This window comes from Myotis davidii, unplaced genomic scaffold (assembly GCF_000327345.1).
Source record: "Myotis davidii unplaced genomic scaffold, ASM32734v1 scaffold390, whole genome shotgun sequence".
In the NCBI taxonomy this organism is placed as follows: Eukaryota; Metazoa; Chordata; class Mammalia; order Chiroptera; family Vespertilionidae; genus Myotis; species Myotis davidii.
Genome location: NW_006282748.1, coordinates 1778551 through 1850639, shown reverse-complemented (window position 1 = coordinate 1850639; position 72089 = coordinate 1778551). Strand labels below are relative to the sequence as shown.

Sequence of the window (72089 nt, the reverse complement as noted above, 5' to 3'; positions counted from 1 at the left end):
AGTGGCCTAAGGAGGACTGAGACCACACGTGGGAATTTCTGTTCTGTCTTCAGAGGATTACTGCTAAAAGGGGCCACACTGAAGGGTCCCGGGCTTTTCTTCCAGGAGGCTTTAGAAGAAAGGAGAAGCCTCTATCCTGGCAACTCAGAAGTTCATGCAAGGGCTCAACTGAAGGATTCCTTATCTGTAAAATGAAGAAACATCCCCACCCTAGAATTTCAGTGAGGATTACATGAAATGAGGTATTTAGATGAAATAATGCAGGACCTGGGATATATATAGTAGGAGCTCAACTAATGTTACTCCTGTCCTGTCATTGACGGGTGAATTCTGACGTACATGAAGTCATCTCCAAGGAAAGAGCTCTGTTTGATGCAACTCTTTTTATCCTCACATCCTTGCATGGCTCAGAATTGCATCACACTGAATTTTATTTTAAACTTAACCTTGGTGAGTTACAAGTTCACACAAATGAAGAGAGGCCAGAGAGGCCAAAGCAGGGACACGGTGTTATCTTCTTTCTGTCCTGCAGATGGGTCCTGAAATTGCTTGGTCTTAATCCCCCTTCCTATTTCCAAATACTTTGTCACTTACTGAACACCCAGAAGTCCCGCTGGACAAGGATTATTTTATGTGTGAAAACCTTCAAAGCAAAGACAGTTCATATTTCTGTACAGAGACCGCACTATTAGTCAAAACAACGCTTTGGATCATTCCAATGAGTTATTTACTTAAAGTTTCACATCTTCTTTCTATGACTATAGATAGTCTGTGGGGAGCATGACTTGTTTTTTCCTATGGCCGTTATTATATTCGGTTACTCAAGTTAACATACTGCATCAGGAATGTTCCACTTGCTAACCTTCTTGAGAGTTTATTCACCAACATGTTCCTCAGCTAATGCGAAGTCCACTGACGAGCTTTTGTTGTTTTCTCACTTCGGTATTTCTCCCCGTCTCTAATGTGGAAATATCAATGATAAGGTCTGCTAGGTACATCTATGAGTCTGTCAGGGAAGTGCTCCGGGGCTTGTGTAGCTCTGCTTGACTTCTCCTTCTAAGTGTCCAGAAAGCTGAGAAAGGCACCATTCTGATTCAGCTTGCCCATCCGTGTGTGTTTTCTCTTCAGAGAGGAAAAGAAAAGGTCAAGAGAAGAAAGACAAGAAGGTAGGGAAGGAAGTTTAGAGAGAATAGAGAAAGCTTATCAGCAAGAAAGGAAGAGATGGAGCTGGGCCAGACCAAGGATCAGAGCATCCAAACCCCTGGAAAGCCTCCTCTTGTGATGTTGAATGGAATCGCTTCTTATTTTACCTGCCAACCCATGTCCTTCCTGAGCCCCATGACCAAGCTGCTAAGGATCAAAACTGCCTGTGAGTCGTGGAGTCCCAAAATGACTCCCACAGCATTCAGCCATGGGAAGAAAATTAGCTACTTCTTTTTCTTTATACCTGATTTTCTTGGTGAGCCCTTTACCTGCTCAAGTAACAATAAAAACAAGACAACTGTATTTACTCTAATTTATCTGAATATGAGCTGTGTAGATTCACTAGTGTTTCTGCCCAGCTTTTCAGAGCTCTCTTCTCCCCGGCTCGCTTCTCTCTCCAGGTCCCACGGCCCGTGGACTGGGGGAAGGGAGCCCCTGGATTTGCTTGGGTATGAGGTGCCTGGTGTCTGCTGAGGAATACTTGGCACCACCCAATGGCTGGCGGCCACAGCTGGCGCCTGAAGCCGACATCTGTGCCTGATGTACTTGTGGTCTATTTCTGCTTGGCTTGCTCAAAGCCTGGGGCCCCTCCCTGAAGTCTTCTGCCTGCTGACCCCTCCACTCTGTCTGGGAAGACCCCTCTCACTCTTTGCCATACCTGCAGCTCTGGCCCCAGCTATCAACCCCGCAGGCTCCTCTCAGCCTCCATCCAGCAGGCTGTGGCTTCACAAGTGAGCATTCATGCCATGAAACAACAGGGGAAGCTCAGATCCACAAACTGATCTGCTTCTCAACTTGAACAGCCCACTCTACGTTATGAACGGCCCCCATATAGTTTCTCCATCAAAAACAAAAGGTGAGTTAAAAATCCTTATGTTCTCACTATGCTCTCAAACTAGCCACAGGCCCCCCTCACTCCACCGGGCTTTCTGACCCCAGAGAGGAGATGTCCCTTCCCACTGCTCTCAACTCATGGCTCCATCATCCTGCCTCCACAGTCTCGTAGGTCTGAGGTCCCCTTCTACTCTATATTACATTAAACCATTTAATGTGTTCCACCAGGACTAGCCTTGATATGTTAAGTGGGCAGCAGAGTAATTTAGAACATTCTTGTTCCATAATGCCTACTTATAAGACTATTATCATGCTGCAGAAATCCCATTTTGAACATCAAAAATCCCATAATTTTTCTTTTTTAATTACTTTGCAAGAATCTTACTTCACATTGACTAGGAAGCCATTTCTCTCATTTTTGAATATCTAAAAATAAGATAAAGACTATTAATCTCATTCAAAATATTATGCTCATTATATCCGTTCTGAGAGGTCTTTCTATGGCTCTTTCCTCAGTGGATTGTACCTCAGAGTGGCTAATGCCTCTGGGTGGTGTTGGAGTTATCAAGATAGCAGCTCTCATTCCATCTCCTAGAAATCGTGTCACTGCTTGTCACTGTCCATCTAGGCTCTAGACTTTGGGGTCACCTTCTCATGGGATGCCACCAAGATCTTGAAGATAAAAATGAAAGATCTTGGGTCTTCCATCCATTCATTAAAAATTTCTTCAGCACTTACTAGGTGATATATATTGATCCAAATGTTGTAAGGCACAGAAATAAGAATGAAATAAATCTACTTGAAAATATTGTAGCTAAGAATTTGAGCCTATCTCCCAGTACCATTTATCCAAAGTAACTCAAAGTAGTAAAATTGGTTTATTTAGCTACTTTTTTCTGCCTTTCTAAAGATCAAGAGGTAGTTAAACTTCCTTCATTCATTCATCTTTTCATCCAACACTTATAGGTTATCCATTATATGTCAGGCACTTTGCTAAGTTCTAGGGAAGGTGAGATGATTAAGATATGCTATATTCCTCAAAGTGTTCTGGTTCATTAGAAATATAGACATTCAATGGCAAGAGTAATACAGCATTGCAGGTATTCCCACTACCCCCTGTCTGTGAACTCTATACAGGCTTCATTAAGCCACCTGCAGGGAATGCAAGGAAAGGTGTGGCCACATTGATATTTGGTGGAGGGAGAAGGTGACCTGGAAGGAGACATGAAGAAGATAATGGCTTAATTGAGACTTCAAATACTCAGTTTGTTTGCCTGTCTGTTTTCTTAGAAGCAGAGAAAGGTTTCTAGGCAGAGGGAGGTATAAGAGCAAAGGCCTGAAGGTGCTCAACAGCATGAAGTGTCCGTGGAGCTACAAGTAGATGAAATGAGTATAGAAGGAGCCTTGGGAGCAGAAAGAGGCAGAGGCTGGCTCCTGCTGCACATGCCAACCAGTGGGCGGTGGGGCCATTTCTGGGTGGAAGCTTTCCTGGTACTTTTCACATCATACCCTGTAAACAACCATTAGCTCATAAGGTCAATTGCAACAAGGGCCTTGAAGGAAGGCCATGTGCAAGAGCTGGCAGAGAAGGGAGAAGTGTTGCTCCCATAGTGGACACTCAGGTTCACCTGGCAAAATCTGATTGTGGCATCAGCTCCTTTTGTCATGTCACTTATTCTGTATCCCCAACACCCAGAACTTCAACAGAACCATCCCCCTGGAGTGAAAGGCAGAAGTTTTCAGAGCTATGAAAAGTCCCCCAATGTAACAAGTTGACATCATAGTGACTTGAACATTATGGACCACATTTTGCTTTTTACTTTCAATTTGTTTTACATCGGATCCTCATAAATTACTAGTACCTGCACACAGTAGGCTCTCTATGACTGCCTACTTTCTTCACAACAACTGCACAAGAGAAATGCAGCAAATATAAATTTTCCTGTTTTTGCAGATAGAACAGGAGAAAGCAGAGGTGGACAAGTTAAGAAAGAATAATAGCTAATAATTATTTAGCACTTGTATAGCCAGACAATATTATCAGCAGTTGTGTGGATTAACTCTTCAAATCCTCCTAACAGTTTTGTAATATGGGTATTTAAAGATGAAGAAACTGAGTCGCAGTAGGTTTAAGTGACTCTCCCAAGTTCACACAGCCTGGTAGTGACAGAGTAGGCATTCAGAAGTTGGCAGCCTGCTCCAGAGTCCAAATCTTTACTGGCTGCTCCCTCTTAGGCAAGTGAGATATCCATGAGCAAAGATCGGAGTAGTGGCAGGGCAGGAAAAAAATCCAAGATCTTGGGCAAAATAATTCATCAGAATCATCCTATCATAAATATTGTGAAAAGGGGGGAATTGAAATGAACAGTTGTTAAGCACCTTCCATGAACTAAGCCGGGTGATAGATGCTTTAAAGAATCTACCGCATTGAATGGCCTCAACAGCCTGAGTCTGCGTGAGAAGGTCAGCTCACTGGCCAAGGCCATGTGCTGCAAGCGGTGGCTTAGGTGTCCACATCAGTATTCTCACTCCACACCTGTCCCACGCCCACCGCTGCCTTCTACCTGCACACTGTGGGAGGTTCAGAGAGGTCCCGATGACTCTACAGAGTCCATGTCAGGTTTTAGGTAAACAGGGGGGAATTAAAAAAAAAAAAAAGAAGAAGATTCCCTCTGAAATAATTGTAGTTTATAATGGATGGAATCCAACCAGATGCCAAGCCCTCGCTCTGTATTTCTTTATTTTTATGGGGTTGAATAACCCACAGGCAACCTGCCAGGTCCCTCCTCTTTGAGCTCAACTTGCTTCAGAGGAAATGCCACACATGGAAGAAAGGTTTGAGGAGTGCCGGGGAATGACAATTTGGTTACGTATGTCTGGGGGACAATATAAAGTAAGCACTGAAAGATGTGGAGATCTGGAAGCCAACCCCTCACACCCTGCCTCACTCTCACCTTGACCATCCTGGTGAATTGAGAAAGGAAGACACACCGCTTCTGCAGCTAATGTTTACAAAGCCCAAACATGCTTACAATCCATTTACTTCTGTCACTTGCACATGACCCATGTCTGTAGAAAGCAAGAGGAAACAACTTGATTCCTACCCTCTTTGACCTCATTTTTCAAAATAGGCACAAGTAGTGGGGTATCACCAATAAATAGAATCCATGCCCAATGGTCTCTGTGACCTTAGGCACATCACCTACATGTGCCTAGCAATTTCCCCCTCTGTACCTGGAAGGTAAATGAGACCAACCTTGAATGCTTTGAGTAATTAGTGATTCTAGGTCAAAAAGAGGAGGCAAATGAGTCAAATTTTTAAGAGCATTAGAAAATCAGACCCATTTGAATATCAGCATTCCACTTATAACCCCCAAGTCTCCAATTCCTTATCTCTCGTGTGGACATGAGAAGTGTCAACCTCACAGTGGTGTTGTCAACTTCTAAAATTAGCCAGTGTTTAAAAGGGCCTGAGCCCAGTCCCATGCTGGAATTAAGGGATCAGTAACATTTTTTACTATGCAAGTTATCTGCATTCTCTGTGTCAGTGAAGAACTTTTAAGTAGGAAACATGAAGGAAAACATGCAAGTCAGATTGTTAGAATACATTAAGCAGGACACTTGGCATTAATAAAACAAACAAACACACACACATATCTGAAAATAACGCAAAACACTTTTATTGGTATTTGAAATCTTCATAATTTTTTAAAAGTCCCCAAATTGGGTAATCCCCCAAATGAAATCTATAACTAAGGGTCCTGGACAAGGGAATAAAAAACATGTGTTTGTTTGTTTTTATTGTTGACAGTATTACGATGTCCCCCAACCCCCCTTCACCCAGCCCCTGCCCCACCCCAGGCCTTCACCACTCCATGAGGTATGAATATATGCATATAAGTTATTTGGTTACTCTTTTTCTATCTCCCCCAACTCCCTCCCCTTTGAGATCTGTCCGTCTGTTCCATGCATCCATGCCTCAGGACCTATTTTGGCCATCAGCTTATTTTGTTCATTAGATTTCGCATATAACTGAGATGACATGATATTTGTCTTTCTTTGACTGTCTTATTTCGCTTAAAATAATGATCTCCAGGTCCAACCATGCTGTCACAAAGGGTAAAATATCCTTCCTTCTTCTAGCTGTGTAGTATTCCGTTATGTAAATGTTCCACAGGTGTTTTTATCCACTCATCTACTCATGGGCACTTGGGCTGTTTCCAGATATTAGCTATTGTAAACACTGCTGCTATGAACATAGGGGTACATAGATTCTTCCTGATTTGTGTTTCAGGATCCTTAGGATATTTTTCTAGAAGTAGGTTCACTGGGTCAAACATGGTTTTGATGTGTAGCAGAGGAATGTTGCACAGCGGAGGGAAGAGAAAAAAAGGACATGGAGAACTGAGAGGATAGAAGCACACAGATGTTAAAGAAGGTACACAAGTAGATTGAAAGCCTTTGATTTGGGTTTGATTGAGCAACCAACCCTGAACTTTTACCACATGCCTTCTGCTTTCAAGTCAAAAAGCATTTACTGGAAATGTGCCCCCTCACTTCCAAAACGTCCTCAAGTGTTTATATGACATTTTCACACAACTGGCTCAAACATAAGGGATGCTGTGACAAATCCTTTGCTAAAGACATAGCCAGACTCCCTTGGAGCACAAGGTAGAGAGAGAGATGGACAAAGAAAAAGGGACAACAGACAAGTCTCTGTCCACCAGGGGCTTACAGTCCAGTTAGAGAGGAAAGACTAAAGGGTTAGAAAAAGCTTGACAACTTAAATGCAATGTATAACTAAAAGGGCCCAAACTAAGAGTATATATATTTACCTCCCTTCTTAACTTACTCTCTAATTTGTTAATAAATTTGTGCATACAATTTTGTGTTGATTAAAAAGCCTATTTTGTGCATAAGTTATTGGATCAGAAGAAAATATCTTTTGCTTACCCAATGAACTAGGGAAGGAAGGAAGGAAGGAAGGAAGGAAGGAAGGAAGGAAGGAAGGAAGAAAGGAAGGAAAACACAGAGAAAGAGAGGGAGGGTTAGGGAGAAATGGGGGCATAAAGAAGGAAAAAGAAAGCAGAAAAGATGGCTAAAGGTGCTCTGATCCTGGCAGTGTGACATTTGTCTAAGTCTGCACACCCTCTTCCCTCTCCCTCCCCTGTCCCTCCTGCCCCATAAAGTGGAGGGAAGTTTGAGCAATGAGAATATTTTACTTACCCCAAATCACCACTGGAGAAATCCACTGCATTACTGAGCACTGGTAATGGGTTGGCCCCATTTCAGAATATAGTGTTTTGCTGCCCTTGCCAAGCAGGCTTATCCACGTGGAGCTCGATGGTGCCTTTGCCCACACCTGTCTGGCTCGGGGAGCTTGCTGGGCTGTCAAGGGGAGAGCTGGACATTGAGAAAGGCTGATGGGCTTTGACGAAAAAGAGAGCCGGGCACACAGGTCTCATTTATAATCCATTCCAGCTGCTCCTCTGCTGGGGGAAGCTGGCATCCCGTGTTGTTGGCCCCTTTTCCATCAGGACAGCTGTGAAACCCTACTCAGTGAAGTAATCGCAATAACAACCACCACTTTGCATGTTGATGCCTTTCTTCCAAGGAACTCAAAGTTCTTTGGAGACATAACCTCATTAATCCATCCTGCATGAAGTGGTGGCTGATGGGGAGGGGTAGGAGTTCTTACTCATGCTTCGAAGACTGGGGGACTTAGGCGGGGAAAGTAAAAAGAAGCAAGAGAAAGAGGTTGCAGAGCTAGGAAAGATAAGGGATGGTAACTTTTTCCCTCTGAACCCCACTCTGGCACAGAGATAAACACTTCACAGGACAATAATCAGTTAAACGTGTGAGTAAAGACACACACGGTATGCTCACCATCCCCCCAAAGTAAGAGGATTCTAGATGGGGACTTAGGAAGTCTGATTTCTAGCCCTGATATTGACACTAAATAGCTGTGTGACCGTGAATCAGCCCCACCCTCGGAGAAGGAGTTTCATATTCGAGCAGGTGACCTTGTGATCACGTTGAAAGAGCACAGAACCAGTCAGCAGACGGATGCCTGCCTCTGCAGCAGTTGGTTTCAGGTGTATTACTTCAGCTCCTGAGTCGAGTTTTTTTTTTTCAATCTGTGAAGTGAGAAAAATCAGACTGGATTATCGCGCAAGTTCATTTCCATTCCAATAAAAGTAATGATTCTAGGACTGAAGTGTTGGGAAGCAAGAGAGCTGATTTGGCTTAGAAAGTAAGGAAACCAATAACTATCTGTATTAGTTTTTATCACTGTCACCTCAAAACTCAGTAGTTCCTATAAAACAATAAATTATAATTTTTCACCATTTTGAGACTTGACTGGGAGAGTGTGGCTTTACCTGGTTCCGCCCATATGACTGATTCAGCTTGAGTTTTGGCTGGGCTCCTGTGGGACATTTGCAAAATCTGGGCTTGTGGTCCTCTTATCCTCAAGGAGGCCTCACCGGACCTCCTCACAGAGTGGTGGCCCTGCTCCAAGAGAGCTAGCTCAGTGCTCAAGTGCTCTTCACACCCCTCTGCGCCATTTATCGCTATCTTATGGGCCAAAGCAAGTCACATGGCCACTACACAAGGACACTGTCATGGGCTGCATTGTGTCCACACAACAGATAAGTTGAAGTCCTAACAACCAGTGTAACAGAACGTGGCCTTATTCGTATATAGAGTCTTTGCTGACATAATCAAGATAAGATGAGGTCACACTGAAGGAGGGTGTGCCCCTAAACCAATATGACAGGCGTCCTTGTAAGAACAAACGTCACACAGACAGAGAGGGCAGACAGCCGCATGAAGGCAGAGACGTAGACTGGAGTGGGGCTGCCACAAGCCAAGGAAAACCTGGGGCTACCAGAAGCTGGAAGAGGCAAGGAAGGATCCCTTCTAGAGCCTTCGGAGGGAACGTGTACCTATAAAATGCTTTGATTTCAGCATCGTTCTGTACACCAAAAGTGGCAGGTTCTATTCCTGGCCAGGGCACATACCTAGAAATGTGGTGTATCTTCCCTTTGTCTCACTTCGTTATGGCGATGTGACTTGCTTTAGCTCATAGGAAAAGGAAGAAATGCCATGGTGCCTGTGCCTTAAGAGGCCTTTATATTCCTGCACCCCCGTTGCCTATTGTTACTGCTCTTTGTGCTTTCAGACCTGTCCCTCTTTAGCTGTAAACACAGCTCCACTCCCATCACTCTCAAAGTTTCAGGACTGGAGAGAATGACCCCCTCTCTATAGGGATCAAACCTCTACAAGGGCTGGCTGAGCCCTTCTCTCCTGCTGTCTCCTTCCTTCCCTCTAGGTACAAGTGTCCCCAACACCTCCCTGCTGCCCTCCCTTCCCTTCCTGAGCACGCATGGAATTGGTATCCAGCTCTTCACTCTGATTATGTAAGTACAAATGCCTTTATTACTGAAATGTGAGCACACTACTCTATTATTCTGCAACCCGTCATTTTTTACTTAACATATCATCAGTGCTCTTCCATTATTATAAATACAGATTTGTCTTCAAATCTGTAGGTCACCATGCTCAGAGAGATTGAAAATTCAGGATGGAAATGCCAAATAAGAGAAGAGCTGAGGAAAAGTAAAATAATGTATCAGGGAAGAAAATGATCTCAACAACATGATATTAAATAGGAGGGGAATGCAGTACTCAAAAAACCATCCTGAGGGTAGCCAAGTTAGATATGGGCTTGCAGAGGGAAGAGAGACAAGATCAGCAGCTGTGGTTAATGGTTGGCGCATGGGGTGGTTTCTGCCATATTCGTCTAAAATGGGGCTGAGTGCTGAAAACTGGATAGGTCCATTTAGTTTAACACCTCCATGTTATCTATGGTGGGTGGTGGTTCTAAGAAAGGGAAGAGATTACTGTAATTACCCTAACCTGGATGTCAGCATGAATTAAAAGAATAACATTTTACCTGTCACTTTTATTCAGCGCTTTTAGGAATAAGTTAGTTCAATCTCTCTAGAGGGTAGAAAATATATGTATGGTTTATATCATAGGTCTTAAACATGTATATGCTATGTGACCCACAATCTCACCTCTAGAAATTCATTCTAATGAAATAATTTGGCATTTATCCAGAGATTTAGCTACAAGAATGTTCTTGAAGCACTGTTTATAAATAAGTTATGGTAAAATCCATATACTGAAACCATTTAAAATGATGATACTATAGAACTATATTTACTGACATAGTTGGATGATCATAATCACTAAATGTTAAAGAGTAGATTATAGAGTAATAAGTCGTGTGTGTGTGTGTGTGTGCGCGCGCGCGCGCGTGCGTGTGCACATGTATGTGTGAATAGTAGGTGGAGGTTCCAGTAAAAATAGCTACTCCCAATGCCTAAGTTTTACTAGCTTCTTAATTATCTTTTTATGCTCAGTTAAAGAAGGCCTACTACAAGGTTGTTTGGGATCCTGAATTTTAAGCTCTAACTTTTGCTTCATCGATGTTCTTCTTCTCCAGAGTGCACTAACCTGGGACATTGGGAATAGGATGGACGGGAAATGAAATTATAGCTACACTTGGAACCAGAATCATTACTTTCTCCTTCAGTCCCTGTTTCTGAGTTTGGCCCAGCAAGTTTGATATTTAGAATGAATTGTTTCTCATGGAACCCATAGATCTTTGATGCTTTGTTCTTAACTGGAGGAGCAGCACTCCAAACACACAGCCACAGTTTGCTAGACATAACTATATCTGTCTGGACCCGAAATTTGCACATACCTTTAATTCCATTTTCATAAAGCTCCCCAGTTTCCCTGTGAATCCTGTAGAAGCAAATAGATATTTGTAATAAGCAGGAACTGGGTAGGGGTGACACCTAATAGCATACACCAAACATACCTGAATCTTAGCTCTGGCTTGTAAAGGATGTCTTGGCACGTGTGTTTGCATATATAACTATGAAATCTATTAATATGAAGTCCTGAAGAATATACATCAAAAATATCAATAGCCCAGTGATGGGGGTTATAAGTGATTTTTATTGTTGTCTTTTATCTTAATATATTTATTCCGATTTTTCTACAATGATCATGTGTTTCTTGTGAATTATGAAACAATAGAAGTAATGTTTTAAATGTGCTCTTAAAAGAATACCATTTTGAACAACCCTTCAGAAGTGTCTATTAGTTCACCCCAATCATTCTGGGGTGATAGCTGTCACATGGCTTCTTGATTCCAGGGCCATCAACTCAAATGCTTTTGCATTAAATCATAATTTTAGACTTTTTTTCTGATCTGACGCATTATTTCACAGTAAGCCTACAGAGGCCTGTTTTTGAGGGGGACTTATAATTTTGATGAGTAAGATAGAGAATAGGTTTGAAAATACAAGAACAAGCTTTCCAGAGAAGCTTGATGAAGCATTTGTGAAAGCAATTGGGTATCAAAATAGGGTCAGAATGGGGGGCTTTATGAGCTAGAAGTGTGGCCAGATTTACGGTCAAGACATTGGCTTAAAGTCTGCGTTGGAATGTAATGCAATTGCATGCTGAGAACAAATATAGACTCCAGGAAAGATTGGAAGGTGGGGTCAAAAAGATAAGAGCAGATTTCAAATTTACTGTAGAAAAAGAGGAGGAGAAACTTGGCAGAAACCATGGGTCGACTCCTTCATTTTATGTTCAGTTTTCCCCAATAGTACAGCCTCTCCCACTTCATGTGGTGCCCAGTGGGCTGCCCCACCCTTCACATCACCCAGCCTTGATCTCAGGAGCAACCTCCGCATTCAAGAAGTTGTTCTGACACTGGTCCAATCTCAACCCCACCTGTCTTCTCAGAGATGGGGCATGTCAAAGCTCTTTTGTGAGCATGTAGTGACAGTTTGAGTCACACTCTTGTTTAGAGGATATTCTATGCATTTTCAGACATATGACTAACTGGGCAAGAGGTTGAAAAATACAATTTGAAATAACATGGTGTCTAGCAGGAGAGTTATGCTTTGCTTTACATGTTGCTTGAGGGTGGGGCAGGGTGGAATTGGGGGAGGGAATAGAAATGGCCTGAAATATGGAACACCATAAGGAGTCGGACAGACAAATCAAAATCCCTGAATGGCATTTCATTCCATGTGGCTGTTTTTCCTGGTCTGGGTTCAGAAACCCTCTGACAGTTGGACTATTGGCTGTTTAGTCACTCTACTGTACTCACTTTGCTGACAATCAACAGGCATTGCCTAATCTCACACTCAAATGAATACAAAAGACCAATGTAAACTACAGTGTCAAATATTTAATTTTTTAAGCATTTATTTGCTAGAATTTTTTAAACATTTCCAAATAACACATAAGTTGTAAGAGCAGCAAATATGCAGGGTTGGAAGACATTTAAGTATGTTCACGTTTCAGCCAAAACAGCTTTCAATAACTAGATTTAAAAAAATCCTAATTGGAGGCTTTCACATTAGGTTCTAAAACACATTTTTTTGGAGGCCCTTGTGCCTTGTTTCCAAGATGGTAGCACCTGGGAAAACATGCAGCTTGATTTTCGTAATAGATATGAGCTCAGATAGTAAGGACTGCATTACACCAGCTCCTTTGAAATGGGTGTCAGTTCTTGCTGGAGTCCAAGGGGCTGAATTGCACGCTTAGAAATCGGAGGATATTCATCTGTTTGTGAAAATCACCAGGCATACCCCGTTTCCACCCAACAGAGCATAGAAACTCGCAAGCCTCCTGTTACCAGCAAGCACTCAAGCCAAACTCTGCGAGAGCAGTGCCAGAAGATTGCTGGTGTTTTCCTATGTCTTTATTTTGAATGCCGAACCTTGAATTACTTACTATACGTTCTTTCCTGAGCGAGAACCTTCTGCCAGACCGATGACAGTGTCCTCCATGGCAGTGGCAATTTCCACCAGATCCCTGACCAAAAAGTGCCCGGTGTGTTTTTGCTTTTCATCACGGCTTGATTAATTACCCCAGGAAACTTGATTTCATTCTGCTTGCTAAAATGAGAGTAATGAGAGTTGCCTTTGACCTTTCTTCTCTACCCCTCTTACTTTACAGCCAGCTGTGAAATGTGACCAGTTAATTCTCACATATATACTTCTATGCCACGAACAAGTATCTCCGACTTGACATGCAGCTCCCCTGCAGGAGCTTGGGACTGCTTGTTTAAGAATTTGACACATAGCGGTTTTTTTGGGGGGGGGGGCGGGGGTCAGGTGACATTGAGAAGAAATGTCCTCCAGATGACACAACTGTAACTGGTCCCTTATCTTAATATCTGGGGTGATAACTGGACCTTTTGGTTCCGTGTGAAAGGTACAGTTTTCATTCCGAGTTTGAATTAAAAGTGCAGCAGTGCTAGACACATGGTCAGGTCCATTATAACAAAATACAACAGCGCCCAAACGATGGAAGTCAAGTGGTACATTTTTCAGGTGCTCTGAAACAGAACCTTGGATACATTTTGGGGTGCGTTGTGGGCTGAATGGAAGCCATCTTGAATTAATCCAAAAGCATGAGTTTTCAGACTTTTACTAATATATGTTCCTTCCAGATTATAGGGGCAGTTTGTGTGTACTGTAGAAAATATGAGCAATAAAGAAATGTACAAAGATAAAAATCAAAAGTATTTTAATCCTATCTACAGAGATAACCACTTCTAAAATTCCAGTGTGTTTTTTTGCAGTCTACTTTTGTGCAATCATATAAATCTATATTTCACACAAAAACTAAATCCTATTTTTAAATTCTTTTTCACTTGACTTATCATGAGCCTTTTCCTATGTCATTAAGCACATGTCAGAAACAAAAGTTTCCATGGCTGGAAAGGTTTCACAACACAAGGATGCAGGCATCAGTGTTACCTGCATTCTTGCTGAAATGAAACGAAACAGCATCATGTAGTTGACAGGATGCCTCCATTGCAAGACATATAAACACAAATACCATCTCAATTCTTTGGCTTCCAATAATTGAGCTCCCTTTAGACACTCCTATCTCCAGGGTTTCAGGTCTTTCTCTCTCTCTCTCTCTCTCTCTCTCTCTCTCCTTCCTACTGTCTTTTCCCCTTTCTCTCTCCTTTCCCTCCTGGCCTCTCTATCCATCTCTCTCCCCCTTTTTCTCTCTCTCTTCCCCCTTACTCTTTCTCTCAATTCACTCTCTCTCTCCCTTTCTCCCTGATCTCCATTCCTTTGTTCTCTCCATCCTCTCCCCTTTTCAACTCTACTTACCTGTTCTTGGCTTCTACCTAAGCAGGAGAGCAAACTTTCTATGTAGAAGCAAGATACCACTAACATCTCCAAGTTCATGCCTGTTCATAGATTGAAATCAGAGAGAAAGAGAAAGAAATGTTCTTAATGGTCCCACAAGGCCCATGGAGGTCTCTAATCGTCCTCAAAGGAGTCCCATGCTCATCTCTGAACCAAACTGCAGTCCGGAGGATGGAGCACTCTGATCATCTCACTCCAGAGTCAGGGTTACATGCAAAGGGTCAGCTCCATGATATGGGGCCTTCGGTGGGCGGGGGGGAGGGGGGGAGGGGAGTTAGAAGAAGAGCCCACATCCTGTCTCCACTGCTTTTCTTTCCTCTGCACAAAATGTGTTCTTACTAAGCATGAGCGTCAGTTCAGCAGTGTGATTCAAGTCTTGCATCTCCTATGCTACCTTCAGATAAATGTACTGTGTGTATTTTTGAACAATGCATTAAAAATCAGCAAAATTGTTTCCCCTGGTAACTCAGAATAAAAATCAATTACAGGGTCATTTCATGAGAAAACTATTTATCTTTGCATTTTCAAATCCTGGAACTGTCAGTGTGATTATCAGTCAACCTAGTAGACACCAAGTGAATATAGCTTGGTTCTAGGAACATCTAGAATTACAGGTGCAGTTCATCTAGTGCTGTCTCCATCACTTGCTGATTCACTTCAGTGTTATTCTTTTCAGAAAGAGAAGTTAATACACAGTTTTCCTATGGCTTTTCAGCCAGAGTGAGAGTACATATCATAGTTCTCAGCTGTTAAAAGTGTGCATTACACAGGGCTTTCTGCAGTCTCAATGGTGCTTAGCAATCTTTTCCTTATTTCTCTGGGGGTAGCATGCGCGCGCGCGCGCGTTTGTGTGTGTGTGTGTGTGTGTGTGTGTGTGTGTGTGTGTGTGTTGTGTCTTTTATAATAGTAGCACTTAGTCCATTTTTCTATTACCATTTAGATTCAATATTATTTTGTATTAGTTTTGACCAAAAGTGGCTGACAAATTGCTTACAAGGAACGATTTCAGAGATGCTTGGTGATATCTTACTGTAAGTAAAATGCAAACTCTAGAGCAGCTTGAAGTACCTTCTCGGAAATGGTCATGGACATAGGGACTCAAGTTCAGCAAGGTATGAGGAAAACTCGTTGACCTTGTAAAGGACATCTGCATAATGCAGTTTGGGAAGCTTGGCAAATAACTAAGAATGGCAGCTGGGGGACAATGCTATTGGTGGCATGTCATGGCTTCAGGGACTTCAAAGAAAACAACAGGAATTACCAAGGTATCATGCCAGGAGCACTTCTTCACACAGACTGGTCCTGTTATACTAACTCTCAATAGCCCCAATCCGTTCAGCGCTTCTATTGCCAGGAGTGTCTTGTGAACCTTCAGCTTGCCACCTATCTGTCTGCTTGCGCTCTCCAAGGTCATACCCTTGTGAGAAATGCTTGCTTTATTAATCATCTTGGAAGACTGCTCCAGACACCATTTCAGAAGGGATGCAGTAAGTTTTGTCTGCACAGTGCACCCTGGGAAAAGAATTTCCCTTCTGAAAAGCAATATTGCCTTCAGCCAAGTCTTGTCTTTTCTGTTTTTTCTTATTTTTTTTTTTAAGCAATGGAATTATGGCATGTTCTGTAGGTGTTGGGAGGCACAGCCACCCCCTTGGCATAGCATGTTTGTGTACTCAGGCGTTATGTGCCCAATTAGTGGGTTTCACATGACTGCCGGTGCTGGCAAATGATCTACACCCAGCTGGTGCTTAGTCTTTTGGGGAACAGTGGAAGGTTTAACCATTATTTGACATGGACTCATTCAGCAGAGACAGAGTTCTATGTGCCTAGAGCTAATGATTAGACTGACTCGCGATCAGGGTAGTAATTTTTATACTCATGATTAGACCACAGAAATAAACAGAATGGGATTGATTCCACCACCCCCTCCCTGCCACACACACTGTATTGCATATGAGGGAGGGGCTATATATTGATGCTCTCTCCTCATATGGACTTTAGACCTTCAAACACAGTCGAGTCCCTTTTGCCCATCATTTGGATGTAAGCCGGTCTCACCTGCCTGTGTTGCCATTGAGCAGGGAATCATTTCATGTGTGCAGCGGTGTTGATACAAATTCCAGGGTTTGTTCTGACTCACACAGAACTTTCATTTTTTTTGCCTTTTCCACTTGAGTCTTCCTAATCTTCATATGAAGAACTGCAAGATGCTACAGAGGCCATTTGATAGCACTGTTAGTTTTCTAAGCAGCCTGAGCCTGCACTGTTCTTCTAATATTTTATTCCTCATGGCAGTAATGAGGAGGAAGTCTTAATACATGTGTCATTTGTTCATTAAGATTTCTAGATTGTAAAGGTAAGATTTTTTTGTGAAATAATGATACTATCTGTATATATATATATATGGCTAAGCAACTGTCTGACCATCTGACCGGCCAGTAGTTATGATGCACACTGACCACCAGGGGCAGACGCTCAACACAGGTGCTGCGAGCTGCCATGACTTGGCAGCAGTGGTTCTCAGGTGACACAACCCAGAACCAGGGTGATGCAACCTGGAACCAGAGAGGAGGGAGTTCTTGCACTTCGGGACCCTTTGGGGGATGTCACAGAGCCAGTTTCAGCCCGATCCTCACAGGCCAGGCTGAGGGACCCCACCTGCTAGAGGGACCCCACTTACTTCAAAGATACCGGTTGAGCTGCAGTGCTGCTCCAGGTGTGGCTGGTCAGGGAGGGACCACGAGAGGTTGCCTCCAGGGCATGTCCGGCCCATCTCACCCAGTCCTGCCCTGCCGGCCACCTTCTAATTAATTTCCTCTCAATGTGCACAAATCCGTGCACTGGGTCACTAGTATTTTACATATTATCTTAACAAATCTGTGTCCTTAATAAAAGCAGAATTTATTTCTATAGTAATTGTCACTTTAATTCTCACTTGGGATAAGAAATAAGTAATAAACAGTATCCCACTGGGAGAGACCCCTCCAAAACACCATGTTGAGGACTGCTATATTGAGTGAAAATATTTAATGCCCCGGACTGGTTCCCAATGGGATCCAGTCTAGGCAAGAAGAACAGTGCAGGCTCAGGCTGCTTAGAAAACTAACAGTGCTATCAAATGGCCTCTGTAGCATCTTGCAGTTCTGAATATTTTTACTAAACTTACGTTTTGTAAGTGAAGTCTGATGGGAAAATGGAACATTCACATGAGTAAAGGAAATGCCATGGTTCTTTGCCTTCCCATTAACATATAGTATTTAGGATACCCCATGAGCACAGAATTTCTGTGGCCCACAATGTGTGGGCTTTCAGGGAAACTCAAAGCTAAGCATGTTATTGTTTCTACTCAGTAAGGTGGGGAAATGGGAAAATTTTTTTTTGGTTTTCTTGGAATAAGAAGAAGGACCAAGAAACCCTTTCACATCCTCTTATCCATGTCACTTCCCTGTATAAGCCAACCACTTAATGCTGAAATGGTGACATGAGGGAAAGGGAAAGACAGGGCAATGTATACAGTTGACTCTTGAACAACACAGATTTCAACTGTGCTAGTCCACTTATATAGAGATTTTTTTCAATAAATATACAGTTGGCCCTCCAGATCCCCGGGTCTCACACCTGCAGTTTCAACCAACCTTGATCAAAAATAGTATATTTTAAAAAGATTTTTAATTGCTTTTTAGAGACAGAGGAAGAGAGAGGGAGAGAGAGAGGGAAATATCTCTGTGAGAGTGGAACATCCATCGGCTGCCTCTGGCATGCTCCCCACTGGGGATCGAGCCCTCAAACTGGGCATGTGCCCTGACTAGGAATTGAACCAGCAACCCAATGGTACATAGGCAGACACTCAACCATCTGAGCCACAATAGCAAAAATAGTATTTTTGATTTGAAGTTGGGAATGTGCAGATGCAGAAGGTCAATTACATACGTTGTTCTATGACATCTATGTATATAAAAGCCTAAGCAACCAAATGACCCAACGACTGGTTGACCGGTTGCTATGACATGCACTGACCACCAGGGGGAAGACACTCAATGCAGGAGCTGCCCCCTGGTGGTCAGTGCACTCCGACAGCCAACCTTCTGTGGTCACTCCCTCTGGCCGACCAGCCCCGATTGGCCCTGATCAGGACTAGGCGAGATAGCCCCTATCGGCCCCAATCACACAGGCCAGGCCAAGGGACCCCACCTGTGTACGAATTCATGCACCAGGCCTCTAGTTTTATATAAGAAACTTGAGCACCTTCAGTGGAGGGAGGGGCGTCCTGGAACTAATCCTTCAAGGATATGGAGGGACTATAGTCAAGGGTTTGGGGTGGCTCTCTTCTGTTCCAGAGACTTTCCTCATCCAAGCTATCAGTGGACCAGGACAGGTTGAAGGGAAGAACACAAGGTGCTTCTTTTTCTGCCCAAGAGCCTTGAGGAGCTTAAAAAAACACATTCCCTAGAGGAAGGACTGTTGTTGTTTTTTTCCGCTGGGAAAAGCCACCCGACCAAACCTCCTGCCTTTGTTAGTCATGCAAGGAGAGTCACATCAGGAGGAAGGGTGATTTGAATAAGCCCAGATGTTTGACTTAAAACCACAACCAGGCATAGTATTTGAGCAAGGTTTTGTGGTGTGTGTTTTTTTCAGTCATTTCTTTTCATGTCATGCAAATGCTCAAAAGTGGTTTAGGGAGACAGCATGTCTTAAAAGATGACAATTGCAAATGGCAGCAAATAGCAAACACGATAATAACTTGCCATGTTTAACACAAAGTTACAGCTAAGGCAAGCTTCTTAGCAATAAACAGATGTGGACCAGAAGGTAGATTGCAAAGAGCTACATGCAGGCAGGTCACAAAGCATTTTGTCATAGGATTATAAAAATACTACCTGTAGTAGAGCATAAACAGTAAACATAATATTTCAAGAAGGATTTAGAAATATGCAAGGTTTACTCTGAAAGGTCTTTTTTAAAGGGCAACTGATCAATCAAAGAAGTTAAGAGTTTTGCCAAGTGAAGCAGAATATGATCATATAGAAGATTTCAAAGTAGGATTTATTTTTTTCCAAAAAGAATGCTGCACTGGGCAGCAATCTCAAGTCCAGTGCACAGAGTTCATAAACTGATGAAATAGCAGGGGATCCTTCTGGAGAGGCTAATTGCTCCATCAATTTCTGACAAGACCATTTGAAAATAAACCCCTCTGTCCTATTTGTATTGTCACTGGAAAGAGATTTAGGTTGACAATGAAAAGCCAAACAAGTAAAAGCTAATTTGGGGGACTTAGGCATAGTATGCTTTCATTAAGTAGTTGTTGAATAAATGAAGGGACAAAGTCTGGAAGTGTAGGTTGTAGGACGGTCTTCTGGACTGGGCTATGGGAACCCTAAATGCTTACAGCAGCACAGGCATAGACTCTTACACAAGCATGTACAACATACATGTGTTTATGTGACATAATGAGCCGTGAAGGTAGGACTACATGCCCATAGTGAGTTTGAGAAGTGTGGTCTACACATGGAAAAGATGAGCCCACTTGCCAATGGGGCACCTGCAGGGAAACCAATGGGGGAAGAGGCAGCCTGACACTTCATCGCAGCCAGTAGCCCGGGCTGGTGTGCCAGATCACCATCGCCTCGCCCTGCAAAGGTCAGAAACGTGACCTTGGTGGGCAAGTCCATTGTGTGATGTGATGCAGCAATGGATTCCAACTCTGTTCTCCATGCCAGCCCCCACAGGCGCGGGCGGCCCGTTTCTAAGCTACTTGGAAGCAGTTAAAGCAGGATGGGCAGATGATGTTTATTTTCATGTCTTCCGAGGGGAAAACGATGATGAGATTTACTGAGTTGCTTCCTCAGATCAAGGACTTTTGGGAATCGAAGAGCTGAGGAACCCAGATTGTTGGAATCCTTGCTGATTACACGGTGATACTTTCTTATAGTTGCAACAAAATACAGAAGTAAACTGAACTGGAAATGTTAAGAGAAAAAAATCAAGGAGCATCACTATACTTCAGAAGCGCAGTAATTTATGGTAAAACTGGACAGATAACTTGAAGGAGTAATCATCTTATCACAAAATAAATAAAAGGTAAGTTAACACAAAATGTGAAGGATTTTAGAACTATTGATAAAAACAGAACTGCAATTTCAGAAGCAGCTTGCCAGCTTTGTTGGATGAGAATCACAATTTTAAGAAATGAACGGGGATATAGTCTGAAAAGGTAGCACAAGTTAGGAGCCTCTTATAATCCTAAAAGCAAAGCAGATGCCACTGACTGTCTTGTTAATAAGTATATGAATCTAAGAACTGATGTTTCTACTGTGTATCAGACTCTGGCACATGTTGGAGTTCCTGGGTCGTGCTTTCTGGAAACCCCAGCAGAGAATCGCCATCAGTGCCACAAACCTGGAGTGTGACTGAAGATGTGTGTCCTTACCATGTACTGGAGATACATGTCAAAGATCCGCATCCTCATAAACATGGTCAAAATGCTCCAAAGATAGAATTGGGCATATACTGGGTATGCACACAGGTAAAGAATGGACTAAACTGTTGTGGTTTGGAGGGACTTTAAAAATTATTATTATTTGTTTAAATCTCCCATGATTTTGAATAGCTAGTAATCTTGACTATTGTTCTTCCCCTTCACCCACTGAGATTTCTAATCATGCGGCTGACTTAAAAAAAAAAAGGGGGGGGGATTTTTCTAGCTCTTAACCATAACATTTGCTAAATGTGAACCTTGCCTTAGAATTCCCTCCTTCCTCTCTGAGGCTACTTTGTGCTCCCTCTGGGCAGGAAGTAGGTTCCATCTGTTTACCTCTAGCCTTGCTCTCACTGGCAGACTGGCTCGCACGCTGGCAAGGAGATGTCTGTCACCTTGCATTTCATGGAGGACGTCACCCCAGTCTCCTGAGTCCATGACCTGCATGACTCAGGCATTTACGGCCTATTCTCTTCCTCACGCTCTGGCTCCAGGATGCTGGGGCGTAACATAAATGGCCGGTCATTGGCTGATGCTGAGAAAACTTCCAAGAATAACTGCCACAAAACGTTTTTAACAAAACCATGAGTTTTAAAGATCTACAATGTTGTCCGTCAACCAAGGTTTAGAATGGAGACTGCACACTAGTGGCCAAATCATCCCACAGGCATGTTTTGCTTGGCCAGCCTCGTGTTGGCCTGCTGAGTGTTTAAGAAATATTTAATTAGTTCCCAACGTTTAAAAATCAGAGGAGTTCACGTAAAAATCCAGATTTCTGGCATCACTTGGTTTGGTAGCACAGCGTCTGCATTCCCACCTGGCAATAATTGGCTGCAGCTCCATAGCCGTCACCGCACCTCGATGGGGCAAGGCCACTCCAGTTCACCATAGTCCCTACCACTCTGCACCAGACTGCCTCACTCATCTTCATAACATGCCTAGATCGCAGAGGCTTTTGAGGCTGGCATCTTTATTTTATAGCTATAATGTTCCTAGCACTAGGCTAAGAACTGAGTGGGGGAGGGGAGTAAATGGGGGAAGGTTTAGCACTTATAAATCTTCCTGGGTTATCATCTGGTTAGAGAAAACAAAAATAATGGCAATAATAATAAAGCTAATTTATGGATAGATTAAGGTCTTGATTGTGTGGTATCAAGCACAGAAGTAGCCACTGACCTACACATGGCTTGTTCATAGAAGTGATGGCCTAGAAGAGCCAGCCCTATAAGACTAGTTGAAGAGTCCAGCAATTTGTCCAGTTAGGCTATGAATTTGCCTCCAGCATTGAATTTCGAGATTCTTCCATGCATTTATGTACTTATTCCTTTTTTCACAAATGTCTATAAACTGGCGAGGAGGTCATAGAGGTTCACCACTCAGATCTCTCTCCAGTGACTCTTTGTGGGTAGCCTCATGGACTATAGCTCTGGATGCATCTCCTTTGGATCCAATGTGGATCCAGCTTCCCAGAATCACGTTCAGCCACTGTCTGAGCACAGTGGGGGTCCTGAAGCCAGGCCATTCCCGTCCAACATGGGACTTCTCTAATGGGCAACTCTATGGGCCCCCCTTTCAGGCTTGCCAAGACTTTCTCAGAACTACTCTGTAGTCTGAGGTTTCTCCTACCCCATCTTCTTTCTCCCTCCTTTCTTAGGTATCAGACTGTTTTACAGTCTGAAAACCCTCCCAACCTACCCATGCTTCCTCCCCTTTATCCTTCATAGGTGTTTCCCATAGTAAGTTCCTTGCATGTCTAATCCTATCTTGGCTTGTGCTTTTCAGAGGACTCATACCAGCACTACTGCATATTGTGTGTCAGGCACTGTTCTAGATGCTTTGGAGGTAAGAGTAGATAAAACAGACCAGTTCCCTCCATTTATGGACTTTGCATGAAAGTGGGGTAGACACACCATAAACAAGAGAATAAATAAAATGTTAAAAGTCTAAAGAATGACTTATAGATTGATTGTGCGGTCAAGGGGAGGTCTTTGTAAGGCGATGGTGCTTAAGCTGACACCTGAATAAAAGGAAGAATCTGGTCAAGTGAAGGTCTTACAGAGGAATATTTCAGTCAGTGGGAAGAGCAAGTACAAAGGGTTGCAGGAATGTCTTTGGCATATTTGAGAAAAGAAAAAGGCCAGTTTACCTGAAGAATAATCAAAGAAAAAAGAGAATGGAATGAGCAAGGAAGTTAGAGAACTAGTAAGGAACCTGACTGCCTTGGGTTTGTAGGTCACAGTAAGGCATTTAGAGCAGGTCAGGGAAAAGAGCATCTTATATCTCCAAGGACAGATTGAGTTTTAGGCCCAGATGGAACTCTGAAAGCTTATGTCTGCTGCTAAATGTTGCTCTAAAAAGACAAAGGATTTTCATTGATTTCCTGATTTTCTTCATATTTTTTCCCATTTAGAGGTATCAATTATCCTCCCTCTAAGTAATGCTTCAGCTGCTAGCCACAAGTTGTGATATGTCATATTTTTATCATCATTCAGTTCAAAATATTTTGATTTTCAATTGGATTTCTTCTTCAATACATGGAATATTTCACAATCTAATTTTTTAAGTTCCAAGGAGTTAAATTTTTTCCTAATCATCTGTTTGTTATTGACTGGAAAACAAATTATTAAAAATTTACCTGCAGGCACCAGAGTTGGGACCACAGAGGATTCGGGTCTTCAGTCTGTTAGGGACCATGACAATGTACAAAGAGGCTTGCGCACTCTGAAATGTCATGGAGCCTCCAGATGTGAGCCACGAGTCCCCTAAGTGACCACCGAGGCCTAGGGGAGTTGCTTGGGTGTGAGTCCCTATCTCTAAACACTGCAGCCGCATGTCTAACCTGCCGGCAGGCCAGGGCAAGTACCATGATATCCGACAATGGGTGGACCTAAGCCTCAATGTCAGAAGCAGCTGCTTTATCAACTGAAATCAAGGAAAAGTTCATGATATGAAGATGCTGATTGGTGGAAGTCATTAGGAAAAAAAAATAAGTAAATCAATCTCATTTTTATTCTAAAGCAGTTGAGACGAACTATAAATTGAAGAGAAATAAACATTGCAGTTCAGAACTTTAATCACTCAGAATTCAGGATCATCTAACTTAATCAAAATCTTAAAATACTACATCAATGATCTGCTAAGAATTTTGGGAGATGAATATTTACCAAGAGGGAGTTAGATGCCAGTGGACTGAACTCGTTTCCCCAAAGGCCACTCCCTCCCATGCCTAGACCTATTTGGCCTATAATCATTCTACCATAAATTGTTCCACGTGCTTGTTTGTATTTCTTTTCTGGATTTTTAGGGAATACATGAAAATGAAGGCCACATCCATTTAATTTTCAAATACCTGGAACTGAGAATCCCTTTTGTGAATTCTCGTTATATCCTTTTTCTTTATGTCTATACATATCTGTGGGCCAATATCAACTCCAAAGAGGAAATTTGGTAAGACAAGAGTAAGGAAAATTAAATTTTTGCTTTGTAGTTTAGCAATTGTATAGCTCTGATAAATGTGTGGTGGGAGAAAGAATTCAAAAGTTGTGGTTAATTGAGTTTGAAGAAGTTATCTACTGATTGTATTTTATTATTCAAGATTTTTTTTTTTATTTTTAGAGAGAGAGGAAGGGAGATATATAGAGAGAGAAACATCAATATGAGAGCAAAACATCAATCAGCTGCCTCCTGCATGGTCCCCTACCAGGGACTGAGCCTACAACCTGGGCATGTGCTCTGACCGGGAACCAAACCAGCAACCTTTCCTTGCACAGGATGACACCCAACAAACTGAGCCACCCCAGCCAGGGTTCCACTGATTTTCCTTACCTGTGCTAACTGTATCCTGTCTTATCACCAGTCACGCACAGAAACAGAAAATTAGTGGAGACATAAGTACAAATAATGAATATGTATTTTGTAGCCTCCAGGGGCAGATTATTTGTCATTTTATCAAATTTTACAGGATTCCATTGAGGTAGGTGTTATTACCCCCATATTACGTTGGAGGAAATTAGGCTCAGAGAGGAAATGTGACTTGAACAAGGTCAGAGAGTAAATGGCAGAGTCTGTGTCAATTCCAGGTGTCCATTTTCTTTTTTCTTTTCTCTCTCTCTTTTTTTTATTTCAATACATGTTTTTTAAATTGTTTTATTGCTTAAAGTATTACAAAGAGTATTATATATGTCTCGTTTTTTTCTCCCCTTGACCTTCCCCTAGCCTCCCATACCCCCAAGTGTCTTGTGTCCATTGGTTATACTTATATGCATGCATACAAGTCCTTCGGTTGATCTCTTACCCAACCCCCACCCCCTCCCCGGCCTTCCTGCGGAAAAAGTCCTTTGTTTGATCTCTTACCCCCCCTCCCACCCCCCAACTCTCCCCAGCCTTCCTGCTGTAGTTTGACAGTCTGTTCGATGTTGCTCTGCCTCTGGCTAGGGGTTTTTCCACGGCACCAGAGCTGTCTTGATATCCTGCTTGGGTTCATATTAATTGTACTGTTGGTCACAGTGAGAATATTAATGAATACAATTACCAACGATTTAGTCAGGGAACAATTTTAAAAGCTTAAGTTTATTAGAAATGGCCAATTTAGTTTTATAAGGGATAGGTCATACTGAAATAAGCGACTGGATTTTTCTAGGATATAGTTTCCGTAGTGACCATGGAAATACTGACATTATATACTTGGAATTCCAAAAAGGTTTTGGTCACATCTCAGAGATCATTAGCTCAGACCTTGGACTGAGGGTAAAGTACCTTATTAGATAGAAACCAAGGCTCAAAACAGCAGCTGAAAGGATAGATATTTCCAGCTGGAAAGAAGGCAGAAGTAGAACACCCCAGGGTCAGATTAGGTGTTCTTATTTGTGATTTATAGGAATATTTAGAATTATAAATGTGATATTTCTGGTGTATTGACAATATGTAAATTAGGGGGGAAGCATCTAGCCAAATCTAAAAGAATGTGTCCATTTTAGCACACTCCAAATAAATATTACAATGAACCCAGATCCAATGGACACAGGTGAAGAGCTATAGTCAAAATCTTCAAACTCTGCATTCCCATACCATATCCCACTCCCCAACCATCCTTCTAAGAGTATATTGAGCAACACTCCAGGCAAACTCACACTGGATGGGAACTTCATTTCCATGTCTGTCTCTGGTTTCCTACCCTCTTGTTTCTGCCTTGCCCTCGATCAGAGGCAGAACACAGAGGGCTGCTCCAAGTTTCCTATTCTTAGGTTCCACACCGGCTTTGCCTTGACGTACAGGCTGAGAGCATCTCCCTGCTCTAGCATCACCCTACCACAACTTCATCGTGAAAGGGCGAGAGGAGCACACAGAGGAACGAAAGATGAAAGAGATACTGCGCTCATTCATTTTCATATTTATAATCCCTTTTGCCCCCTCAAAATTCTATACCTGGGCAATATATAGAAGCTACTGAGAACTTCATTTGCCCTTGAACTTCTTCCTCTTTCTCTCTCTATGCATCTGCCAGGCATTGTGCTAGGCACAGGGCCATGATGATTCACTAGGCAGCAGAGTTTGATACCACACAAAGCTACACAGCTGCTCCAGGCTCCCACATTTATCCATCTTGTCCTTAATCGCTTGAAAAGTGTCATGATCATGTTTCCAGCTCAAAGAATAGCTGGATAAGCTTTAACACTTAAATAAACACTAGCAGAATAAACTAGGTACAAAGCACATTCAAATATTTCTCTTTACTTGACAAATTTTTTATGAATACCCTCCATGCCCACAAGCACTATCATGTGCACAGATGTTTTACATGAACAAGTTTAACAAAGGTCTGCCCTTTGTCAAATAGCCCACACTCTGGTGAGAGGAGATAGATGATAGGGAAGTGCACAGATTAATAAATCTGGTGAATTCAGAGTGGTGTGGGCTCAAAAGTGACTAGGATGAAGCAAGCAGGAAGGTCTGCACTCGCCATAGTGGTGGATGAGAGGTGTATGGACTGAAAAACCCACCTGAGCAAAGATCTGGGGTAACAATATCCTGGACAGAAAGAGCAGCGTGTGTAAAGCCTGGAGCCAGGAAAAAGCTGGCATGTTCTAGAAACAGAAGTGTTCCTGTAGAGCAGTGGTTCTCAACCTTGGCTGCACATTAGAATCACCTGGGAATCTTTTTAAAATCCTCATTTCTGGGCCTCATCCTCCGGAAATTCTGTTTCTTTGCAATGGAGTGAGGCCACAACATTAGTAACAAAGAAACAGAATTTCCAGAGGATGAGGCCCAGAAATCAGGATTTTAAAAAGATTCCCAGGTGATTCTAATGTGCAGCCAAGGTTGAGAATCACTGCTGTAGAGTGACCAGTGCTTGATGAATAAGTGATGGGCTATGGGTGCAAGATGAGGTGGGGGGTCACAGGGGTTGGATTGTGTAAAACCTGGTAGGCCAAGACGTGGACTTTGGATATGACCCAAAGTGAGATGGGAACATCTTGGAAGATTTTACTAGTAAGTGTGTGTGGTCTGATTTATACATTGAAGACACCCTCCTGGCTGCTGTATTGCTCTGTGGACAATGTTCATGAGGGAGGCAGTAGCAGAAGCAAGGAGATCTGCAGATATAACACAATATATGATGCCTCTGAAGTTTACTACCGTGACCTGGTTCAGACAGTGAAAAATGACTGCTGAGTTTGCCCTCTCTGCCTACACAGGATGCCTGGGGGGCAGGCCTCAGGGTCTTCTCCTATAGAATCCTCCTCTCTTCAAGCAGCCCTGCGTAAAGAGGTGGGCAGCTGGCTTTCAAACCAGACAGGCTGTGTTCAATTCCCGTCGTATCACTTCGGCTCTCTAGCCAGTTTTGTTTTGTGTGTTTTTTTCTCTGAAGTAGAACAAATGAGCCTTCCTCTCAGGAGGTCTGTGGGGTCAGGTGAGACAGCACGGGCAGAGGCACTTGGGAAATGTTAGCTTCCCTTTTCCCTGGAGGTGGCACGTTCCATGGAGGTGGTGGAACAACTAAATGGTCCTCCACAGCCCAGACCCCAGCAGCCGTGTTGAGAAATGACTCTTCCATAAGAAGCATGAAGTAATGTGACTCGGGGGCTGGGAAGGTCATTTCCACTTACTTTATTCAAGCAACAAGAAACGAGAACTCAGAGAGTAAGGGAAAAAACAAGGTCAAGGAAAGCAGGCAGGAAAACGGGCTGCCCAGCTCCATGCCAAACCAAACCTCTGCGTCACACCTCCGAGACAAAGCCTGAGGACAAACATTTGCATAGTTGCAAACTGTTTCAACGTGCATTCCTTTCTGCAGCACGCTCTGGGAATGCGATTTGGATGGTGAGGCAGATTTGGAGAGTTTGGATCCCCATGTAAAGAAAGGGCCAAATGGAAGGTTGGAGTAATAACTTTCACCTGACAGCCAGTGGAGGGGTTTACTTGGGTAAATGGTTTTCTAATTGACAGTTTAAGGCCCTGGCAACGGCAGTAGAAATGGAGTCCAAATCCTTTTGAGGGACTGTAACTCTAAAAGCTGTGTTAATGCGATAGGTTAAATGTACCAAAGCTGAGGCGGCCCAGCGGTGGACCCCTGTGCTGGGGATTGCCTTTTCCTGATTTCACAACTGTTTATTTTGATGGCTTTTCGTGTTGCAAAGCCCCATTGCCTTCCTTTCAACTTTCTGGCCCACCTCTACCCACAGTGCTGGTTCGCTTGAGCTTCTTTCCAACGTTTGCTTCCTCACAAAACCTCTGCTAATCGTGTGGTCAGAGATGCGGGGTGGTAAACTTTGGTTCCCCTGAACAGCCACGTTGTCCAACATCCTCCTTTTCCAGGCATTTTCATAACACACTCACACATCTGTAGTAGTCAATTCATGCTGCGTAACAAACAACCTCAGAAATCTCAGGACGTCGTGGGTCAGTAGGTGGACTATGTTTTGGTCAGCTGAGTGGCTGTGCTGTGGAGTATGGGTTTGCTGGGTTGGCTCCAGGCCCTGGGTTGGGTGTGGGTATGCGCACATGTCCTTGTTCATCCTGAAATAAGCAGCTACTTGGGGCTGGCCCTCAGGGCAGATGGAAGAAGCTCAAGAGGGCAAACTAAGCACACATTTTAAGTCTCTGCTCACATCACTTCCTTTCACATCCCACGGGCCCAGACAAGTCAGTCATATGGCCAAACCTAAAGTCAAGGGGCAGGGAAATACATTCTTCCTTTAGGGAAAAAGGACAGTCACATGGCAAAGGGCATGGACATATAATCCTAACATAGGATGACTGAAAAGTTAGATACCAGTGAGCCAATCTACAACAACCTTCTCCAAGTCCTGGTCTTGTTCCTTGGTCTTGGTTGGCAGTGGGAAGAGGAGATATGGAGAATATGGAGCCCTTATAAAGTATTATGTTCATTTCCTCACCTTCTGTCCCATTTACTTTAATATTTGGAGTTTTTCTTGGTCTGACTAGCCTATGTGTACTAATTAAGTCACGTCAATAACAACTCTAACTTCACTGGTTATGCTCCCATTGGTGTAATATAAGATCCACTTTAAAAACTTCCCCCAATTAAATCTGGAACTCCCCGGGGGTGGTTGACATGTCACAAAGACCCATGTTGTGTCCCGCCCTGGCACCCCCTGGCTGATGTTGATGCTGAGGCAGATTCCTGTCAATCATCCAAAGAAGGGGGCTTCTGCAGCAACAGCAGTATTAGCAGAGCCCCTGTGAAGACTTCCCAGAGCTCTCAAATTCTAAACCTCAGCACCTTAAAGAGGTAATGCATTCCCCTGGTTTCCACTATGAGGCCAGAGAACCAAGGCTACATGTTCCCCTGCCATACCCTGCCACACTGTCTGTCATATTCTGAAGAAGAGCTGCTCACCATCCTCACGCCAAACTAAGTGAAGCAGGTGCCATCAGTGTCCCCTACCGTGTCCCTCAAACCTTTTCCTCCACTCCAGCTAACTTTCAGCTACTAGTATCTGCATCTCCATGACTAGGGGACTCTTTTCAGAATTGGAAAAGCCTATTCTGCCCTCCTGTATGGTAGGCCAGAGGTGCCCTGAAATGAACAAACACCCTCAACCAATGACTCTCAAGCAAGGTTTATTTCTCCTTTCCCTCCATGTGGCATAATCCTGTGGCTTGAGTTTTACATAGTGCCCAGAGTTTTTCTGCAGAATTAAGCCCAAATCATCTACTGTGCTAGTCAGAGTAATATCCTCCTTTTTATTGGCTACCCTTCCTTCCTTATATCACTTCCCTGCTCTTCAATTTGTCTTAATTTCACCCCTTAAATAAACTACCTGCTCCCAAATCTCAGGGTCAGTTTCTGGGAAACCAAACTAAGCCACTGAGTCACTTATAAAGCAATTCTTTCAACTCATGCTTCTACCCTCTCCCTCTCCATAGGGCTAATTTGGAAAACTTCCAATATGCTGTTTCCAGGTACCCTGTCTTCCTATCCCTCTTGCCAGGATAAAGACACCTTCCACATGAAGTGCAAAGAGGCTGGTTGTTACAGACCAGCTAGCCAAACTTGCCCAAGGTAATGCCTGGATCCAGCCATGTGCACGACTCTGGCTAAAATAGACAAATCCACAATACTGCCAATCCACAGTCATCATATTCTATAATGCTTTTTGAGTTACTTATTTGTGCAAAGAATTGTGATAAGTGCTAGGAACACCAGGTTATAGAAGAAATAGTCCACGACTATGAGAAAAGTGTGGTCTGATGGAAGAGTTCTTCTCACTGAGGCAAATGAACCACTCTCTGCACTTTCTTCTTCTTACCCTCCCTATGATATTTTGAGAAGAGACTATATTAACTTTTGTAACTAAAAACAACCCCTAAACTGTTAAATTTTGGTTAACATAGTTGGTTAACTATTTGCTTGTGACCAGAACTGGGCCTTGCACAAGGTATGTTCACAATGACTGTTCATTCCATGGGTGAAGTGCTCACCCTGTACACTGTGCAGACCAGGACCCTGCTAGGAAAATCATTTCACTTTTGAGTGCTCTATGGTTCCACTGCAAAATTATGGCACTGAACACAATGGGCTCTAAGATTCAAACAGCCCATGGATCTGAATAGTCAGACTAAGCATTCTTAAAAGGAGGTTTTATGACATCATTTCTACAACATTTTCTTGGGCCAAAGGGGGTAACTCTTATAGTGCTAAGAGTTGGAAAGTCACTTGGGAGCAGTGTTGAGATTTCCTGTTAGATTGTACTTATTAAATTTGTCTCAAACTCTGATTGTTGGTCAGAATTGTGAAAAGGAAGAAGAAATCCCATGCACAACTCACAAAATATTTATTGGTTGTCTACTATTAGCCTCAAGATGTTCCAGGCACCGAGGCTACCACACTAAACAAATAGACAAATTCTCTGATCTCTCATCTCACAGTTTGCATGAACCAGGTTCTCTTGGCCACATATCAATCCCAACTTAGTCTTTCCCAAGTTGCACAGGATAAATTTGTTGCATGCATACATGTCTATAATCTATCACTTTACCCTATGACCTGGTTAGGGTTCAAAGCTAAGTTTTTAATATTGCCCAAGCATCACCTGAGAACAAGAGAGGGAGAGCCACACCCACAAATTGAGGGTTCAGGGCCTCTTGCTCGGGTGTGAACAGCGCCTGTTCAAAGCAGATCAGGGAAGTGCAGGACTGCGATGCCCATCTACCTGGCTGGTGAGTTCCCGTCACAATGTAAAGAAACATTTATTAAGAAAATGGAGCTAGAGTCCTCACAGATGCTTTGAGGAATTCCGAAGACAAGGCAAATCAGCAAAGAAGGGAATAAGGAGGAGATAGAAGAATGATTAAAATATCAAACGGGAAAACAGTACATTTGAAACCCCAGACCTGGAAACAATTTGAGGTCAGCTGGCAACTGTCAAGAATCAAATAGAGTGAGCCCAGCTGGCATGGCTCAGTGGTTCAGCGTTGACCTATGAACCAGGAGATCACAGTTCCATTCCTATGCATCAGGAGGTCACAGTTGGGTTCCTGGTCAGGGCACGTGCCCGGGTTGTGGGCTTGATCCACAGTGTGGGGTGTGCAGGAGGCAGCCAATCAATGATTCTCATCATTGATGTTTCTATCTCTCTCTCCCTCTCTGAAATCAGTGAAAATATATGTATTTTTAAAATCAATAGAGTGAACAAAGATGGCTGCAGAGTAGCTCAAACCTCTGGCCACTTGCTCCCAGCACCTGACGATCTGCGGCTGAACTACAGGGCCACCGGCTTGAAAAACCAGTTGATGGGAAGTTGATCTGAAATACTGTGAACAGGGAATGCAGAGGAAAGACAGAAGGAGAGGCAATGAGGGTGAGCCAACTTGTGCAGCTGGGAAGCCAGAGAGAGATTGTGGCAGCGGAGTCCCCGCCTACCCCTACGGTCTCAGCTCCTTGAGGGATCCCCAATTCAGAAAAACAGAGAAGAGAAGGGGAACCTGTGTAATGTCTGGCATGGGAAGCAGTAGAAAACCTGACCCATATAAATGCTGTCTACAAGACACCCACTTCAGAACAAAAGAGTCACAGATTAAAAATGAAAGGTTGGAAAAAAATATCCCATGCAAATGGAAACAACAACAACAAAATCTGGGGTGGCAATACTTATATCTGACAAAATAGACTTCAAAAAAGGCCATAAAAAGATAATAAGGTCATCACATAATACTAAAGGGACCAATCCAACAAGAGGATGTAACCCTGGTAAACATATATGCACCCAATATTGTAGCATCTAAATATATTTTAAAACTCTTGGATGGCTTTAAAAGAGAGATCAACAGCAACACAGTCATAGTAGGTGGTTTTAACACCCACTAATATCACTGGACAAATCTTCCAGACAAAAAATCAACATGGAAACAGAGACTCTAAATGATACACTATATCAGATGAATTTAATCGGTATTCACAGAACATTTCATCACAAAGCTGTAGAATATACATTCTTATAAAGTGCACATGGAACATTCTCAAAAATAAACTATATTTGAGGACACAAAATAAGTCTTAACAGAGATTAATGGGGGTGGCGGGGAGAACCTATGTAATAGTTTCAACAATAAAGATAAAAATCATAATAAATAAATAAACACAAAGCTTAAAAAATAAACCTTAACAAATTCAAAAAGATAGAAATCATATCAAGCATCTTCTTGGGTAACAATGGCATAAAACTAAAAATAAATTACAATAAGAAAACTCAAAAACATTCTAACACATGGAAGCTAAATAGTATTTTAGCAAACAATGAATGGGTTACCAATGAGATCAAGGAAGAAATAAAAAAAAACTTCCTGGAAACAAATGAAAATGAACACACAACAACCCCAAATCTATGGGACACAGCAAAAGTAGCCCTGGGAGAGAAGTTCATACATTACAGGCCTACCTCAAGAAACAAGAAAAATCTCTAATAAACTATCTAAACCTACAACAAAAAGAATTAGAAAGAGAACAACAAGAAAAGCCGAGTATGTAGAAGGAAGGAAATAATAAAGATAAGGGAAATTAAATGACATAGATATTAAAAAAACAAAAACAAAGATCAATGATACCAAGAGCTCGTTCTTATAAAAGATAAACAAGATTGATGAACCTTTAGCCAGACTCATCAAGAAACAGAGAGGGAGGACCCAAATAAGTAAAATCAGAAACAAAAGAAGGTGAAGTAACAATTGGCATCACATAAATAGAAAGGATGAAGAACTATATGTCAACAAATTGGACAACCTAGGTGAAATGGACAAATTCCTCAAAACATACAATCTTCCAACCCTTAATCAGGAGGAATCAGAAAACCTGAGTAGGCCAATAACAACTAATGAAATTGAAACAGTAATAAAAGCAAAATCCTCCCAGCAAACGAAAGTCCTGGACCACATGGCTTCAAGGTGAATTTTACCAACTTTCAAAGACGAACTAATACCTATCCTCCTCAAACTATTCCAAATAATTCAAGAGAAAGGAAGCCTTCCCAGCTCTTTTTAAGGCCAGCGTTATCCTAATTCCAAACCTGACAAAGACACTGACACAAAAGAAAATTATAGGCAATAACCCTGATGAACGTAGATGCTAAAATTCTCAATAAAATATTAGCAACAATAAAAAAGAATATAAGAAAGATGTAATTTTTAATAACCCAGAAGCAAAGTATGCTATGAGCATGCTAGTAATCGGGGCAGGGATGAAAAGAAATGAGGGGAGATGTGGTGTGTTAGAAGACTCACCTTCTCAGTACACTGCTGTGTCCCAGCCTTACTGCAGCACTTCTACTACAGAGCTAGTTCAAAACCTAGAGTACCCAGGAGTCCTCCTCGTGTCATCAATTCAAGCAGGGAAGTTTCTGCCACCCTCTTCTTCCCCAAAGAAATTGGGCCATTAAATACTTTGGAAAAGCCATAGGTTGTTAAAGAAATACATGTTTACCTATATATTTATTTATGCGCTAAGTTGATAGCTTTAAATACAGGGTGTGGCAAAAGTGGGTTTACAGCTGTGAGTACACAAAACAATCTATTCTTGTATTATTTTAAAAATTATTATAATATTTTCCATATGAACAACTGTAAACTGTAAACCTACTTTTGCCCCATCCTATATTGAAAACCTTCCAGGGCACCACAAATGTAGCTTAAGCAAGGATTTTCACATTTGGCAAGTTTTATAAACCTCCCTCAGATAGCAGTGTGCAGCCAAATTGGAAAACATCTCTTTATAGGACTTAAGTCGGCATTGCAGTGGAAACACCAAACCAAACAAGCAAGCGAGCAAAATGGGCCCCAATATCCAATAAGTTATAAGTTGGATTAAGTTTTCCTTTAACTCAGCAGATGTCAGTATCTTAAGTTCATTGGTCATTACAGAGACAAGGATTACAGGGCACATCTCTGGCACCATTTTGAAGTTTTCCTTCTAACAAGGCTTCTGGCTCACACAGAACTCTCAGGTTGCTTGCTTCTGAATCCCTCTGATCTTCAAAACTGGATCAATTTCATCCTGGCCCTGCTAGTTTGACTGACTTCAGGATCCTGGCCGAGCATCCGGCCAGCCTTAATGCCCGTCTCATTTGACCTTGGAGTACAAATAATTGTTCCCTGCTTTGTTTCCCTGTCGCTGAAGGTTATTAGAGGTGAAAGCGAACTTAGAGATCTCCTCTCCCAGCAACGTCACTTTACAGCTGAGGAAACTGAGATGGGAAAGGACTTCCTTGAATCCTCTTTTTCTAGCAGGCAAGCCTAGCAAAGCCCACCCAGGGGACTAAGCCGTGCGACCCCTCCCTGCACCCATCCAGCAGAAGGAACCTCCCAGTTCCCTCTACTTCACATCCCACTTGTCTCTTCATGAGTCTGAAGCAATTCGAATAAGCCTCCCCGTGCCCTGTCACAGACTGGAGCACATTAAGGGCAGGAAATTAGGCAGGGCATGTTTGTAGATCCGGTGCCGATTACTTTTCCACTCAGATGTTACATCAACCAATACGGAATGGATTTATCTCTAATTTATTAAAGGTCAGTCAGCATGGATTGATAAAGGGAAGGCCATGTCTGATAAATTCACCTAAATTGAATTCTTGGGCCACATTACTAAATCAGCAGACATAATTTATCTGGCTTTCAGGAAAGCATTTAGTGCTGTATACCATATAACAGATGCATTTACTAAGGCCAAGCATTGTGTGACGGTTAAGTGTCAGGTGGCAGTTCTGGAAACAGGTTTAAAATGGCCCAGAACCCAACACTGGGTGCGCCAACAGGAGACACTTAAAAGTACAGACAGAGGGGTCAGTCTGGGGGTCATTATTTCAAAGTCCTTGACCCTAATTATAATTTAATTTCCACAATGGTCATATCTCTTGAGAGCAAAGTTGGAATGACGGAGACAGTTTTAAAAGGAACAGACTGAAAACAAGTTCTGAATTTCTTTTTTCAATCAGGCTGGCTCGGCAAGGGATGAATGAGTTATTCTTCTACCAAATGAACACAAATAAACAAAAGGACAAAGGAAGCCACAGACTTCTGTCCAACATAGAAATGCCGTGAATAACTGAACAGGGCAGCCATGAGAGACAGTGGGTTTCGCTAATACCCCAAACTCAGAATGTCTGAGTTGATACCATGAGAAGCTAAAGAAATGGAACTTAGGGTTCTTGAGATATAAATAGACTCAAATAATTATGTAACTAGGAGCTACTAATACCCTTGTTATGGCCTCAAAAGGCAGGAGCTCCCAACTCTGGTTTGAATTTACCTCTTCTTAAAGTCAAGATTTATGCATCAGTCTAACATCTTTATCCAGACAATGTGGAATGGATTTCTCTCTAATTCATTAAAGGTCAGTCAGCATGGATTGATAAAGGGAAACCCATGTCTGATACATTTGCTTAAATTGAATATTTCCTCTGGGCTACTGCAAAGGTGACCTGAGGTGATCGTCATCAAGAATTCGCCCAGGCAGTCTTAGACGAAGAACTCTGCCTAACTTACTTACCAACCCCTTGGGAATCCAAGAAGGGAGCAGCAGCTGAATGCAGGCTCGTTCTCCTATTCAGAAACAAGCTATGCTATTTGGGTTTGGCCTCAATAACTAGTTTCCAGGTCTGCCCCAGGTTGAAGGTGAGGGTGTCTCTACAAATGCTGAGTACCTCAGCTGCACTGAGCATGTGCAGACTTGCACGCATTTGTTCAGTCTCCATGCCTCCCTCTCCCTCTTCACTCTGGATACCTATCAAAGCCAACTGGGCACCAGAACTATCTCTGGCTGCCACTTAACTTCTCTCTGGGGCTCTCTTCTTGCTTGACACCACATAGTGTGTGATGGTTAGTTGTATGTGTCAAGTTGGAAGGTGTTTTTGGATAAGATTAACATTTAAATTGGTGACATTTAAGTGAGCAGATTGTCCTCCATTATGTAGGTGGAGCTTATCCCAGCAGGTGAAGGCCTGAATAGAAAAAGTTCAGCTTCCCCTGGCACGAGGGAATTCTCCAATGGCCCCCTTAGGAAGCCATCTGCTCCTTTGGCTCTCCTGGGTCTCCAGTTGCTGACCTACACTGCATATGTGGACTTTCCAGTCTCTAATCACATGAGACAATTGCTTATAATCAACCTCCTATACCTATCTGTATCTATATCTATACATCTGATTGGTTCTGTGTCTCTGGAGAACCCTAATATACAGCGGTATCAATAGTTATACTAACATCTAGATTTCTGGAGCTTACAACTGCAGGTGATATCTCAGCTTCCACTTTAATTCTCCATTTCTAGGAAACTCTGCATTAAAAATGCAGGCATGGAAGAGTAATGATCCAAGTGTTCATAGCAGCGACTTGATTAAAGACCTATTCCAAGGAGTAAGGGACACTTTGGGAGCATGGAGCAGGAGATTCCATGAACTGAGGGGCTGCAGTAGAATCGTGACACTATCTGTTTTTGCAGGCTTCTTCTATCATGTATTTGATCTCATGAAATTTGGCAGCTGAAGCAAGACGCAAGGAAAAATAAAGGTAATTAACTCCAACACATTTTCCCCTCCTTAATGTGAGCCTCTAATTGAGTTAGAATGGTGCTAATGCAAGTTTTCTTGGCCTCTCAAGGGAAAAACTCATTGTGTTTCAATGGAACTTTTAACCACAGGCTCACAGACATTATGTATGAGGTTCATTCTTTTACATAGCCATCCAATTAAATAGCATATATTAAAAATCAAAAGCCCTAGGCTCAAGGCATTTTATAATCTATTTGACTATAAATATGTGTGAAAGTTTACAAAGCATTTTTTTCTAAGTTTAGAAAAATGGTTTAGACTATCACAAAGTCCGAAAAAAAAAAAATCTAACAATACCCACCTGTGCATTAATAATCTATGAACTGCCTAGGTGCATACAGTGTTGGCAGAGCAAGCCATGGACTTCATTGAGCCCATGAACTATGAAAATGGTTGTGTGAAAGCAGGTGGGCAGGCTTGTAGGGGTGGTGCCAGCACAGAGTGGACTGAGCCCATGGAGAGGAGAGTAACTGGATCCATGAGTATTTATGACAACCCCAGTACCAAATATAGTGTGTGGCTCTTCATAGGTACTCAATAAACACGCATGAAATGAATGAATGCATGAAGGTAATCATTGAGATGAGGATAAACAAATGCATAAAAGATATATTTTAAGCTAAAGGGAAGGTGGGGCACTGTCTCTAAAGGGTGAAGCGAAGTTGCACTGCCACCTGGCTGTGTGTAACCCCTTTCTTCACACACTGCGTGTTGCCTCGGACAAGAGTAACAAATAGGATCCAAATTGTCAATTGCCATTAAGTATTGAGTTGAATGACAGAGTAAACCTCAAACTAATCAATCCCTATTACATACAGGAAACGGGGGGCGGGGGGTAATCTAGGAAGACCTCCTGAAGTAGGTCAATGATATGCTGAAATCTTTCTTCTTCAGAATTTTACAAATGAAATCTTATTGATAGGGTTTAATATATATTAAGATATGTAGTATATATTGTATACACATATACTGTGTGTAGTATATACATTGTACACTATATAATATATATATATATAGATAGATAGATAGATAGATAGATACACACACAGACATTTATATAAATGTAGTACCTAAATGTCTCAAGGTGTCTTCTCAGATAGTAACTCAAATAATTCTATCCTTGTGTGACTCTTATTTCCCTGCTGATCAGTTTTGGGGGCAATCACGGTAGAATAGGATTCCAATTTGGAATTCTAAAAATACTCATTCCTATTCCCTTTCTGTGGGTCTTGGGTGGCTTGCACACGTTTTTCCTTCTTGAAAGCTGCCTGTTTCCTCTGTAGTTACCTTAGTGCTGCTTCTGCTGCTCTGGGCAAAAGACCCTTTCCTGCCTCCTAGAGTCAGAAGCCATTACTCTTTCAGCACTTAAGTGACATAAGCTTTTTATATCCTCTTTCCAGTTTTCTAAAAGATAAGCTTTTACTAAAAAAAAAAATAAAAAAAAAATGGTGGCGTTTCCCAGAAAGTGTCCCGGAATGATTCAAGTGCCAGCAACCTGAGTTTCCCTCTTAACAGTCTCCGTGGACCATTAATTACCAGACCTTTCTCAGGGCACCATCACTCTATCCCTAGGGTTCAGAGGCAGAAAGGTTCACAGAATCTTTCTTTGGCTAAAAAACTTACTTGTAATCCCACTGACTCAGAGTCATTCATTGTCCTCCTCCTGGTATCCAGTGCCAAGGGTTGCCCTGGGAAGAAGGTGCTAAAACCAAGGCTAGGAGTGGCTCAATCCAATTCCAGGGCAGTCATTGAGAGCCAAGGGGGTATCGAGACCAGTGAAAATGGAACAGGGTACAATTGTGAATGAGCAGACTGGAGTTGTCCGTGTCACTTACACCGCCAGTTCATTCCCCAGACAAGTCAAAGGAGAGCAGAACAAGCTCAGCGAGGAGGACGAGAAGAATGCCTCTCCCATCTACCCAGTGACACAGGAACCGCAGGGACCCCAAGAAACGCAGGTGGGAGTATAGCAGGGGAGCCTCGTGCTCCATCTCCAGGATGTGAAGAGTGGGGAATGGAAGCTTCCTGACCGCATTGAGGGAAGTCATGGCATGTCTATCCTAATGCTACACCACTGTCGTTTGTGGATTGCAGACTTTTATAAGGTATAAGCCTTTCAGTGGTTGAACAAATAAAATGGACTGTCTCAGCAAAGTGGGCGCTCCTCCCTGAAGCCAAACGAGGTTAGAATAGGGCTCATTCCTGGGCCTTTATAAACGTGAGATTTTGGGGTATCTGAATTGATTAAATCAAAGTGGCATGTTCAGAAAAAAATTGTGAAGTCTCTTTTCTTCTGCCAGATCTTCTAAGTTACAAGTAAACTTTTAATTTTCCATTTGGTTGTATTGTATATGTTTTGTGTGTGTGTGTGTGTTGTATAAATCTGTGAGTGAAAAATACAGAGCTCTAAGAACAGATACAAATCTAAAGATTTTTTTTAGCCCAGTGTGGCTCAGTGGTTGAGCATCAACCTATGAACCAATAAGGTCACACAGTTCAATACCGGTCAGCGCATATGCCTGGATTGCGGGCTGGATCCCCAATGTGAGGGGTGCAGGAGGCAGCCGATCAATGATTCTCTCTCATCATTGATGTTTCTATCTCTCTCTCCCTTTCTCTCTGAAATCAATAAAAATATGTATTTAATAAAAAAGAACTTTTTCAGTCATGTCATTCCTGTCCTTTTTCTTTTAAAATAATTAAATAATTACGTTCTTGACTCTATTTGTTTCTCAGCCCGCCAATGGTACTCTGAAATGCTTCTGAGGTCAGAACAGAGATTTGAAAGTTGCTCCCCTGACCCCACTGCACATCCCATCAATACTTGGACTGAACAGATAGGAAATAAAGCATTGTCCACAAACATGCTCTGGTCATGCCTCATTCCTTCTCCTATTTCAATAGCCTGCCTCCCTCTTTTACGCCCACCGACTGACTATGATGATGTCTAATTACAGCACTTCCTTTCCAATGCACTTGGAGCACAAAGACACGAGTTCCTTCAATTCTCCAATAGAGATGTTACAGAAAGCGAGCTTGCCAGAATGTCTCTTGACAAAATACAGGACATAACGACTGGAAACCATCCTGTGCTCTGGTCATTCCCTCATCGTAATTACATAAATTATCTCCTGGGGCTAGAAACACCAATCCTTATTTCAAAAGGACAGTTTTCCAAATTCATATGTGAACCTATGCTGTCAGTGGGGAACTAGCCAGGAGAATCATCAACGCATGTCTGCAGTGCTGCCCAGGGCCTGTGGCCCATGTGGATATGCACAGCAACTCTCACGGGGAACCTGTACTATATACACACGTCCCGATTCAATGGACCACTGAATGCCATTGTGCCCTCTGTACTGACAGTGAAACTGGGGGCCAAGGGTTAATGATGTATCTAAGTTCATACAAACTATTTAGAAATGTATCTCAGGGAACCCTGCCCTGGGCTAGCCAAGTGGACCTTGCCTTCCTCCAGGAAAACGTTTCCATGGAGAAATCTTCAACTTGACTTAGAATAAACTCCTAAACCTTGTACCTCATGCAGCTATTTCAGACACACACACACACACACACACACACACACACACAAGCATGAAGAAAAAGAAGAATTTGATGTCTTCTTGTCTTTTGGGCCTCTTGATTCAGTCACAGTCTTCAAGCTTTATATGTGATGCTTGTTTTGACCTAATACATGAATGTCTTCTTAAGCTACTAATGAAAGTATTATTGTTTTTATTGTTATTATTTTAATTTCACATGGAAAGCAAGGTAGAGATGGTATTTATTGCAATGATCCAGTGAGATACTTGGGTAAGGCCACATTTGTCGTACCATGAACTAACTTCCCAGTGCCATTTGAAACACTGCCAACTCACTTATCGCTAACATTTTCCTTAAGAACAGAGCTTCTCTTTTCTCCTTCTCCTATCAGCTTGCCAGAAAGCGTTATATTGCCACCGCCAGCTGCAAGGTGGGATGGGATATAAGTGTGCATTAATGGCATTCTGAAGCCTGCCATAAATTCACTGCAGTGAATCTGAATGGGGAGATTAAACAACATTTAAGAACATTTTTCAAAAAGTAATGGTTTGTGTAGGACAGAAATAAGTTGGCTCTGATTTTTGTGCATTTCGTCTTAGGTCACCACTCCTCAAGAGACGGAGTGGATTTTCATCCTTTACAACTGACCATAGAAACTGTTCAGTGTGTCTCCATCCAATAATATCATTGTTTGATGGACCATGTCATGAACTGGACTATTTGAGGGCACTATTTTGAGTGACCATGTAATTTATTGCTCAAACTGAGATCCTTTTGAGAGAATTAAGGCCACTGCCCAGAATTTCTGTTCCATATTAAAGCCCAGTCCAGTCCAGCATCTGCTAGCTTAGTTTGTGTTCCCAGCTACAGTCCATTGTGTGGGGGGTTCAGGCAGCCATGGGTCATGCAGGTGCTTAAGGCCACAGGGCTATGGGAAGAGAACAGGTGAATGCACACACGAGTGTGGGTCATGAGCAAGAAAAAATAAGGGGGAACAAGAGAGGGGGGACTCTTTGTCCTGGGATTTTAACCAGAAGCTTCTTCAAACTAACCAATTAAGTTTCCAAGATATTGTGCACTTATGGGGTCCAGCTCATAGCCAATCCACTGTTTTCCAGGTTAGACTGGCAGGCAAGTACCTCCCTCGTGCACCACGACTTCTGTGCATGTGCCTATCTCTCCCTTTATCTCTCCCCTTTGTTCTTTGTTCAATTCTGGTGGTTTCCTGGGGAGTGGGAAGCTGTAGCTTCCTGGTGAGCCTGCTCAGCTGACCGTTCTTATAATGTCTGGCCTCCCTTTGCTCTTTTTCTACTCACTAACTAGCTAACTACACTTCACACAATTCAGCCTGTAACGGGTACTAATTCCTGAACAAAGATCAAAATATATAAAAGCAATTGACGCATCCGAGAATGGCTGGGTTCCTCAAAAGCTCAAGAATTCCAAGATCTGCGATTCTTACACTCACCAACTTTCTGTGGTCACGTGCCAGCATAGTTTTACAATTAAGAGCAAAGTGATGTTTAAAATATTTAATATGTTACAGGCGCTGACAAATCAGTCTGAAAATCAGCCACCACCAGGCTGGGGCAAGCAGCTGTGTCCCAGAGGCTGTCTGTTGTGTCCGGGGCTAACCTTTAGTTGAAGGATTATGAGGAAGGCTTGCTGGCAGGGCTAGTCCCAGGGCAAAAGCTGGGGGCATGAGGGCAGCAGGGGTACTGCTATACCTGTGAGCGTCTGCCTATCAGCCACTGTGAAGAGAAAGGAAATTTGAGTTTTACCACTTACAAGCTAGATAATCTTGTCTAATACTGTCACCTATCCAGGCTTTACTTCACTAATCTGTGTGAAAACTGCATGTCCACTAGGCTCAGGTATTTGAATGTTGGAGGCATTTTCATTGTCGTTGCCCCAGTTTTTCTTTCAGTTTACTGGCACAAAAGCCGCACATCCAAGGGGCAGGATGGTATCAATTTTCTTTCATTTTTTTCTCCTTTTTCCTTCCCTTCCTGTTGCTTGGAAATCATCAGGGAGAGTAACAGAGGTCTCTCCCACATAGGCAGAGTCACTACTTTCAGCTTGACATGATGAATTTAGCTTTCGAAAGTGACCAGTTGACCCCTTGAAAATTTATTTGAAAATAAAAATCCAGAAAGGTTTTCATGAACCACGGAGGACTTCCATTCTTATTCAAGGTTCACTACACAGATTTAAAATTTCTTCAACAACATATTACGCACTAACCATTTTGCGTATGCCTAGCTTGAATGGTATTCAGTTGGGTTTCTTCCTCTTAGGATTTTGGCATTAGATTTTTTGAATTTAAAAAGAAGAAATAAGTGACAGGCAGAATAAGGGGCTCCATATGAAAGACTAGCTTCACCAGATGGACTATGTTGAAATTCAGTAACAACCCAGTTTGGAAGCAGCTCACCTAGAAAAGATTTTCATCACTGCAAGGTATGTCTCCCAGAAAATGATAATTTATTCACCATCTCTATCTAGCAGAGTCCAAAATAGTATAAGGAAGCATTTCTGAAGAGCCAGGGTTCCTGAGTATAATAGCAGAATTTTGTGTTTTCACAATGTTTAAAATCAAAGCAGAGTCTCCGCCTTGTAAGCAGGAGAGTGAACAGGTAACTTTAAATGTGTCCTATAGCTTTGGATGATGAGGATTCAAATGTCTGAAGACAGTAAAAGCCAAGAGTGCTATGTGAGCAAGCGTGGGTCTCAGTCCTTAAACAAACAAAAAACCCTCTCATTTTCTTTCCTAGATTTATTGTAGAACCATTTGCAGGGAATTTGGGAAAAATCCAAGAACAAGAGACAATTCTGTGTAGTAAATAACTCCAATCATAGGCCAGACGTGTATCTCACCCCAGCCTGAAAGAGAGATTGAGAAACCGACCACGCAGAGAGGATTATGTTTTATTGGAGCTAAATCTCAGAAGAAAACACTGCTGGGAGGGTCTTCATATGTTGTCTCTATGATGGAGGATAGGAAGAGGGAAAGATCGTTGACCACCAACAGTGGACAGGAAATTTAACGCAATATGGCAGCTCCAAGAAGATAGATGGGATGTGGGATCCCAAAGCTCTCGGGCTCACTTTGGAGTTTACAGGTGCTGATTCCCTTTGATTCATGGCTGCGGTTCTTAGGGGCAGGGGAACTTAGTTAGCTAGCGATGGGATGCAAACAGAAAGAAAGGCTTCACCAGCTGGGAAAACAAAAGATGTTTGGGATGATGTTGATGAAAGCCTTTTTTAAGTGAGAGGTACAGCGAGTGTGAGGGGAAGGCAGCTGGAGCCTTCGCAGGTCGGCTAATGATGCCCGGTGCTGCTGACACAGCAGTTCGCCCAGCCAGTGCAGGAGCGAGCTGCCTGGGGGACCTGGCCTTTTTCTTAGGGTTGGACCCTTCAAGTCCGGGCCAGGGGAGGCTGCACCACGTGGTTTATAAGACTTTCTTGCACGCTGATTTGAATGCTTACCACTGGGACATACTTAACTAAAACTTAGCTTAAAACTTTTCCCTTTTCAGACTCCATCCCCCTTAGCAGGTATTTGGTTTCTAAGATCAGAAATCAACAGGGGAGAGGATGTTAGTCTGGGTTATAAAATGAAATGAAACGCCTCCACTTTTTCATCCACTTTCACTAAAATGGCTGGAGCTTTGCTCATGAGGCTGCGAAAAGCCTAACCTGGATGTACAAAACCAACTGGGCGATTGTTTACCTGTCCCAGGGACCCAAGAAACGGGGCAGGGGGGGGGGGTCTTGGTAATTACGTCTACCAAGTTGTGCGGCTGTGCCTGTGTGATCTAAAATGTAAAATATTGTGTGTGATGATACTGCATTTTAATCTCTCATGTTTTCATGTTGTTTCTCCAACAGAGGCAGGATGACATGTACCACAAAATCAGCATCTGTGATGGCCTTAGAATTTATAAATTCAAGTGGCTGACCCCATATCACCTGATCCCCATTATTACTAAGTGACCTCTTATGCCCCCCAATATCATTCCAGTGTTGGAAGCTCACTGCCTCTGGAGGTAGTTATTCCATCATCAGACATTAGTATCAGATGGACTCTAAATTTGATAAAGTTCTCTCCAGGTGACAACAATAGAGCTGATATGTTGATATTGAAAGGCCATGCTCACCTAACCCCACACTGCAAAACTGTTGTTCTAGGCATGGTCTATGTAAGCCCTTCCCATGCCATTGAGTTATATGGAGAAACAAATCAGATGCATTAGTGTTTGGAGCTGGGTCTCCTGTTGATAGTAAAACCTGACCTGGAGCACAGTGGATTGAGTTCAGACACAGGGAATAGTCCCCTCATACGAGGGTTTATACACATTGGAAGAGTTACTATCGGGAGGAATGGCGTGTGGAGAACATTGTCGCCTAAATACCATTTCCAGTTGTACTGCTTCTGTGAGAGTGCTATGTGTGGTCGCATCTGAGACAAAGGAATACACTAGTGTTTCCTCCTCCATTCAACCAGGTACTTTCCAAACAATGGAAAGATGGTTTTAGAGATTTGCCCAAACTCCAGCCCATAGACCAAATCTGTTCCATTGTCTCTTTCTGTAAGGCCCTGTAGTGAAGAATACTTTTTACATTTGTTACTGTTTGAAAAAGAATCAAAAAAATATTTTTGTGAAATATGAACATTATAGAAATTCCAATTTCAATGTCCACGAAACACTTTCCTTAGGAAACAGCCAGGCTCATAGTTTATATATGGCGTATGGCTGATTTTACATTATAAGTAGAGCTGAGTAGTTCTGACAGAAACTGTATGGTCTACAAAGCCTAAAATATTTTTTATCTGGCCCTTAGTGAAAAGATTTGAATACCCCTCATGTATGTTCTCCTCAGGTCTTCCTGACCATATTGCCTGAAACCCAACAGTCTGTTTACCTGGACCTGTGTCTTAGATCACTGTTTGCAAAGCTTTTAATATAATTTGTTTAATTATAAGTTTATATTCTTTAACTTATTGCTTTTATTTATTTATTTTTGTATTTTTAAAACAATTTTATTGAATGTATTAGGGTAATAAAGCTTTCTACACAGTGCCTGAAACATACTAGATTCTCCATGAAGGCTTATTAAGTGAATATAATCAATCCTATATAATAAAGAGCTAATATGCAAATGGTCATCACACCCTTGCGCCCTTGCGCCAGGGCCAGGGGACCAGAGGCCACGCCGGGGGACCTGAGGATGGGCTGGGAGACCTAAGGTGGTGCCCCCCACCCGGCACTGAGCCAGAGGACCTAAGGCTGTGCCCCCCTGCCCGGTGGGGCTTGACGGGGGACCTGAGGCTGTGCACCCCACCCTGCGGGGCTTGACAGGGGTGGGGCCAGTCAGGTCTGGGTCTAGTGCCATTTTGAGGCGTGCGCAGGTGGGAGGGACTTAACTCTGGGTCCTGCAGTGCGCCTCAGACTCTGACAGGAGAGAGATTTTCATATACATTTTACCAATTTTCTTTCATCTCTGACCCTTCTATTATAGAGAAAGGGCAAATAGCAATATTAAAATATTTCCTCTAATTAATTCCCTTTTAATGTGCATGAATTTCATGCACCGGGCCACTAGTTTTATTATATAATTTCATGAACAGGATACAGAAGCTCCAAAGGTGAAAAGCCAATGGTAGTTTTTGTTATAAAGAGCACTGCACAAGGAAGTGTTTCTTGATGAATATTCATGGTTTGCACTAAAATGTCTGCCACCCTCTCTGTACCAGATGTAGTGATCCTAGATTCCCTGACTTGTAATTACAAAGCAAAATATTCTAATGCTAATAATAAGGCCAACCTCTATACCTTTTAAGTGCAATCTTCTTGATTATAAGCAACCATTGACTAAAGACATCAATTAGAGGAATATTTCTTAAACCCTGGGGCAAGAGTTTAGTTAAAAAAAACAGCTTGGAAAGTGGCTTAACTCCTTGACAATCACCAACCCCCCAGCAAGCATTAAAAGCAAAGCCATTATTTTACATCGTGTGGAAGAAAAGGAACACTCTGTGTTTCCTGTTGGGCGGCTCCTGTCTCCTAGACACCATCACCTTGAACACAAAGGCAGCAAATGCAAGCAGGGGAGATGAAGTTCAGTTTGCTTGTTTCTGTCTCTTTAGCCCATTTCAAAATACCTGATCCTGGTTTTAGAGCATTTGAGGGCTTCAAAATCCTTAGGAAAACTGCAGACACAAATTGAAACTATGCTTGCCCAACAGACCCCAAGGAGCTGTTATCATACACCATCTCTCAGGAAGAGCCAAGCATTCCTTCAAAAAAAAAAAAAAAAAAAAAAAAAAGCTAGCCAGAAAGAGTACGGAGAAAATAGTGAAATTCTAGAAAGAGAACCAAGACATTTCTCACCACCTAAATAGAAATATGCATCTTCTAGTTTATTTTTTGAACATTCCAAATGAGAAACTTTGTGCAATCCAATATGAAGTAGAGCAATGCAACACCCATGTGCTCATTCATTCAATCACTTACTCATTTTTTTTCTTTCACCTTCTTTTTTGAAGCCTTCTTTAATTTATTGGGTTGAAGTAAGTCACTGCCTCTTCATTATTCTCAGTTTTTTCACGTTCGGCTTCCTTTCAAACCCTATGCATTATATAGTATTTTAATGACTGGCTCTTGTTGGCACAGTGCAGCCTCTAGAGCAGGGGTTCTCAACCTGTGGGTCTCGACCCCTTTGGGGGTCGAACGACCCTTTCACAGGGCTCACCTAAGACCATCGAAAAACACATATATAATTACTTATTGTTTTTGTGATTCATCACTATGCTTTAATTATGTTCAATTTGTAACAAGGAAATTGGGGGTCACCACAACATGAGGAACTGTATTAAAGGGTCGTGGCATTAGGAAGGTTGAGAACCACTGCTCTAGAGGAAGATCAAGTGCCCAAATCCTGAAGGGGATGAGTTCTGTTGTGATGAGTGGGTCAAGCACAGAAATTGGACCAAGGTGTCTGTCTGGGGTGGAGCATTTGGGGGAGGAGCAAAGAGATTCAAAGCTCTTGATCTTGCTTAGAGTGCCCCGTCTAGGCAAAAGGATCCTCCCAGCTTAAATGCACCTTAAATTAGCTACTGAGGAAAGGGGACCAGGTAGGCATTTCATAAGACTCTAATTCAGGGGTCCTCAAACTACGGCCACATGCAAATACAAATATTGTATTTGTTTCCATTTTGTTTTTCTACTTCAAAATAAGATATGTGCAGTGTGCATAGGAATTTGTTCATAGTTTTTTTATAAACTATAGTCCAGCCCTCCAACGGTCTGAGGGACAGTGGACTGGCCCCCTGTTTAAAAAGTTTGAGGACCCCTGCTCTAATTAGTAATAAGTGATAAAGTAAATACTGAGATAACAGCCTTCGAAGACTCAAGCCCTAACCTCACCACCAGAGAAAATTCATTACTTGTCAATGCAATTTTCCAAAGTTTCCTCTCCATTCTTTTTAAATTTTTATTGAATTGATTGGGGTGACACTGGTGAACAAAATTATACATGTTTTAGGTGCACAATTCCGCAACACATCAGCTGTACTGTATTGTGTGTTCAACACCCCAAGCAAAGTTTCCATTCATCACCATTTATCCCCCCTATACCCTCCTCCACCTCCCTTTAGCCTTGCTCCCAAGAAGAAAGAAACCTTTCTCTTTAAGAACGGATAGAACCATGTTAGGAGGCTTCTTTTTTTCGGGAGCAAGGCTAAGTTGATCGACAACAAGGTATGGTGAAGGGAGGTGCAAGAATGGAGCCAAGGGGAAGAGAAAAACTATGTGAGCTGGAGGGGAAGCTCGGGAGCGGCTGCATGGATAAGGGGAATGGGTAGGAGAGGAGAGGGGGTTCGAAGGAGCATTTCCATGATCCCCTTCAATTTCTCTTAGAGTATAAAGACTACAACTCCTTGTATTTACTCTCGGCTTTGAATTTGTTTCTGAGGCACAACAATGTTCTGAGACTGAACTACAGGGCCTCTAGGTTAACTTGAACGGCACGGTGAATTCTCACTTTGTCCAGACTCTTTTGCACATTTCCTTTGAAACCCATGGAAGATGTCTGGCCGAGGTGCAGATTTTAAAGGCTTGCTCCACTCATAATGAGTATTTGGCATAGTCCAGCAGATATCTCACTATTTTCTTAGTGATGCCATTTTTATAATAAAATCATTAGTCTGGAGTTTATTTTGTGTTATAATATATGGATCTAAAAGATTTACCTAAATTTGGTACCCATTTACTCCAATGCTGTGTATGAAGTAATTTCGAATCTCCGCATATTCTTAGGGAAAAATGGTAGAAAGAGTGACGAAATGTTACCGTTCTACACCCAGCTTCTGACATCAATGGGCTGCACAGGACTTTGGCCAAGTCACTTTGCTTTGATAGCATTCACTTTACACATCTCTAAAATGAGTGGATTCGATTAAGTTCTCTTCCAGAATGAACATTTGATGATTCTCTGAAAAAAATGATGACCCTTACTCAGGACAAAATAGGTGCTTCCTGGGCACTCATCTGGAACATGGGGATCCACCACTTTGGTTGTTGCTACTTGCATTTCTTAGATAACTTACAAACAAACATCCTTGGTGACGCAGCCATGCCAAAAGCCCAGAATCCAGCATATTTACTTCATTTAAAAAGGCTGCACAGGGTATGCCTGGCTGACATGAATGGTGCCTAATGGGCTATAAATAACTTTTGGCCACTTGACCTTGGTCAAGTTGATATGACCCCCATCAGAACTCTTCAACTGTGGAATCCTATGGATGCCCATGAGCCACTTCCTAAATGAAAAGGATATTTCCCCTAATTGGGGAGAGGAAGCATGGTAATGTGGAACAGTGATAAGTCACACATTTTGTGAATTTGTGACTTGATAGTTTGCCGTAGTTAATCACCCATGGCCCAGCTCTGTCACTTTCTCCTTTTGAGCTAAAAGACCCAAAGAGCCACAGCTTTCAGTTACCTGCCTAAGCATCAATTTTGCCCAATTCTCTACCCCCCACACTCACTCTCACGCAGCAGCACTTTCTACCATGTCCCCATGTTCCTCTGTTACAGCGTATACCTGCTTTCCAGTCAAAGCCATTTTTCCCATTACCCTCCATACCTCGATATTTTTTTTTTATTTCCATGGAGTGTTTGCTCAGAATCCAGATTCCCTGAGAAGTTTTTCCTGTGTGATGATAACAATTGCTATTACTACTACTACTACTACTGCTACTACTACTACTACTACTACTACTACTACTACTGTCCCCAGCATCACCATGACCATGAACTGAGATCCGTCGATGTGACTGACACTCATCTTGCAGTGAGGCTGCATCTTACCTCTGCCACTTGCTATCTGTGTGATGTTATTTAAGTAACTACCCTCTCAGTGCCTCAGTTATCTCATCTGGAAGTTGGGAATATCAATAGCACATATTTCATTGGGTTTTTGTGGGGTTTAAACATGAAGAAGTCCTTAGAACCATGCCTGGCACATAGTAAGCTTTTCATGAATGTCAAGTAAAAATGATAGACACTCCTCAGAGAAGTTGAGGGTTTAGTTCCAGGCCACCACCATAAAACAAACCCTATATAATAAAAGCCTAATATGCTAAGTGTCCGGTTGTCCATTCAACCAATCAAAGCATAATATGCTAATGATATGCTAAGGCCGCTCAACTGCTCCCTATGATGTACACTGACCACCAGGGGGCAGACAGTCGACTGGTCAACCAGTCACTATGACATGGACTGACCACCAGGGGGCAGATGCTCTGACCGGTTGGTTAGCTTGGTGTTGGGATCAGGGCAATTGGGACTGAGTGAGATGGGCCGGACATGCCCTGGAGCCCTCATTGGGGTGGGCTGGCCAGGCCTCAACCATGCACGAATTCATGCACCGGGCCTCTAGTGTTAAGTCACACATTTTTTTTTGTTTCCTAGAATGTGTAAAAGTTATATTTATACTATACTTTAATATATTAAGTGTGCAATAGCATTATGTCTAAAAAAACAATGTACATACCTTAAATTAAAAAGTACTTTATTGGTCAAAAATGCTAACCATCATCTGAGTCTTCAGTGAGTTGTAATCTTAGTGGATGGAGGGTCTTGCCTCAGTGTTGTTGCTGCTGACTAATCAGGGTGGTGGTTGCTGAGGGTTGAGGTGACTACGGCAGTTTCTTAAAATAAGACGACAGTAAAGTTTCCTGCATAAATTGACTCTTTCACAAATGGTTTTCTGTAGCATGTGATGCTGTTTGATAGCATCTTACCCATGGTAGAACTTCTTTCAGAATTAGAGTCACTCCTCCCAAATACTGCCTCTGGGTTAACAACTGGATTTATATCATAATTAAATCCTTGGTTATCATTTCAACAAAGTTCACAACATCTTCACCAGGAGTAGATTCCATCACAAGAAACCACTTTCTTTGCTCATCCATAAGAAGCAACTCCTCATCCATTTAAGTTTGGTCATACAATTGCAGCAGTTCAGTCACATCTTCAAGGCTCCACTTCTAATTCCAGCTCTCGTGCTATTTCCACCACACCTATAGTTACTTTCTCCACTGAAGTCTTGATCCCCTCAAGTCATCCACGAGGGCTGAAACTAACTTCTTTCAAACTCCTGTTAATGTTAATGTTTTACCTCTTGCTGTGAATTAGAAGTGTTCTTAATGGCACCTAGAAGGGTGAATCTTTTCCAGAAGGTTTCAATTTGATTTGTCCAGATCCGTCAGAAGAATCACTATCTATGGCAGCTATAGCCTCAGAAAATGTATTTTTTAAATTATAAGACTTGAAATTAGTCCTTAATCCATGGGCTGCAAAATGGATGTTGTGTTAGCAGGCATGAAAACTACATTGGTTTCACTGTACATCTCCATCAGAGCTCTTAGGTGACTAGGTGCATTGTAATGAACAGTAATATTTCGAAAGGAATCTTTTTTTGTGAACAGCAGGTCTCAACAGCAGGCTTAAAATATTCAGTAAACCATGTTAAAGCAGACGTGCCATCGTGCAGTCTTTGTTGTTCTATTTATAGAGCACAGATCGAGTAGATTAATGTAATTCTTATGGGCCCTGGGTTTTCAGAATGTGAAATGAGCACCGGCTTCAACTTAAAGCCACCAGCTGTATTAGCCCTGAACAGAAGACGTAGTCTGTGCTTTGAAGCTCTGAAGTCAAGCATTGACCTCTTTCTAGTTATAAAAGTCCTAGATGGCATCTTCTTCCAAAATAAGGCTGTTCTGTCTACACTAAAAAACTGTTGTTTAGTGTAGCTACCTTCACTAACTATCTTAGCTAGATCTGCATACCATGTTGTAGCTTTTACTTCAGAACTTGCTGCTTCACCCTGTACTTTTATATTATAGAAATGGCTTCTTTCTTTAACCTTCTGCACCATCTTCTGCTCACTTCAAACTTTTCTTCTGCAGCTTCCTCACCTCTCTCAGCCGTCATAGAATTGGAGAAAATTACAACTTTGCTCTGGACTAGGCTTTGGCTTAAGGAAACGTTGTGGCTGGTTTGATCTTCTGTCCAGACCACTAAAACATTCTCCTTATCAGCAACAAGGCTGGTTTGCTTTCTTATCATTTGTATGCTCACTTGTATGCATTTTTAATCTCCTTCAAGAACTTTCACTTTGCATTCACAACTTGGATAACTGGCACAAGAGGCCTCGCTGTCAGCCTGTCTTGGCTTTTGACCTGTCTTTCTCACTAACATTACTTATTTCTAGCTTTTGAGTTAAAGTGAGAGATAGGTGACTCTTCCTTTCACTTGAACACTTAGAGGCCATTGTAGAGTTATTAATTGGTTTCGAGATTGTTGTGTTGAAGGGAATATGGAGGCCAGAGGAGAGGGAGAGAGATGGGGGAAGAGCTGGCCAGTGGAGCAGTCAGAGCTGTCTGCGGATTGAGTTTGCCGTCTTACACAGGGTGGGACAAAAATAGGTTTCCAGTTGTGTGTGAAGCAGGTAGTTTATTCTTATATTATTATTTATTAACTATTGTATTATTTTCCATGCAAACAACTGGAAGCCCACTTTTGCCTCACCCTGTATAGTTGCAGTGCATGGAGCCCAAAACAATGATAATAGTAACATCAGACATCACTGATCACCATAATAAATATAATAATAATGAAAACGTTTGAAACATTGTTAGAATTACCACGTGTGACACAGAAACATGAAGTGAGAAAACGCTGTTGCAAGAAAAAAATGGTGCCAATAAACTTGTTTGACACAGGGTTGCCGCAGACAGGTTGTAAAACAGGCGATATCTGTGAAGCTCAATAAGGTGAAGGCAATGAAACATATGTCTGACTTGATGATGACCGGGGTGTCTCCAGTGTACTCATGAGGAAACCGAGCTTCAGAGAAATTAAATTATTTACCTAAGTGTTCAAGTTATTTACTGCTGCATAATTACACACTCAAAATTTTAGTTGCTTTAAGTATCAGTTTTATCTAGATCAGTGATGGCGAACCTTTTGAGCTCGGCGTGTCAGCATTTTGAAAAACCCTAACTTAACTCTGGTGCCGTGTCACATACAGAAATTTTTTGATATTTGCAACCATAGTAAAACAAATACTTATATTTTTGATATTTATTTTATATATTTAAATGCCACTTAACAAAGAAAAATCAACCCAAAAAAATGAGTTCGCGTGTCACCTCTGACATGCGTGTCATAGGTTCGCCATCACTGATCTAGATCATGATTTTGTGTCTTGGGGGTTAGGGCCAGGCTTTGTTAAATGTTTTTTCTGTTCCACTTCACATTGACTGGTGGCTGGGCGTGGCAGAAGGATCCAATGTGGCTTCCTTCCCATGTCTGGAGGCTGGGGTCAACTGGGCTCCTGTCCATCTCACAGAGCTTCAGGTCCTTTGCACACGGTCCCCACCCCTTCCCCATCAGGCTAGTCAGACCTTTCATAGGGCAGCTCGGGCTCCAAGAGATCAAGCTGGAAGCTGCCAGTCCCTTGAAAGGCTAGGCCTGGACTGGGATTGATTGACTTCCACATTCTGTTGGTCAAAAGGAAGTCCAGCCCTAACCAGTTTGGCTCAGTGGATAGAGCATCGGCCTGCGGACTGAAGGGTCCCAGGTTCGATTCCAGTCAAGGGCATGTACCTGGGTTGCGGGCACATCCCCAGAGGGGGATGTGCAGGAGGCAGCTGATCAAGGTTCCTCTCATTGATGTTTCAAACACTCTATCCCTCTCCCTTTCCCTTCCTCTCTATAAAAAATTAAAATATATTTTAAAAAAAGAAAGTCCAGCCCATATTTTAGAGGAGGGGATATATACTTTACCTCGTATTGGTAGGAGCATCAAAAAGCATGTGGCCATCTTTAATCTAACACACCAAAATCCCACACTAGTACGTGCAATTTAAGCCAGATATGATTTTCAAAGTATAAAGCAGAATATCTAGCACCCATTGTACATTCCAAAACTGATGGCTGTTAATAACTGGAGATCTTTATCTGTCTGACTCCAGATGCAATGCTCTCGGCCCTCTATTCTTCCCACGTCACAGAGGTAACACCCCTGAGTCATGCGCAGCCTGGAGTTCAGCAAGCTTTTACCAGAGACTGCCCATGAACATGTGTTATTTAGGCAGTTTAGGAAGGATCCCATGTCACTCTGTGAGCTCTTAGAGCAGTGGTTCTCAACCTGTGGATCACGACCCCTTTGCCGGTCGAACAACCCTTTCACAGGGGTTGCCTAAGACCATCCTGCATATCAGATATTTACATGACGATTCATAACAGTAGCGAACTGAAGTTTCCCAGAAACAGGGATCTCACTTTGCTTTTTAGAATTCCTCACTGTGCCTAAAATAATGCAGTGCACTCAATGCTAATCCAACAAAATCAGCCAAAAATGTTTTTAGTCACAAAACGCTAAAAATAAGTAAGTTTAATGAGAGTATTGTTTTAAAGCGCAGTGTTCACCATTCACTCCTTCAGTGAACGTGTAAGTACATAAAATGCATATCCCATGTAGAAAGTCTGAGTACAGAGATGCAGAGGGTGTTAGAGTTGGAGTATAGTAACGGTACAGTAATCATCGTGTTTGACGCACTAACTTTGTACAGAGAGAAATCAAAGGTCAAAGAGGTAATTCACTGTCTTAGCTTGAACTTTGCTAAGTTGAAACAGAAAGTTAGGTCTTATGACCCTCAGGTCACTAACTTTTTCTGACTCTTCCCAACACATAGTAGTTACTCTAATCATGTAGAATCTAATGAGGAAAATCAACTGATGAACAAAATAGGTCCAGAGACATAGAAGCATGGAACAGACTGACGAATCTCAGAGGGAAGGTGGGAGGTGGGGGTGGGAAGACATTAACCAACGAACTTATATATATCTATGCATAACCCACTGACACAGACAATAGTGTGGTGAAGGCCTGGGGGTGGTGAGATGGAGAGGGTCAGTGGGAGAAAAAAGGGGACATCTGTAATACTTTCAACAATAAAGAAAAAAATAACTCTCTAGGTTAACAGTATAGAGATTATGATATTAAATTTGAATTGCAAATAATCCATTATGTTTTAACCTGACAGAGATGGACACATATTTGGGCTCTGGGTTTGCCTTTATGCCTGCCTTGCCTCAGCTAACACCATTCTCTAAGACAGTGGTTCTCAATCTTCTGGCCCTTTAACTACAGTTCCTCATGTTGTGACCCAACCATAAAATTATTTTCGTTGCTACTTCATAACTATAATTTCGCTACTGTTATGAATCGTCATGTAAATATCTGATATGCAGGATGGTCTTAGGCAACCCCTGTGAAAGGGTTGTTCGACCGGCAAAGGGGTCGTGATCCACAGGTTGAGAACCACTGCTCTAAGAGCTCACAGAGTGACATGGGATCCTTCCTAAACTGCCTCAGACCAAAGTGCCTACTCCATAACAAAAAAGGAATGGCAGTGAGCAATCACAGTGAGATCCCTGGTCCCACCATATATGGCACCATCCAGAGGCTATTAGCATTGGAATGCCTCTTAAAGGGACATCTAAGGTTTCTGATTGGAGATATCTCTGGCATACTAGGGTGCCACCCTTACGGACATAGTATATATCTTAAATTGGTTACCATCATATGGTGCTGTATCCCCAGAAGGAAGAATATACAGGTGTGAGAACCAAGCTGTGGATGTAAGGGGTCACCCAGCTGACCGTCACTCCTAGTAACCTAGTTGGGGAATGTGTGATTTCCATCTCCAACACTTTAGGTCAGGGGTGGGCAAACTTTTTGACTCGAGGGCCACAGTGGGTTCTTAAATTGGACCGGAGGGCCGGAACAAAAGCATGGATGGAGTGTTTGTGTGAACTAATATAAATTCAAAGTAAACATCATTAACTAAAAGGGTACGGTCTTTTTTTTTTTTTTTTTAGTTTTATTCATTTCAAACGGGCCGGATCCAGCCTGCGGGCCGTAGTTTGCCTACAGCTGCTTTAGGTCATGTGAGTCTAGAATTCCTGGGATCTGGAAGAGAGATGCTTCTATCAGGGGCTACAAGAGTTCCACTAAACCTATAGCTAAGGCCGCCACCTGATCCCTCTGTGGCAATTGAGCAACGGGTACAAGAAAGAATCACCCATGAGCAGGAGTAATGAATTCTGATCATGAAAAGGTATGATGGCTGTTACTAAACAGAGATAGGGAGACATATGTTAAGCACTCATGGTCTACTGGGTCAGCCCTACTACTCCCATGAAGGTTTTCACTCTAAATGGTTAAGTAGAGCAACCAAGGCATAAGGGGATGGTAGACAGAGGCTAAAACCCACCCAATCCATCCCCATCAAACCATTTAGACTCACAGAATTTCTAGTCAAGAGGTAAGGAGAAAATAGAGGGGAGTTTATGAGAATCAACTACAGCCTTCGGACCAACTCTAACAGCCACTAACGGCTAATCTTCGTCATCTATAAGCTTTATCATAAAATACAAGAGCCAGAATCTGGAGGAAATGGTGCCTAGTTGGAGGGAACATATGTGGAAAGCAAGCAGTTGTGAGCATAATCGGGGAGGAATGAGGTCAATGCTGTTGGATCCCCACAAGATCCTCTTCTCCAGGCTGATGTCCCCAGTCCCCAGCTGCTGCATGCTAACTGCTAGATGCTTACAGATGCCTCCTTCTCTGAAGAAATGCCTTCCCGGGAAGTGATGCCCACTTCCCTGCCTGGCTTCCTGCCCCTGCCCGCGCCTGCTTACCTTGGTCTTCGTATCTTGGGTCACTTTCTCCAAAACTCATCTGCTCATGATTCCTCATTTCAGATTCTGCTTCCAGGAAATGTGTTGGAGGATACTGATTATTTTAGGCTAAACCTTGTCCTCCCAAAGGACATATTCAAGTCTCAACTCGCTGTGCCAATGACCATGACCTTATTTGGAAATAGGATCTTTGCAGATGTAATCAAGTTAAAATGAAGACATACTGGATTAGAACGGGCCCAAACCCAATGGCGTGTATGGGCACACAAAGAGAGGAGACTACCATGGCATGGTGGCTGCAGAAACTGGCGTATGCTACCATAAGTAACCACCAAGGATTGTCTGCAACCACCAGAAATTGGAAGAGATAAAGAAAGATTCCCCCCCTGGAGCCTTCAGAGAGAGCGTGGAACAGTCATAAGCCTCCCAGCTGTGGCATTTTGTTCTAGCAGCTACAGGAAACACACACACTGTCATAGAAGGTCCGACTTAAAGTTGAACTCCTCTATGAAGCTTTCTCTGGTCAGTCCTACTGACACCTCCGTCTCCTCCGATCATCCATAGCACACATTGCTCCCTTCATTCATTGCCACTTGCCATGCACAGCCTACCGTATATTTTCACTTTTTCTGGGTGCTAGATTGTAAGTTCCTGGAGTGCAGTGACCAGGGATGATATGCTATTTTAAGGAGGCTCTTTGTTAGCATTATCTTCTCAATAGAAAACTTGGAAGCATGTTTTATTGTGGATTCTTATTTTAGCTAACACTCCCTGTGCACACATAATAGGAGGAGGTGGGGGAGTTAAAAATCACTAAAATTAAACAACTGTTTTTCTGTTTGTTTTGTTTTGTTTTTGTTTGTTTGTATTATGAAATGTTTTGTTGATTAGTTGGACCACTTTGGCACATGGAGGAAAACATAAAGCAATTACATAGCCAGAGGAATAAACTGAAAAGAAAATATCATGGGCTAGTAAATTGATAGATGAATAGAATATTTTAAAAAGTTGGCATTTGTAATCTCCTTGCTTAAAGAGACCCTGAGACTATTTGATTCTCCGAGTTCATCTCATTTTCAAGACTAATGCCCTTAAATTCCTTTGGAACCTGAAGCATATCTAAAACACACTGGAAAGAGTTATTTATGGATTCAACATGAAAATAGAAACACGCTGGTCTCAATTTTAAGCTCTTTGATTTCAGCATCCAAGAACATTTATTAATTAAGAAGACATTCACATGGTGACCTAGCCATTGCTTCTTAGTGTTCTCAATTCACATCTGGAAAGTTTCCTTTGAGAACAACTGTCCTGCAGAATGCCAGCGATCTATCAAGACCATATTTCTGGGACTCTCTTTTCTGATTAGGATGTTCTAGAAGGGAGATGACAAGGAGAGAACTGCTGGTCCATAGTGCAAGAGATTAATAACATGCATTAAAAAAGCTCATTCTTGGGAGTTATATTGGAAACTGTTGCCTTAGCATACATTCTTCAAAAACAATTTGCAGGACTGCACTTCACTAGTTGACATGGATATCTACAAATCTTTTAAATTTAACACTTTAGCTTAGTCAGCTAAAATATTTTTCTATAAAATCAAATGTAATATTTGGGTTCTTTTTCCCTAAGGCCACAAAGAAAAGGTAGAGATGATTCCATTGTAAACCACTTGAATAATCTTTAATAATTTTAGCGTAAGATAAAGCATTGTCAGAATTAACCACTGATCTAAAATGATACAAGTGAAAGCAGGAGAAAGGCAAACTCACTTAATGACATATCCAATCTTACATACATATAAGAATTAAAAATAAGAAATCTCTTACCGAGTATTCTGGAAATTCTTTTCCCATGAAGGCTTTCTTGTTTCCCTCCTTCTTTCCTAAAATATGTCAAAATGTTAGCAGAATGAAGACACTGTTCTTCTGCCCTAAATATCTTATATTCAAAATATTCAAGTGTAAAATAGGATCAAAAAAGAGCCCCAGTTTTGGAAGGCAACGAATACAAAGTATCCAGTGTCGTTCTACAAATACCTTTTCTTCCCTCGTGAGGGCCTTTGATACTCTGCCATGGAAAACCAATACACAGCATTGTACAACTTGATAATGTGTGGGCACTGCCCTGTGAGAAGTTGGCAGAGAAAGTACTCGTAGTTTTAAAGGTAAGTAATAAGGTCATTGCAAACAGAATTTTCCTCTTGTCAAGCCCCAGTACCCATTTCTGAAAATGGATTTCATTTGCACTTCCATCCTGGATGAGAAAATGTCATCATGCTCGTTCCATCAGCTCACCTGCCTGTGATAACCTAACAATCTTAACAGCCAGACCACCAGACAGGAAATAATTGTGCAGATTTAGTCTTGGACGCTGTCAGGCCATAGACCTTACTTGCCAGGAATATTTTCCTGAGTCTGTCCGACAGTTACCATGATGACATAGAAAGTTAAGACACAAGTATTTTGTTTGTGTCTGTTGATATAGAGCAGATAATAAGATAACAGCCTAGGGAAACTAATTCATTTGCATTTATCTACTTATTTATTTATTTGCATTTGTTTATTCATTAATTATCATTCATTCCTTTAACCCAAATCAGGAACTCTGTTAAGTGATGAAAATGGAAAGATGCATAAGATATCGTATTTTCCTTTGAAGAGCTCTTAGGGAGGTAAGTGGGCAACCACTAAGGTTCAGTGTGGTTTACAGGGAGGCGTCTACTTCCAAATAGGCCACAGATGCTCCGCCCAAGTGGAAAGAAACATTTGGGGTTCTTCATCGCCACGGGGACAGTTAGCTCTGATCGCAGATAAGGTGAGAAAACAAATCCCCACTCAGCTGGGAATTTGTTCTTCTGTGTAACTTTCTAAGTCCTTGAAAGCCAAGTTCTTCGTTTTCTTCTGTATTCTCATTTCAAGAGCAGGTAACTTTGAGTTCACTTTGTCCAAAGGCCCTCTTCCAAGAGTGTTAGCATTTCAATTGGTATTCAGTAGCTCTCTATGGTCTTTGTTTTTGTTGTGTTGTGTGTGTGTGTTTCCATACAGAGGAGAGGTGGGGGGAGGGCAGGGGTGCATTTCTTTAAAAACTGTTACCTGCTAGTGAGTAGAACCACTCACTTCTGACCCAGCTTTCCAATACCATGCAGCTTCACATCCTTTAAAGGAAAGAGCCTTTATAAACAGGAGAAATAAAAGGCTCTCATTAGCCTCATCCCACTCAGCTCTTCCTCTTCCATTCTCCCCACACTCACTGACCTTCGGTTCCTAGCCTCTGAGTTCTTTTGTCCACAAAAGGTCGGTTACTCTGCTTGTCTCTACCACCTGGTTCTGACTGTGGATGACTACATACTACAGTCGCAGTATTCTGACATGCATAACGCCATGACCTTTATATTTTACTGCCACTGTCCTTGTATTTAAATACCTTACTTGGTCTCAGGAAGGATGAATAATATACTGGAAAGAATAAAGCTTTGAAGACGTCAGAACTGGGATTACCTCTGGGCCGTGACATTTGTTTGTTGTGTTACTTTGAGCAAGAGCAAACCTCTCTAACCCTGTTTCAGATGTTATTGCCTTCCAAGGTTTTTGTGAGGCATTAACTTGTGTGACAATTGTATACATCCAGCACAGAATACAACCAATAAACAGGAGCCATTTTTATGATTATTTGTACGCACTCCCGGCATATACCCAGGGCTGGTCATGCCTCCTTATTGTGCAGTGTGTCCATCCATTTGCAGTGTGTCAAGAAGCAGGCAAAATTCTGAGGCTACAATGTGAAGTATACCAGGTGCCTGTCCTAAAGGGGTTCACAGATGTTGCAGAAAGAAAAGTATATACAAAAATTATGGTATTAAGTAATCATACCAGAGTAGAAAAAAAGACACAGTCACGAGGAATACAGGGGGTAAGGTGACTCTATAACATTCACTTCACCAGAGAGGAATAAATCTTGTGAAGACAGAATTCCAAAAACGGAATTCTACATATTATTTTGCTGACTCTGAGCACAAGAATCTTGGTAGGAGAAGTCAAATTAGCATACTTACAAACAACGAACACTAAGAGGTACACAGTAGCCTCCACACCTTTCAGGGTGGATTTGGTCAGGCTTTCGTCAGAAAAACAGAAATCACTCTAAGTAGTTCAAGCAGAAAGATTTTAATGCAGGGAACCAGGTACTTACAGAACCACTGGAAGAATGGCAAAAAGAAGGTCAGAGAAGGCCACTGCTAGGTCTCAGGGGCGCTGATAGCTTTCAGGGACTTGAGAAATTGCAGGAACTCCAAGAAACTGCAGACAATGATCATGGCACCAAGATGGCACTGAACAGGAAATGTCTCTGGGTTACCACAAAATCTCACCTCTGCCACAGCCTAGGCCTCTGCCTGCTGCTACCTGGGACAACAATGTGTGACTTCTGCTCCTGTTCAGTCCTCCAAATCTCACATCTCTCCTGATTTCTTGATGCTTTGACACTGGGGGGCTTGCTGACTCAGGAGGGACTGCCCCTCTCAGGACTAGCTAAATCCTGGATAGCAAATAATACCCAGTGGCTGCTCCTTTCCTATGTAAACCAACCAGTCTGGAATCCATACCCCCAATCACCTCTCACACTCTAGGCCACTACCGCCTGCCCTAATGGCCCCAGGGCCAGGCCACTAGGGGTAGCCCCTGTGCCCCAGAACCCACTGGAATTACTGAAACTAGCCAACCAAAGCTGCTTGCCACGCCTCCCCGATTCCTTCCGACGGAAGGCACAGTAAAGGCTCTTGCTAACCTTTCTCTCAGCTCTGTCTGCCTCCTAACTGACCTAGGGCTTCCCCGTGCAGTCCCCGGTGGCAGAGCACAGCGTGCACCCTTCTCTTGAGGTAAGTATGACAAACTACTTTTTCTTTTTTTTTTTTAATTCATTTTAGAGAGAGAGAAACATCGATGTGAAAGAGAAACATCAATTGCTGCCCCTGCCTTCTCACAAGGGATGATATTTAGTTCAACTGTGTGGATGGGAGTAGAGGTGCGAAGAGTCCAGGAACACTGCATGTAAAGGTGCGGAAGTCTAACAGAACAATGAAAAAATAATTTTCTGCCATTAGAACAGAAAGTGCATGTGTGGACAGAGGTGGGAGAGGAGGCTCGAATGGTACTTAGGGCCAGACCGTATCAATATTTAAAATATAGCTCAAATAGGAGAGTTCCATAATAACATTTGCACTTTACAAAGATAATTTGTTGGCCTTCAAAAAAAAAAAAAAAGAAAAGAATTCCCCCGAAAAGAGAGGTTCAAGTCATGAATATGGATTAAGGAAATAATGCAATTATGCAAATGGAACATGATGAGGACAAAATGAAGACAGCGAGAGAGGAGCACTAAGAAATAATTATTTGATACATGTACAAGAGAATAGAGGGAGTTGGTAGTTATTTGAATGTGGGGAATAAAAGGCAAGAAGACATCCAGAATATGAAAGTTTCTAACTAAGTTTACTAGGTGAAAGGTGATGACATTGACTGTGGTTGATCAGGCTAGAAATACAACTGGAGGAGAAGGTTAGGGTAGGGAGGGAAAAAAATGAGTTTGGTTTTAGACAGTTGACCTCAAAGTGCTTTCAAATCATCCACAGTAAAAGTGGATTCATAGAAGAGATTTGGGCTACATATTTATTTATTTATTTAAATATATTTTTATTGATTTCAGAGAGGAAGGAAGAGGGAGAGAGAGATAGAAACATCAATGATGAGAGAGAATCATTGATCGGCTGCCTCCTGCACAGTCTGAGCCCTCAATCCGGGCATGTGCCCTTGACCAGAATTGAACCTGAGACCCTTCAGTCCAAAGGCTGATGCTCTATCCACTGAGCCAAACCAGCTAGGGCTGGGCTACTTATTTAGATGTAGGAGACACAAATATATAAGTGAGGTCACCCAGAAGAGATTATAAAATGAAATGAGAAATACATCAAGAGGAATGCCAACTTTTAATAGGAAGAGGTATCACTAAGGGGAAGGAAGGAAGAATGGTCAGAGGGGAAAGAGAAGAATCAAGGTGATGTCATGGGACTCAAGGAGAAGAGTTTTGAGTGGTGGGATGGAGGGAAGGACTTTAATAGTGCCGGTCACAAAGTGAAGTTGGTCCATCAACACAGAGAGGATGACCGGAGAAGGGATCCAACAAGAGTTGTGGAGAGTATTTACTTAGAGCATGCCCAGATCTGGATGAAAGTTTTCTGCGAAGTCTTTATTCATCCCGAGTTTTAAGTAGGTGATACTAGCTGAAACTGTTAGCTTTCCTGGAAATAAAGGAGTTCTGAGGTCAGACACTATTCAGCTAGAATAGATGGGCTTATGGGGAGGGGATGGGAGCCTAGAAGCTTTCCTAGAGCCCATACCATCCCTTCATGTCTCACTCTGTGGTGGCTATTGGGGTTGGAGATACAATGAGACAGTGAACATTTTTACTATGTTGGTGCTGCTTAGAATGACTGCTATCTTTTATGGGGTTTTAGCCAAAAAGGACCATGTGTGGTCAGATTTTTTTTCAATGCTGGGCACATGTGCATGCTGATGTGTGCTTGGCAGAGGCATTTTCTTGGCAGAGGCGTTCCTGAATTGCACAGCCTGTTGCAATTTGCTTCTATGTTCACAATAAGCCTGTGGGTTTTGCTCAGAAATAGCTCTCTCATTCCTTGGAACTGCATTCCAAGACAGCTTCCCTGAGCTATATTTATTCTCATCACCAAAGGTGATTCTTTTGTACTTTATGGTTTTGAAAGCACTTTCACCTTCAATATATTTAATTCAAGCTTCAAAATAAACCTGTGAGCCTTAACCGGTTTGGCTCAGTGGATGGAGCGTTGGCCTGCGGACTGAAAGGTCCCAGGTTCGATTCTGGTCAGGGGCATGTACCTTGGTTGCGGGCATATCCCCAGTAGGAGGTGTGCAGGAGGCAGCTGATCGATGTTTCTCTCTCATTGATGTTTCTAGCTCTCTAGCCCTCTCCCTTCCTCTCTATAAAAAATCAATAAAAAATATTTTTAAAAAATAATAAAAAGTGTTTTAAAAAATAAAATAAAAATAAACCTGTGAGATAGGTGAGTCAGGTGTTAATATTATGTCCATTTTATGGATGAGAAAAACAATGCTCAAGGGAATCACATGACTTCCTAAAATTTGCACAGTTAATATTTAGAAACCTGATAATAGCTAATAGTTCTATTGTATTTCCCATAAGCTAGCACTGTTCAATGTAATATATATATATATATATATATTTTCAATCTTTACAACAATCCTGCAAAAGCGGTGCCATTATTGCCGCATTTTATAGATAAAGATGGATTCCAACTCTCCCTGTTTGATTTTTAGCACTTGCCCATTTCCATGGTGTAAATACTTATTCCAACCACAGCTTATTTCAAGCTACCAATGTGATGTCAACCAGCTTCCAAAACTCCTGAAAATTTAATAATCGGTTCTACTTCTTTCCTAAGTGTTTTTCTGTAACACCCTTAAAACTCGTAACAACAATCTTGTAAGCACTGTTACGTTTATTAGTCACAGTTTACACATGAGAAAACCGAGAAACAAAGAGTCTTAAGCAAGTTGCCCAAGATCAAACTGTTATCAAGCAGCAGAGTCAGGATTTGGATGTGAGCACAGAGTTCCTGAGCCTCAGCTCTTACCTGCTACACTGTTCTGCCGGCTTCTCAAACATGGCCTGGCCTTCCAGCGTCATCCTGAATGTCTCTATAGAAAGAAGAAAAAAATCAATTGTTTTGAAAGTCCCCTGCCTGGTTGCTCAGCCTCCCATCTCTCCATTCTATCTTACATACTACTAAGAAAATGTTCTCTGAAGGAAAGAGCTGCTCATATCATTCCCCTGCTCAAATACCTTCAAACAGTTTGCTGCCACAGGTGAGATAAAATGCAAACTCCTCGCCTTGGTACTCATGTCCTCTGTGCTCAATTCTAAATACCTTTTCTAGTCTTCATTACCATTCTCCTGAAAGTTTTGTCTGCTTCAATAACACCACATTAATTGTGACTTCTCAAGCAGCCTGTGGACTTTTTTAGCTCTGGGCACAGGCTAATCCAGGGGTGGGCAAACTTTTTGACTGGAGGGCCACAATGGGTTCTTAAACTGGACCAGAGGGCCGGAACAAAAGCATGGATGGAGTGTTTGTGTGAACTAATATAAATTCAAAGTAAACATCATTACATAAAAGGGTACGGTCTTTTTTATTTTCGTTTTATTCATTTCAAACGGGCCGGATCCGGCCCACGGGCCGTAGTTTGCCCACGGCTGGGCTAATACCTCCATCTGTCCAAGTCCTACCATCTTTCATGGTTCTGTACAAATGTCACTTTCTCTTTGGGGTCTTCCCACATGCCTCCAGTTGGAAAAAATTTCTTTTCTGATTCCCCATTGTCCCCATTACACTTGATTTGTGGTACCTCTATTACAGCACTCAGGGCAATCTGTTTTTTATTATAGTTGTATTCTATACAGTGGGAGATATGTCTGTCTCTCCTACTATAGAATGAGTCTTTTAGGGCAGGATCCAGGACAGTGTCTTGTTCATAGCAGAAGCTGAATGAACATTTGTGAACTCTATTGCTAGATTATAGCAATCAAAATCTGAGCGTGGTATAAAATGAGTATTTACTCTCCTCTTTCCCAGGTCATGTTTATTCCCTGATGACAGGAGTGCCAACCCCACCAGTCAACCAGAGAAGCAACAGAACACCTTATACTATGACCACAATGGTTGAACTTGTGGGAGAGCTATAGCTGACCAGAGGAAGTCCTGTACAAGGTCCTGTCCTGGACCTGTCCTCCACTCATCTGGGATGGTGATGATGTTTTCCACTGAAGTCCCTCCTCCCCCACCCCCCCGACCCGCATCACAGACACAGCCACCTCTAGGACTGCAAATCCATCCCAGAGCGGGTGGTGTTTCTACTCATGGATCCAGAGCACCAAACACCTCCTCTCCCCATCTTTTTTGTCTCTGCTGTTTTATTTGTAATGCCTTCAAAATGCAACAGAACCAACTGGCAACTCTCTTAAGGTGGCTGCTCAAATATCTCAGAGATATTGGGGGTTCAGTTTCAGATAACTGCAATAAAGCAAATAAGGCAACATTTTGGCTTCTTAGTGCCAAAATGTTATGTTTACACTATACCATAGTCTATTAAGTGCATACTAGTGTTTTATTTAAAAAGAAAGTACATATCTTAATTTAAATATACCTTATTGCTAAAAAATGCTAATCATAATCTAGGCTGTCTTTTTACTGATGGGGGGTCTTGCCTCAATGTTGATACTGCTGATTGATCAGGATGGTGGTTTCTGAAGGTTGGGTGACTGTGGTAATTTCTTAAATGAAACAACAATGAAATTTGCCACCTCAGTTGACTCTGTTTTCCCATATGACTTCTCTGTAGCATGTGCTGCTGTTTGACAGCCTCTTCCCCACGGTAGAACTTCTTTCAGAATTGGAGTCAATCCTCTCAAACACTGCCTCTGCTTTACCAACTAAGTTTATGTCGTATTCTAAATCCTTTGTCGTCTTTCAACAATTTTCACAGTATCTTCACCAGAAGTAGATTCCATCACAAAAAACCACTGTCTTAGCTCATCCATGAGCTAAGACAACTCTCATTCATTAGATTTTTATTGAATTTGCAGCAATTCAATCATATCTTTAGAATTCACTTCTAATTCTAGGTCTATCTTGCTATTTCGCCCATATCTGCGGTTACTTCTTCCACTGAAGTCTTGAACTTCTCAAGTCACTCATGAGGTTTGGGATCAATCTCTTCCAAACTCCTGTTAATGTTGACATTTTGATCTCTTTTCATGAAACACAAATGTTGTTAATGGCATTTAGAATTGTAACTCCTGTCCAGGAGGTTTAAATTTACTTTGCCCAGATCCATCACGCAGTAGTTCTCGACCTTCTGGCCCTTTAAATACAGTTCCTTCTGTTGTGACCAACCATAAAATTATTTCCATTGCTACTTCATCACTGTAATGTTGCTACTGTTATGAATCGTAATGTAAATATCTGATATACAGGATGGTCTTAGGTGACCCCTATAAAAGGGTCATTCGATCGCCAAAGGGGGCGCGACCCACAGGTTGAGAACCGCTGCATCAGAGGCACCACTATCTATGGCAGCTATGGCCTCAGAAAACGTATTTCTTAAATAATGAGGCTTAAAAGTTTCTGCAGAATGGATGTTGTTTTGGCCGGCATGAAAACATTAGTCTCACTATACATCTCCATCAGAGCTCTTGGATGACCAGGTGCATTGTCAATGAGCAGTAATATTTTGAAATGAATATTTTTATGAAAAATAGGTCTAAAAAGCAGGCTTAAAATATTTGGTAAGCCATGTTAAAACAGATGTGCTGTTATCCAGGCTTTGTTGTTCTACTTATAGAGCATAGGCTGAGTAGATTTAGCATCATTTTTAAGAGCCCTAGGATTTTCCGAATGGTGAATGAACACTGGCTTCAACTTAAAGTCACCAGCTGCATTAGCCCCTAACAAAAGAGGTAGCCTGTCCTTTGAAGTTTTCAAGTCAGGCATTGACTTCTCTTTAGCTATAAAAGTCCTAGATGGCATCTTCTTCCATTATAAGGCTGTTATGTCTACATTGAAAATCTACTGTTTAGGGTGGCCACCTTTATTAACTATCTTAGCTAGATGTGGATAACTTGCTGTAGCTTTTACATCAATACTTGCTACTTGACCTTGTAATTTTTATGAAGATAAATTCTTTCTGTAAACCTCATGAACCAACCTTTGCTCACTTTAATTTTCCCCCCACAGCTTCCTCACCTCTCTCGGCCCTCCTAGAATGAAAGAGAGTTGGGGCTTTGTTCTCTGAACCAGGCTTTCACTTAAGGAAATGTTGTGGCTGGTTTGATCCTCTATCCAAACCACTAAAACTTTCTCTGTATCAGCAATAAGGCTGTTTTGATTTCTTGTTATTTGTGTGTTCACTGGGGTAGCACTTTTTAATTCCCGTCAAGAACTCTTCCTTCACATTCACAACTTGGCTAACTGTTTGGCAAGAGTCTACCTTTCAACCTATCTTGGCTTTTGATATGCCTTCCTCACTAAGCTTAATCATTTCTGGCTATCGATTTAAAGTAAGACATGAAATTCTTCCTTTCATTTGAGTACTTGGTGGCCAGTGTAGAGTTATTAATTGGCCTAATTTTAATATACTTGTGTCTCAGGAAATAGCGAGGCCAGAGGACCGGGTGAGAGATGGTAGAGCAGTTGGTCAGTGGAGCAGCCAGAACACACACATTTATTAAGTTTGTCACATATATGGGAGCAGTTTGTGGCACCCCTAAACAATCACAATCATAACATCAAAGATCACTGATCACAGATCATCACAACAAATATAATAATGATCTAAAAGCTTGAAATACTGTATGAATCACCGGAATGTGACACAGAGACACAAAGTGAGGAAATCTGTTGGAAAAGTGGTAGTGATAGACGTGTTTGACACCAGTTGCCACAAACCTTCAATTTATTAGGAACCGCAAGAAAGAGAAGAGTATTGAAACAAGGGATGCCTATAGCTGAAAAGTCTGTACTACCTATCCCCACAGCAAGATGAATAGAGTTGACTTAGTGCCTTCCAGGACTCTCATGTGTGCTCAAGGTGAGTTTCTAGTACTCTCTAGATAGAGCAGAAAAATGAAAACAGCACCCCTACTTCCTTGTACACCAATCCAATCGCCAGAAGGCATCTCCTTGCATTGATACAGGGCAGGCTATCTCATTTGGGACTAGGCAAGTTTTTGTGGTAGGGGTTATCGTATGCATTCTAGAATATTTACCAGCATTCTTTTTTAAAAAATATATTTTATTGATTTTCTTTTTTTTTTTTTACAGAGAGGAAGAGAGAGGGATAGAGAGTTGGAAACATCGATGAGAGAGAAACATCCATCAGCTGCCTCCTGCACACTCCCTACTGAGGATGTGCCCACAACCAAGGTACATGCCCTTGACCGGAATTGAACCTGGGACCCTTGAGTCCGCAGGCCAACGCTATATCCACTGAGCCAAGCTGGTTAGGGCACCAGCATTCTTGACCTCTACCCACTAGACACCAGTAACACCCCCTCCCCCCTCAGTTGTGACATCCAAAAATGTCTCCTCATATTGCCAATGCCCTTGAGAGGCACAAACTCTCCCAGCTGAGAACCGCTGATATAGGGCTTTCCTGGCACAAATTGCCACCTAAGTGACCCTTGTTCGGCTGTGACTCCATTGGCCTCCTCTCCAGCCCTCCAATTAGTAACCCGTGATCAGCTGCGTGCTGCCTTTAGGGTTAGTGTTCATAGTTCCAGTCTCTGGCATATGTTCCTGGATGACCGCCTCCAGGATGGGTGGCAGGATGGGTATCATCTGCGACATTGGTAGTGAATCCCAGATAGAACAGAAGGTGAGAGGGACATATTTCCAGGAGATGTTCTGTTCAGGTTGGGGGCTGTTCCTTTGAGAATTCTCTTGCCTCTGAGTCTGGCACTCTGAACCAGGACCCAGCAAGGAGGGGAGAAAATAGGCAAATAAGGTCAACCTGAAGGCTCGTGTTCTAATCAGCTTACATTTCTTTGTAGGGAATAGTTTTTGAAGGATCTCATTTTATGGGATCTTGCCGAAATTCAAGCTACATAAGATATCCTCTCCAGCTGCTTTAGCAAAACACCTCAAAGGGTCAATAATTTGGGGGGGGGGGAGGAATATATATATATATTCAAATGTCCATCATCCTTCAGCACACACACCCTTTTCTACCTAGATTCTTCTTTCTCTATCTGAGAGGCTTAGTGCATGTATTTCTAAATAAAGATAAAATATCTTATCAATGAACGTTAGAAATTGTTCATAAATCCTCCAATAACTTGCTTTTCTGTAAAATGTAGCAGTACACATTTATATTATATTGGTGTTCAGAATGTTTCTTTATGAAGCTTTTTCCTTGGTGTTAAATGGCCTAAAGTACCATGTGTTTCTTAATAAAAAGCCATGTAAAAACCTACATTAATAAACTGAACTCAAAGAAAAGCTGCCCCAAGACGGCTCTAACCAATTCTTTTTATGAGCTTGCCAACAATTTCAAGATTGTTTTAATAAAAAAAATTTATGTTTCTGTCTTTGTGAACCACAGCACGCCAGTTTCCCCCACTTGTCCCCACCCCCCTCCCAGGCCCAGCCAATCCTCCAGTGCCCTATGGAAAGGCTCACTCAGACCTTGGCAAGCAGTTCCCTGGGAGAGCTCAGCTGTCTGGACGCCCCTGCACGCGCACATGGCCAAGCAGCCACTTCCAAGTCCATGCCTTCCACTCCCAGGTACTGCGCTGCCACCTCCATAGCCACTCTGTTCTCTCCGGGGATGACACTGAGCAGGGTGAGCAGGACTGGAGTGGTGCAGTCACTTTAAAAAGGAAACTTCCTTGGAGCCCGGCCTGAGGAACCACGAGCATGTTTCTAACTGTCGGAGGAGAAGAAACGTGGCCTTTCGCACCCACATGACATCACATCATCACGCAATATTGTAATTGCGTATTATTTGCTGGCCTCAGCTACTGGGTGGTAAATTCCTTGAAAATGAGATTATATTTTGTTAATCAAATGTAGTGGTTAGCATATGCCTGGTTTATCTATAGGCCTTCAATCTGTATACACTGAAATTCGATTGCATTTAAATTTCAGTTTGGCCACACGCTGGCTAAAAGTTACATAATATTTGTTGGTTCAGTGGATGAAAAGAATATGTTAAGTAACTGCTATATGTAACTACTAACACAATACATGAAAGAAGTCACTCAATAAATTGTCACCTTTATTTTTATTATATTTTAATTATATTTACTACTATTATTAATACTAGCTATGAACCTCAGTTTTTTCCCACCCTTAAAGCAGGCATTTCATAATGCCTGCTTCCTTACTAGGTTATTGTGCAAATTAAGAGACCATAAAAGGGCCAAGCCAGTATGGCTCCGTGGTTAAGCATCAACCCATGAACCAAGAGGTCATGGTTCGATTCCCGTCAGAGCACATGTCAGAGTTGGTTTGATCCCCAGTAGGGGGCATGCAGGAGACACCCAATTGATGATTCTCTCTCTCTCTCTCTCTCTCTCTCTCTCTCAAAATATATATATATTTTTAGAAATGCCAGTTTGTCTCCATAGAACTAATGGGAATAAGAAAGTACTGTTAGGTCTTTGTGGTTCTGCAAAGTCTGCACAGCATTGCTCGAGACAGTGTGTAGTGGTATCTGTGAGGGTGAACTTGCCCTGGGGTGGGGTGAAATTAAAATGGTTGGGCATGGCATCTTTCCCACCCAGCGTTCTCTTCTTGGTATGCTTTTAATTTGTTTGTTTGTTTGTTTGTTTTTGTTTTATCTCTGAAGAATTTGTACTTTAGGTATTTTTCAATATTTTCACCTCACAGATTGTCATGGAGAGAACAAAAAGATGTCTTCTTGAGTGTCCACAGAGACAGGGGCAGGACAACGGAGAGCAGCCATATAGATAAAATTCTGGGCCCTGATGAGAAAGAGCATTCCAGCAATTAGAATGCAGCAAAGGGATGTTTCTGCCTAGAAGGTGGTGAGCCCACCATCCCTGGAAATGTCCAAGCAGAGATTTGAATAACCGCATCAGTGATGCTATAAAATAAATTCTTGCTTGGAATAGGGAATTTAACATGATGACATGTAACAAAGTAAAAGGTTCTTTGTCCCCACTCCTTCCCCAAGATTATTTTAAACCTGTTCTTACCTCTGATCTCACACATCTACTCAAGCAGGGTGGACCCACTTTCTTCTACGATTAGGCTTAATAAGCCCAGTAGTAAGTTGGTTCCTATCTTAGCTGATAACATCTG

The 72089-nt window shown here is 42.2% G+C and overlaps 1 long non-coding RNA gene across 1 annotated transcript; it reads left to right on the top strand.

The window, feature by feature from the left end:
• Positions 1-32253: 32253 nt before the first annotated feature.
• Positions 32254-44776, top strand: LOC107182379. Its single transcript, XR_001513102.1, has 3 exons — positions 32254-32307; positions 33349-33351; positions 44766-44776. It is a non-coding gene; the product is annotated as an uncharacterized LOC107182379 (long non-coding RNA).
• Positions 44777-72089: the final 27313 nt, after the last annotated feature.